The 61,572-nt window shown below is 39.2% G+C and overlaps 1 protein-coding gene and 1 long non-coding RNA gene across 2 annotated transcripts in view; both read left to right on the top strand.

The window, feature by feature from the left end:
* The first annotated feature begins 15,092 nt into the window (after positions 1 to 15,092).
* Positions 15,093 to 36,661, top strand: znf644b (zinc finger protein 644b). Its single transcript, XM_013909310.1, has 9 exons — positions 15,093 to 15,141; positions 29,944 to 30,465; positions 30,853 to 31,382; positions 31,689 to 32,607; positions 33,193 to 33,321; positions 33,421 to 33,759; positions 35,184 to 35,306; positions 35,454 to 35,550; positions 36,451 to 36,661. Exons 2-9 carry the CDS (start codon positions 29,958 to 29,960, stop codon positions 36,626 to 36,628), a joined length of 2,823 nt encoding a protein of 940 aa, XP_013764764.1. The 5' UTR covers positions 15,093 to 15,141; positions 29,944 to 29,957; the 3' UTR covers positions 36,629 to 36,661.
* A 9,803-nt stretch (positions 36,662 to 46,464) lies between these two features.
* Positions 46,465 to 61,572, top strand: part of LOC106456144 (uncharacterized) — a 45,399-nt gene continuing 30,291 nt past the window's right edge. Inside the window, exons 1-3 of the long non-coding RNA XR_001290304.1 lie at positions 46,465 to 46,641; positions 51,661 to 51,829; positions 55,484 to 55,564. This is a non-coding gene — a long non-coding RNA (uncharacterized LOC106456144). The remainder of the gene's footprint in view (positions 46,642 to 51,660; positions 51,830 to 55,483; positions 55,565 to 61,572) is intronic.

The following is a 61,572-nucleotide window of genomic DNA, read 5'->3' as shown; positions in this document are numbered from 1 at the left end:
GTTTTTTGTTTTGTGCATTTTATGTTCAATATAGGTATTTGTTGTGCCTGAAAATGAACAAATAAATGAAAATGAAAATGAATGAATGCATGCATGCGATTGTGTAAATCCTGTTGGCAGTGCTGAATGGCATTTAATATTTTGAGCAACGACTGTATATAAAAGATGGTTGTATCCACTGTAACATCATTGGTTACTGCATCATTGGCTGGCAGGCCTTTTTAGCAAGGTATATTCATTATTCACTGGGATATTGTATAGGGTGCAAACTTTGTCTAGACTTGTAATAAATGTAAATGTAAAGCTTTAGAGTGTCTTAGTACCAGCAAACACTGTGAAAAATACAATACTAGCCATGCTCCCAAATGATGCATAACTTTAAGCTACTTCACTTTAAGTGACCAAGTTACAGAAAAAAACCCTTCATGAACACAAGGATACTGAAGGGGTGATCTAATTATAGCGACGATTTTTCACTAAAATGTTTATTTCTTCTTTATTTTATCATGAGAGTCTAGGATAATCCTTTTTTTTAACCAAACTCAATTGGCCATTTGAGAAACTAAATTTTTGAGAAATTCAACATAGGGTTTAATTTCTAGAATGAAGCGGTTACTTCATTGTTACCCCATATTCCCTGTGGCAGAAATGAATGACTAAAACAGGGCAATGAAGTACTACAACCAAAGTGATACACAGAATAATATGGTAAGACTCCAGAGAGAAGCTTTGCTTATGCTTAATAAATCACTATTTATCACGTAAATGATCAAATATTTCAGAATTAAGTGAATATTTTATGTCATTAGTTATCAAAATTGCACCTACAATCATAGCCTTTTAGCCAAAGAAGCCCAAGAGACATTAGTTAATTACCTTGCAAGGGCTAGTTAAGCTTTCATGGAAGCCTTCCTAGAAATTACAAAGCCCCATTAAAGGGCAGAGCTATTTTACATCAGATTCTTTACTACAGAATGTAATATTTAAATGATAATATTCATTATTAAAAGTCATTCAGACCTGTACAAAAAATAGAGAATTGTCTAAAAAAAAAATATGATAATTTTTTGATCTTGCATGAACGCTGCTGTTTTAAAATAATCTGTTCTGCGGTCGTTGTTCCTTCTCTCTGATGATGAACCCACATGTAAACCTTTCTTGCTGCCGTGAAACAGATGGCTCACCTGGTTTTTAGTGTTTGAGACTCATGTTCTTTTTGCCCCATAACCAGGGATCCCTCCTTTCCTCCCAGTTTGGCTGGTGACCAAATAAATATCCTTCTTCATTCTGCAGTGCTAACAGAGCAACCTTGTTGTGTGAAAAACTGACTGTGCCTTATGTATCAGTGCTGATTGAATGGACTTCTTGAGTTCTTCGCCACTTATGGGTCTGTTGAACCTGTCAGCATCATCTCCAGCTGTGCTCTTCTATCTTCTATAAGTTTCCATACAAGATTTCAGCTCTTCCTTTTTATGTTTTTCCTTGTTTTCTTTGTTCTTTGGTGCTGCTTGAAGGGCGAGGATAAAACAGCCATCGGGGGTCTTAATTTAGACATTTAATGTGATCTTGGACTTGACTTCTTGAAAACTTTTATTTGTGCAAAACTCAACTGGATCTGATCATTTAGACTGTGCTTGTTTATTTAATAATTACCTCGTTTAGTACTGCCAAATAAAAACCACACTTCCTGCTACATTATATGTCTCTACATGATGTTATTAAGCAGTAAAAATGGGATATTACTATTGACATAAAAAATATCCCACTTTGGCACTCCCTATTGGTAGCCATGGAAATAACTGGGCTTAAGTATAACAATGCCAGAAGAGTAATGTAAAATGATAATAGTATTTTATATTTTAATTGGTAATTTGCATGATGGTTTCCAGACACTAACAATTACATTTATGGTACGAATCGTTTTATTGTTTTAAAAAACATTGATATCTGATAGTCAAATAACCATATCCTAACCGTATGCAATCAAAAACTAAATAAGTTCAGCTTTCACCAGTTTATGATTTAACATGTCAGTTTGTGGGCTTATTATTATTATTATTGTTGTTATGGGTCTCAATGTATGCATGATGTGTACTTGAGAATTCAAAGCAGCCCTTTGAGGCAACACACTAAACCATGGGCTCTGTGGTCCCTGCCACTGGAGAGATAGCTGGTCCGCTTTGATTTGATGTCACTGCTGAGTGTCTGGACTCCTTCAAGAGATCAACTGGTGCCCTCCAGGAGCTAAATGTATCACTGCTGCTCTTCATCTCTCTCAGTGCTGCTGATCCAGAGGCATTAGTGGTCACATACTCACAGAGGGAAAACCGCTTTCATGGAGAGCATCAAACATTCAATGAATAGTCCCTCAAATCTATGTGAACTTTAGACTTTTGCTGAACCTGTGGTCCCTTATTGTGCTTTTTTTTTTTTTTGCTGTCACTATGATTTCAGTTTGTGATTTTCTTAAATATTCTTTTTTTTTTAATTTTCCTTTTTCCTCTGTCTGTTTTCATGTTTGTGGTGTCTTATATTTAACCTGTATTCACTGTTCTCTGTATTCTTCAGTTGTTAACACATATGCTTTGACTAGGGAGCACTTTGATTGTTGTACTGTTGAGTGCTTAAAAAGAATCCAACTGGACTTCTTTGGGGGTTTTTTGAAGATGCTTCTTCAGCTCTAGAACAACTGGTGGAGATTCCCAGGTAAGAATGTCAGACATCAGCCATGGAGGAGCAGAATGACAGAAAAAACAACACTGTCATCCCTTATGCAGCAGGCTCTAAAAAACTCCAAAGACCCTTCTGGTGTATTTCAGCAGCACCCTCAGACAAAAACTGTTTAATTCCAAGGGAAAAAAACACTCAAGTAGAAGCTAAACAAGGTAATGTGGTGCAGCTCAGTGAGGTGTGCTCAGACTTCTGGACAGAAGAAACCACTTTCTGAAGGTCTTTCAAAGTTTTTCTTTGGATATTGGTTGTTTTTTCCTTGTACTTGACCCTTTTCAAATTTCCTTTTTTGTTTGTTAACCCACTTAAAGGCTAATCTACAATCAGGTCTGCAGTGGAACAGAAAAAACCAGCCCTTGCATTTTTGTAGTGGTTGGTTTATTTCTTAGTTGCTATTTAAAGAAATCACAAGAAGCTTCCTTAAGAGAGTTCAGGCTGTGCTGAAGAATAAAGGTGGTCATAAAAAATACTGACTGTTTTTGCTATTTCGATGTGTATTTGCATGTTTCAATAAATCTCTGCATGTGTCTTCTATTTTCGCAGCAAAATATAAAGAAATGAAGGATGGCTCAAGACTTTTGCCCAGTATTAAATATAAATAAATCACTTGGAGTCAACTTTTTACCTGACACTTCAATGTTAATCCTTACATTTCTTTAAGTAATCCAGTTATAGAAGGGTTTCGATGTGAATATTATGCATATTTAAAATTATTAATCTACTCAGTGGACATTAAAGAAATAGGCTGGGATGAATGGTGATTGTTTTTCTTCTGTTTGGGATAACAATCATATCCCCAGTTTTCTGTGTTATTTGCATGCCTGCAGAGCACTGAGCCAAGAAAAGAAAATAGTGGAAAGATGCTATCTGCACAATGTGGTCACATTCAGAAATAAACAGTATTTAAGAGCAACTGATAAAACGTATTCGTGACAATAACAGGATTTAGTGTAAAACCCTTACATTAAGCCAGTTCAGCTCAGGTCTGTCTCACAGATTGAACCCCGATAACAACATCTGATAAGCTGTGGTGCCAAGGAAATGTAGTGTGTTGTGTAAAAATGCAGACCACATGCTTGCGGTGGCCACAAAGCGGATAGGGACCTTCTTTGCTATAAACTGCACGGTTAATGGTGCCAGCGTATAGCTCGTGCGGTATCCGGGTTGCACCAAATCTCCGTTCCCAGGGGTAAACGTAATCACGTGGGCAATCATTAAAATTCAGGCTCTGTTGTGATCAAAACTGCAGCGTACACACAAAAAGCTCTCCCTGCACTTATAAAGCATATTTAGACCATTAGACTCGCCACAACTGACAATTAGGCTGTTGGCTGGCTCTACCACATAGATTTTCCCTGAGCCTTTGCTCGAATTTTAAACGCAATCTTTGCACGGAGCAAGGAAGGAGCTACCTTATCAAACACTGTTAAAAAAAAATGTTGATTTGTTGAGGGAAAATAGGCCTCTTCACACACTAAATGTTCTTTATTTTCTTTGTGGGCTGAGATTTGAATGTGCTTGTGAAGTACATCTTATCTGAGCCAGATGTTTCCAGGTTGAGGCCACTTTAGCGCATGTGAGTTAAGGGGTGTTAAATGTAGGAAATTACATCAGCTGTCTTGAGTTTCACAGACAGACTACTGTCACATGTATCCTCATTTTCCGCCTGTAAACAGGAAATGATAGGAGAGGAACGCTTAAAGTTGATCCACGAGCTGCCGAAAAGCACACGAAAGCGTGTTGTTTTTATGTATCAGTGTGCGTGTTTTTAATCAATCTACCAATACTACGTTTTTAAAAATGAAGATCTTAAGAATACCCCTGCAAAAATGTTTTTGAGTATTAACACACTGCATTTTTGACTCTAGTGTTTGTTTTACCTTGCTTTGAAATAGTACAAAGCCTCTTGCCAGAGCTCTCCTCTTCAGGAAGCTGTGGTCTACCTGCTGTCCGGCAGCCACCTGCTCTTTCGTGCAGAGCAGCAAAAAACATCTGCAGCTCAGAGAGAGTTGGCTGCCTCCTGTAAGCCCAGTGAGTAGACACCATATCATCGAGGGGAGAAGAAGAAAAAGTACGGGGGAATAAAGATCAGCTCACAGATGTTGAATTGCAGATGAATGCTAATAATCCTAGAGCATGAACAAATTAAAGAAAAAGATCAGGGATCCAGATGTGTAGAGGAAGTGACTCCCTAGAGTGAAAAACCTGGCAGCAGAGCAGCGTCTCCTCCAGACGGGACAGAAAGGAATAACTCATCCTGGCATAAGGGCTGCAGACTCCTGCTTGTGTTGTGTTTGGGCCAAACGGTCGCTGTGGATGTTTGCTGACTAGCCTCAGATGAACCTAGCCGTGCTCTCCATCCTTCCACTATCACCTCATTTAATAAGAGTAAGAACAAATGAAAGGAAATGATCAGCATCACAACTTCCAATTTTGTGGTTTTTTTTTCTTTTCCAAATTGAAAATCAGAATAGTAAAACTGCAGAAATAGATTAAACAGTGTATTTATACTATCTAACACAAATATTAGCATTTATAACTAAAAAGCTAATTACCCAGCATATTGAAAATATGATACTTCAAATTAATTATTAAGCGTTAAAATGTTATACCCAAAAAACTCTTTTCATATCTAGCACATTAACTGTGTCTTATTTCCTTGATGTATCCAAGAGCCTAGAGGGTATCAGGCTATTTTTATTAGCTTTGGAGAGGTTTACTCTCCTGCAGCCCTAGTCAGCATTACCTTAGATACTTCTGCATTTGCCAAACACAACAGTTAGTTCTCAATCCCCAAACCTTTTATGCTGTAATAATAAAGACAATGTTTTTTGGTTATTCTTGCAACAGTTACTACACCGATTCTATCTGCACAATGCAAAACAGCCTGTTTATTAATGTTTTACACATGGATTCGCTGGTGAGGATTAACTTTTAGCCTCTGCCTTTCAGCATATTATATTCACAATTTGCTTAATTAAGCAGTAAACTTTTCAGTAAATAGTGACTTTAATTGGCAAAAAGAAAGAAAGAAAAAGATCTAGAAAGCATGAGTGCACTTTACCTAACAAAAGCACACTTGCATCTTAAGGCGTGCTGGGAGATGTAGTCCTGGCTTAGCAGTATCATTTCCATCCATCAAGTGTGCTTGGTTCACCTACAAAAAAGAAAATAAACCTCAACAACAACAAAGGAGTGTCATCATTCAGCACCTCAAAAGGTCCAATATTTTTTAATAAAACTACAGTTGGCAGTCAGGATTCAGCAGCATACAAAGGGTTCAGGGAGGAGCATGGCTGGAGTGCCAGCAAAAACAAATGTAAGTTTCTTTTATTGATCATTTAAATCTGTTCATTAAAAGGCAGCAGTGAAGCCATTGCATGTTCTTGCTCTTGCTCAAAGAAACTTCCCCGCAGGATTACAGGGATGGCATAAATTGTAGTTTCTGCTGCTGCCCGAGATGTGTTCATTGGCACAGCAGAGGGCCGTGGTAACACTCTGGAGGCAGAAAACATTTGTGTTGGATAAGAACCAGGAGAGTGGATTGCGCAACGTTAATATGAGCTCTGTGCAGTATCTGCCATGGGGAGGGAAAGAGGCAAACCATCAGACTAAAGAAGCTGTCCCAAAGGATGACTGGCCTCTCTAATAAAAGGTGATGAGTGGAATTTTACTCAGACTTTGTCACAGAGGCTCAGCCAGGCTGCAGATGTGTGACCACGTATCTTAGTGCGCAAGAAAAAGAGCGACTGCCAGGAGCTCACTTTTAGCTTTTCAGTCAATACAAGCTGTGAGATAACACACAAAACATCATATGTCAATTTGAGGTCGAAGTGCTGAGGTCATTGAAGGCACACTGTGCAGCAGTGTCATCGCTACAAAATTCAGATGTCTGCACACCCACTGGCAGAAACTCAGTTCTTTGCAGACTGACACACATGCTTACCAGATGAATAAAGTGGACCATAAAGCATATATTTGCAGACGGTATGAAAGGGCATGCAAGCACGCACATAAAATTCAGATGAATCCCTGCATGTTCTTAAATGCCTTTAAATTTTTTATTTTTTTTTAAATCTACGTTTCAGTCTGTTTATTCATAGTTGACATATGAATCTTATGTTTTATGTCCAAGTTTATCTAATAAATTATGGGATGTCTTCCTTTTATAATCTAAAGACCACAGTCATGCTTTTAGTTTAATAAATAACTACATCCATCAACAACATGCCACAATTTGTTTCTTCAGGCTACCCGGCTGTCTCATGTAAACATGAAATGGAAAGTTAGCAAAATGAAGCCACTAACATTTGCTCATCTGCAGCGCCCTCTGGTGGAAATAAAATGCCATGAGCTGGACAACAAAATGTTTCCTAGATCCGTGACCTGGCAGGATCTTTCTTTCTTTCTTTCTTTCTTTCTTTCTTTCTTTCTTTCTTTCTTTCTTTCTTTCTTTCTTTCTTTCTTTCTTTCTTTCAAAGTAGTATATTGTTAATACATTGACATAAAATTAAATTAAGACATTGTTTGGGTGAGTATCAGTGTGAATGTGGGAGTGTGTGCATACAATGGTTAAAATAATCATTTTCACTGAATTAAAGTTTTTATAACTGGTTGAGGTCACCGCTTAGAACTTTGCTAATCTAAACTGAGTAACATAATTACATTTGTGCGTGCAGTTATCAAAGCTTCTTAGTGAGGCCCTCTGACCCTCTTCCTCTTTCTCTCTGTTGTGTTTTCAAAACCTCAAACACATCAGAAGATTGATCAACAGGCTGTAAGAACTTTTATGTATTTTTAGGCTGATTAATTTACCTAAAAGCCAAACTGCCACCGGACACACACAGAGATCCTGCACTGCTTTCATACAACCTTCTGCTGTGTTTACCAATAAATAGTTCAGTTGCATCTTTAGTTTTAAACACAATTCATAGATTTCACTTTCAAATCTGAAATTGAAATATGTGTATTAAAAAGAAATCTATCAAAACAGGATGGTAGCTATTATTATTTATTTATTTTTATTTAGGTAAAGACAAAGTGGGAAAAAAATCCGACAGAATTAAGCTTTAGTTTTGATTTCTGAGCAGATGGATTTTACTTGATATAATGCTTCAGCTCTGTAGTTAGCTGCCACTCTGAAACAGAGTGCAGTGAATGCGGCCTGGGGAAATCCCATATTTCCATGGTCTGTACTTACTTGTATAATAAAACAGAAGTTAGAAAGTAAGATATATGATCATATACTGTAGAACTATATGTTAAAAAGTATGTGACAACTCATTTATAAATGAGGGTTACTTTAAAACTCTCAACTATGCCAGTCATAATCACCATAAAGCTTTAATTTCAGGTATGTGGATGTACTAGACCCACTGTTGTTTTGTGCTATTTTGACCTAGCCATTTTTTTTTGACTACATCATACTCAAAGGAGCTTGGAAAGAAAAGCGTCTGGACTTCTTTAAGTTGCTTGAAGACGTTTCACCTCTCATCCGAGAAGCTTCTTCAGTTCTAGGGTCAAATGGTGGAGAGTCCCAGATATAAACCTAGTGGGAGTGACCCCCCACAGAGGGACAAAAGGACCCCCTGGTGATCTTCTAATCGCCTGAGCCAAGGTGTGAAACTGGGCGTGGGTCCCAATCAGCCAGAGAAACTCAATCAGCCAGAGAAACTCAGGAGAGTTTTCTCCAAGCATGACATCCCAGTGTATTTCAGACCCAGCAACACGCTCAGACAGAAACTGGTTCACCCGAAAGACAAAACGCCAAAACACAAACTTAACAATGTGGTGTATGCTGTACAGTGCAGCGAGGAATGCTCAGACCTCTACATTGGAGAGACCAAACAGCCACTTCACAAGCGCATGGCACAACACAGAAGAGCCACCTCCACAGGACACACTCTTTCGAGGATGTCAATGTTCACATTTTGGACAGAGAGGATAGATGGTTCGAAAGAGGAGTGAAAGAAGCCATCTATGTCCACTGTGAGCGACCATCTTTGAACAGAGGCGGGGGTTTACGACACCAACTCTCTGCCATCTATAATCCAGTTTTGAGATCCCTTCCCAGACGCCTTAACGCCCACTCACATCCTGGGCCATCTGATCTCAGGAATTCGCATGATAAGGTGGGGCCAGGTTTCACAATGAACACACCCGAAACTCTGGCTGATTGGGACCCACGCCCAGTTTCACACCTTGGCTCAGGCGATTAGAGGATCATCAGGGGGTCCTTTTGTCCCTCTGTGGGGGGAAACTCCCACTAGGTTTATATCTGGGACTCTCCACCATTTGACCTTAGAACTGAAGAAGCTTCTCGGATGAGAGGTGAAACGTCTTCAAGCAACTTAAAGAAGTCCAGACGCTTTTCTTTGCAAGCTCCTTTGACTACGATGACCTGGATGACTGAGAACCTTCACAGACAGACTACATCATACATTCAGAATAACATGGACCAATGTGAGAAGAAAAGATTGTTGGGTTAGAGAAAAGAACAAATCTATAAACTCATACATCCACTTTCTTACTTTTAGATGATTCACAAGAAAAAATAATAATTCTAGGTATGGCACATCTTAGGTAATTGTATTTTCTGGTGCAAATTTAAGCCGAAAATAATTAAAACGTCATCAAAAAGAGCCAGTAACATGCAGTATTTATTATTAAGGACAGACAGACTCATGACTGGAGCTAGTTCCTCCTGTATCCGTACCCAGTGGTAGTACTATCCTTCGAATTCATGCACAAAGTACACTTAGCCCTCTCTGACTGAAATGAAAAAATAGTGCAGTATACTTTGAGATGCATCTGAACCTGACTGAACCCCTCCAGCACAGACAGACACTTCTGCAGTGAGAGAGATGAGTATGTGGAGGAGTGCAGACTGCAACCCTGAGCCAAAGTCTGCATTCCACAGCAGTACAGTACAGACCAGCATACTGTAGCACATTTAATACAGCAGCCGGATGTGCAGGAAGCTGCTTGGCTCGTTGCGTGCGCTCATCGTGCCAAAGTTTGGGGGAATAACTGGCCGAGGCCTCAGAGCAGAAAAAGTACATGGTATGCTGCCACACTCCCACTAAAAACAAGCGAAACTCCTGCACCACTACTGTCTGGAAAACAAAAGAATTCATTTGTGATATTGAAACTGACACAGAGTTGCCAGCGTCACATGCTGAATACATTTCCAACTGGGATGGGACTTCACAGCATAGATGATCACTATCAACAATAAAAATCACTATAGTGTACAGTCATTGCGAGATCAGAGTGCAGAGAGACTCAGTTGACTGTGGATCTAACTTTTCTGGAGGGGGAATCATTAAAACAGTCCCATCGCTTGATACCCCCCATGGCAGCGTTGCCCTTATACCCAATTGTTTCTCAATTAAATTGAAAGAGTTTGCAGCATGCAAGTGCAACAGTAAATAATACAGCTGCATGAAAGCTCAAAGACTGTCAATCAATTATCCCATTAGTGGAAAACTTTACAGAAGAGTGCTGTTTGTCTTGTGTGATTAATAACTGAAGCATGTTCCAGAGGGCCACACTCTGCTGCAGACTCATCGAGTCCATTTGAGGCCGATAACAAGGCAGATGGGGAGGAGGGGGGGTCCTGCCGTAACCTCACTGTTATCCAAACCAGCATCTCTTATTCCTTTGTGCAAAAACATTAACTTAACAACAGAACCGAGGTCATCCACTATTCTCTTTATGGAGCAATCACAGGAGGCAAAATGGGCTTTATTGAAATAATGAGCATGCACATACAACATCTGACACAGACTCACAAGATTTCTCTGTGCTTTGAAGAGAACAAACACATCGGTGAAACTTTAAGCATTCTCTTTATTTCTCTTCCTCAGATATCTTGTGAAAAGAAAACAAATATCATCGCAGACTCCAAAGCACTTCTCGTCTCCCGTGTACAGAACTAATCAGCCTGTGTTACTCGCCCAAGGTCTTCCCATTTTTTATTAGCAACATTCAGCCCCCAGAGTGAGGCAACATGAAAGAGAAAGAAGAGCGCTCAAAAGATGGCTTCGTCTGTGCAATTTATGTCAATCTCACTTGCTTTAGCGTGTTTACAGAGAGATCAATTCCCAAACTCCGAGGGCCAACATTGTCAGAAATGAATAATTTACTAATGATAACCTTAAACTTTCTGTTTTTGCCATAATTGCCTCTGTAATACTCTTCCTGATTTTTTCTGCGCCAAACAGACATGACGAGAATCAAAGCAGCGCTGCTTGTTTTTTTCACAGCGGTGACAAAAAAAATAATCACTTTGACCTTCTGCTGTTAACAGACTTGGAAAAGTAGCTTTCAAAGCGCTAACTGTGAAGTTATGATGTCTTCTAATTTCTTCGAATGTCTACACATGTTCCAAATAACTTATCTGGATTTTTTAAAGCATTTTTGATAAATACAAAGCTCGCACTGATCAGTTTTCCTCGCCCTCTACTTAGCCCTTTAAACTAGTCTGAGGCCAACAGCTCAGTGCTCTGTTATATCCATTCCACAACTGAGAACTGTTTAAGATCTTGCATAAGCATTAGGGCGTGAATATCTGCGCTCCACGCATGGCTCATCAATGAATTATGGCCCACTGCTTTCTAAAAGATACCGCTGTGTGAGATCTGCTTAGCAGATGAAAAATTACATCTACATCAAAGGGCTACTCTTAAAAGTCCAAGTTTAGAAAAATTAATATTTGATAATGCTCAAAGTCTGCATAAGCACACAGGCAACGAGCGCCTGATAATCTCTTAAGAATACTAAAAGCCCTAATATGCCATATTTACTGATATTACGGATTAAAACAGCATATAATATGCGTTTAAAAATCGTTTTGCATATCAAACTACAATTTGTGAGCAGTGATTTAATGGTAGTTAATAAGACTAATTTCAAAAGGCACAGTACAGATACACACACTAAGTTTCTCTCTGCCACCTTGTGGTCATTTTCTCCAACTGCAGGGTTGAAGTGGAAATGAAAAGGGTGTGCAAAACATTTTTTTTATTACTATCTTACAATATACCTGACATTTTAGAACCTGATACGGACACATGTGAGGTGCGCATAATATACAGCTGTTATTAAAGCCACAAATATCATACTGTAGGTTTATAACCAGGCTATGACACAAATGATAAAGGCCAGAATTTATGGTCTGTGGGAATTTCCTATTTTAAAAATCCAAGCTGCAAAGTATCTGCTTAGTTATCTGAGTTATTTTTGGAATTGCTACAAATACATGGGTAGTTTGACTATGTAGCATTGAGCTACATAAAGAAGTAGGGACAGCGTAACTAGACTGTCACAAACTTTGTTATCAATTTATCAGCACTGAAATGTAACCACTTGAATTCAGCTTTGAGCCACTTGGACTCTTCCACATTATGATGATAAAACCTGATTTATTGCTATCATTTAAAAATGATCAAATAATATAATGTATATTCATACACAGACAAAGCTAACATGCAACACAGACTGATTCAGTACAAAGCGATGCACAGGCTGCATTACTCAAAAGCTGAACTGCACCTTCAGAGTGTGTCTGAGTGTGATAAGTGGTGCTCAGCCGACGGCTTAACAGCACTCCTTCTTTCTTTCTGCCCTACATTATGAGACTTCTGGTCTGTAATTTTCAAATGTCATTCAGAGAAACGAGGCTCAGCCATGACCTGGCCATCTTTGGGTGCTCCGAAGATACTTTTAAACTTTCATTTGATGTGCAGCTCTCAGCAGTGAGGTCTAAAAAAGTTATTCTTCCTCTTTTTTCCCCCAGTATATACGGTAAACAAGAAAATGTAAATTTCTTGTATTAATATATTGACATTTCTCCCATTGAAACAAGTAAATAAGACACTGAATAATGGTTACTGTTTATAATGTCAGGCTGCGGTGCTGTAGTTGCTGTTTGCTTTTCATTTTAAAATCTGTTTTATGATGCTCCTGCTCTTTCACCTGCAATATCTGCAGCTTGTGTGCAGAACTGGGAAAAGTTTCTATACTCTGGCTTTATCTGCGTCACCGTGTCCACTTTAAATCACTAATAAATCACAATTTTCCCGAAAATACTGCCTTTAATGACGTGTCGCAGCAATAACTGCGCAGGTGTAAATAACGTATTAATAAATGTCTGGGAAAAAGGTCATCGCTGGTTCTGAGCTGACGCAGACGTGTGACTCACGTTTCAACTCGAGTTTGATTTATAATTGAAAAAAATAGAATTTAAAATGCCGCAGAGTGGTCAGGTGCTGACCTTGAATTCAGACTGAGGTGTGAAGCAGTTGTCATTAGCGAGCCAGTTCACCTGCGCTGCTGGAGAGAGAATATATGAATTTGCTGCATCTGACGTGGTGAACTTGGTAATTCGCATACTGTCTTGTGCCCCGTGATTTAAACTGGTTGTCTGCCTCTCTTTGTTAACCAGCTTCAGCATAATGATGTAGTTTTCTGTGATGTTCCAACACCATGGCTGGAGGCAGGAGTTTAGTCAGCAGCGTGCAGGATCAAGAAAAAAAAAAAAAGTGAGCCACTGAAAATGGAGAAAAATGGCTCGCAGTACCCCAAGGTAGGAAATAAATTGCAGACGATAACTAGCGAAGCGAGGCACAAACAGCATAATAAATTGTTCGAGATTTTTGCTCTCATTTTGCAGAGCAAAATCAAACTTTGGAGTACGCAGTTGGCAGGCCATTAAAAGAATTACTTCATGCTCTGAAAACAGAGGGATTGTGTCAATCCCTATATCTCACACAAAAAGACAACACGCTCCTCGGAATTGCTTTGTGTTTTCTGCCATCTAGGTGGGTGCAATGACGAGCTCAGATCACAGCGAGGCAAGCACAAATACAGTAAGTGACTTGGAAATATCTCTGAAAGAAACATATCTCTGTTGAATAAGGCGCTAAACCAAAAGTTAATACACACTGGCATGGAGTAGATAAATATTTATGCACAAATATTTATGTCTTACAGTTTCGCAATATATCAATATTAATGATTAATGATCTGCATTCCACACTTTTAATAATTTAGCAAAGATAAATAAGTCATATTTCGCCCACTCTATAAATATGCAACAGATCTGGAGAAATTTCTGTTGTCTGCAGACTATCTCTTGTTGATAATAGCAATCACTGGAGCAATGTACACTGAAAGATTTGTTAGTTGTTTGCTTAATCCAATTAATATTTCATAAGTTTGTGAACATGAGAATTACCACTCCAGCAGTGATGCAGGCACCACACGCAGGCTGGGTTTCCCCAAATGCAATGGTCACAGACATTACTTCACACAATAAAAACAGTAAGTTTTAAAATCCACTATTAAGTCTGAGCTTTTGCTATGAAGCAAAATCTCAATATTCAGACTGAGGTGTTTTTTAGACTCTAGAGTTAAGTTAAGTGAAATTTATGCAGTAAGATTGCACCAGTCTTTTGGATATGTTTGCTAAAATCTTCTGCACGCCATCCAGAGATCTTCTTCAGCGTCTGAGGTTCGTTAATCACACGCCCTGTCCCGGATTGTCTAAAAGGAACCATGTGGAGTAAGGCAACATTAACAAAAATGTTAATAAATACCACCACACTTCTCTGAAGCACGTGATGACACGCTTTTCTTCCCCCTGACTCATGAAGTTTGATAAGCTTCGTGGTTTTTCCAGTGGAAACATGGAAATAACACTTGAGAAAACATGAGACGGTATTAATAATGCATTCTGCATCATTATGCTACAATTTAAATGAGGGTTAAAGCTCACTGCTTTACTTGTACAAGACCAATTGGACATTAAATATACAACAGAAGCATTTTTCCTCCACCATATTCACTCATTCATTGGATGCATTTTCAAATGCAGTTCAAGGTCACATACACTATGAGACATTTAACCCCTTCTGTCCTGTCCTGCTTGCACTTCAAGTTTTTATTTCAGCTTGGGGAAGCACAGTGTATCAAAGGATACGTGCATCTCGATTAAAAATGTAATGCAAAATCTAATCTAATGCGACTAAAACGTTTTGATCTTATTACTATTATTACTATTATTATTATAAAGTGCGTGTTTCTGTAAGAGCAGGTAAGCTCAAAAATATTCATAATCAGGTCAAGGTCATTTATGCCATTCACTAATTGTTACAATGTCAAATTCGAGGACGTCTGATAATCTAACAGTGCAAATGCGCCGTTTTCTTTGGACTAAGGTGGACACAAGGTGTAGGTGTGCAGTTCGGATGACGCTCGTTTCTCTACCTCCTACCGTGAACACCCCTCTCCTGCAGTCCAGAGTGCAACCTGCGTGCTTTTACAGCAAAATGGCGACAGTCTAATAGAGGGAGAGAAGACGGTGTCAGGCGCAGTGACAAACTTGAAGACATGAGCGCTCGTCCTGAGGTAGGTGTTACAGATGCGCGCAGTGATACGTCGTAGCAGGTGCGGTCATTAGTCGGTGATGTGTCACTTATGTCGTAGGTCGCTGTGAAGGCAAAACACCGCAGTGAGTGATAACAGGCAGCAGCTTTGTAGTCTTACCTTAACTTAAGTTGCTTCACTATTGCGACACTCACTCTTTGTCCAAGATATCGCTGCTGGAGTTTCTCCGTCTGTGGGAAGAGCAGCAAGCTCGCTGTCGCATAGCCAGTCAAAGTAAAGTCACGGCTCTTAGCTAGGGAGCTTTTTGCTGAAAAGAACAAGACATAGCAAACTGAGTGATGCAGGACACTAAGAAAGTTTTAAGCTGCCAGAATTGCCAGTGGCTAAAATAGAATTTAATTCAAAGAGCATGCAGGGTTTAGACCCTAAGTTGGGCTTTTAGTGGCTGAGCTGGCAATACAGTGGAAAAACACTACTGGAGAAGCATTCGTTAAGGGAATAGATGAACGCATGAGTGAGGTTGCATTTGACCTTGAGTCATAGCAGTGGCTATGAACTAAATGCATGTAGTGTACTGGGAACGATACAGCATCCTGTAGCAGAAGCCTGTACTAGCTGTCACTGGGTGAGAGGTGAGGAAGTTCTGTTAATCAGTTAACCCACAACACCCAGTCAAGATGAGCATACAGTAAGAAAACTCTTTCCTGAAAAGCAACAATGAACTTATCAAGAAGGCGCCTCATGTGGCGTTTGGAGAAACATTGCTTTATTATAATTTTGTTTAGTTATGAGCTCAGATTTATATTTATAATGAGTGTTTCCTGTGTATTTAGGGTTTTACAATTTTTTGCTGTGAGTGTGCATCGCATTCCTGTTATCACCTTTATGCTGGAGGTTTAGTCAAATCAAAGTGTAGACCTACATAAGTGAGTCCATCACTCCCTGCAGGTGTCTAAGGAGGAGCTTAAACAGCTATAGAAAGAAGGCAGCTGCAGCTTAACAGCCTAGTGTTGGTTTTACCGCATTAGTATACCGCAGAGAGTAAAGGAGTCAACTGCTCGACTAAATAAATCAGATGGTTGAGGCATGTTATCCACGAATTGATTATATGTCACTTGACAAGGTCAAATATTTTAACCAAGATGCCTGAAGTCCCTGAATGCACAGCATAGCAAACAGTTACGTGTTCTCTGTTGGCCTGGCTGGCTGCTTACACAGCTATAAATGAAGACACGTGGGACTTCTTAAATGGGAGTACACTGGCCTGAATTAGCAACTCAGCTGAGGAACAGCTGCAGAGATGAGATATTTTAGTAATCAGATGCTCCGACCAAGAATTTGCAGGAATATATCAGACGGGAGGTTTTCATAGAACCACATTGACTGGACCACTGTAGTGTTTCTCTTGGTGGTGAACATTTCAAGCCCAGTTCAGTTTCCACTGGGCCTGAAACCAGATATTGCTTCATTATTCTAAACCACATAAAATGGTGAAAATGTCCAACCCAGTTTTTCAGAGTCCAAGATGACGTCAGTGAGGGCTTGTTTTAGCCACTCAGCAGTGCAAATGCTCAACTACTGCATAAAACAGTGAAAAGCAGGAAATCATTACATTTAAAGCTTGAGACAAAAATTTTTTTTTAGCATTTTTGTCCAATATTTTATGTAATGTGGTGCAAAATATTTTGTTAAACTAGTAACTGCTTAACTGACTAAAGATATTTTAGCTCCAGTTGACATATTTCTTAAATTTTAATCCTCTTTGACAAAGCTTTTCCTGATTTTTGGTAAATGGTGAAAGGACTGATTCTTATATAGCGCTTTTCTACTCTCCCGGAGTACTCAAAGCACTCTATACAACATGCCTCATTCACCCATTCATACAAGCACTTCTAAATACAAGTGCAAAGTAATCTACATTCACACGCATTCACTCTCCGATGAACGCATCGGAGGGCAACTTGGGGTTAGTATCTTGCCCAAGGATATTTGACATGTAGACTGGGGAAGCCAAGGATCGAACCACCGACCTTCCAATCAGTAGCTGATCTGCTCTACTATTTTTGTGTTCAATTTAAAAATAATGAGGGAATGCGTGGATATCGCCTGGTCCTGATAACTGTGGTGATGCTTAAGTGTGATTTCTACCCACAAGGAAGTCTAGCGAATTATACCAAAGCTATACAGCCATGCCTTGACAATATATCGGGGGTTGTGACTAATTATTTTCATCACTGATTAGTGTAAAAATTATGTTTTTTTTCTTGCCTACAAATTTTCCGAAACCAGTAAATAATGAACTTGATTTGTGCTTGATATTGTAAATATTGCTCTATCATTTTCTGTTGGGGCCCCAGAGAGTCAAAACCCTCTCTAACAGGTTAAAACAAATACTTGATTTATTACTTACTATTGATGTATTACCTCGATACTCATGCCTTGTCACATTTTTATAATGATGATTATGAATCTGATTTTAAACTGATGCTCTGTTTTGAGAGTCACATAAAATGACACGTGATCTGTTTGTCAACAAGAAAATCAGCTCTAAAATATGCTGACAATACTTTTTAGCTTCAGAAAATAATAATTAGCTTCTTTAATATATTTCATAAAACAAGTTTCATAGACTATTTTTTATAGTCTAAAAGGGCGGACAACCCTAATATGGAACGTGGGTAGGGCTTTAGCCAAACAGAAGCTCCACCCACCTGCTTTTTAAATCTTTTTGTTTGGGAGAGAGAGCCAATCAGAAAAAGGTGGTTCAATGAGAGGAAGCTGAAACACCTTGTTTCTCACAATCTGCAGGATTATTTCAAACAAAAAGGCTCCTGTGATATTCATCAAATATGCAATGTCAGTTTGTGACAAAGTGAGGTGACCAGACCACTTCACTCAGTTAAATTGCAAAAATAAATTCTTACGCTTGCGTTCTCATTACTGTCCCAGTGATTTGATTTTAATATAAATAAATAAGTTAGCTAACCTGGTCTTATTGGTGGATCCCAGGTTAAGAAAAGTGCTGCTTGTACAGTGTGTGTTAGCAGAAAGAGATGGAGTTAGATGATATTTCATTCTGCGTGGTCATTTTTTTCCCTTACATCTGTGTGGATTGCATTTACTGATGACCGAGTGTGGTCAAGTTGGCCCAGTGACATTTGCAGCCTTAATCATTTTTGGTTGCTTGGCTATTGCATTTTTCCAGTAATACGCGATCATAGCAAGTAAAACAGGCAAAAGAGCTGAAACACCAAAGGCAAAAAAATTCTTACAGAAATAAAGTTGGTTAACTTGAAAATTATTATTGCTTAAGTTCGCACAAACAGTGAAGATTTTAACGGCTCCAAAACAATAAGAAAGCTGCTGAGAATGGAGACATACCCCCTCCGGCAGTGTGTGTCAGATGGACTCACAAAATCTTACCAAGGCTTCTCCCCTCATGTGATCCGTTTAGTGTGCAGCTTGTCAGCATAATAATTCTAAAGATTCTGAACATTTACCTGCTTTTGGCTCTGATAGAGGTGTTTTATGAGAACAGTGTGGAGTAATTATTGCTTCAACATACACTGATAAGTTAGGGCGTTCTGATTTGTTCTTTTGTTTTATTTACTGCATGATTATCCATATCAAGCTTTTTTCCATATGACAAAAGACAGGAGCATTAATAGGATATTGTCTCTCTTTAGAAGTCATAATGATCCATTCATGGTTTAGTATTCAGACAGGAATCACAACAAGGTGACATGCAGTGAAGCATACATGTCCATAATTTGTTTCAAAGAGCCGCTGAACTGAAATAAATGTATTTGAGCAGTAAAGGCGAGCTTAAAACGTGTGTTGATTGTGTTTTAATTGTAAAGCAACAAAGTGTGTGTGTGTCTAACTTTCTTCTGCTATCATTATTCTAATCATAATCTCGGAGCATAAACCTAAAATGTGACCCTCTCTGAGAAGGTGTTATCATGCAGAGGCACAGTCGCGTGTCTCCTTACCAGCTTAACACCTGAAACTGTAGCTCAGATGTGTGAAATGCTCTGAAACTATAGCTGGGTGTGATTACCAGTCAAATTAAATCTGAGATGTCAGTTACATGTGTCAGTGCTTCCACTCCTACTCTTGGCAGGTTGCGGGGAGTGACAAGCTGGCTGTTGATTATTTTCCAGTGTGAAACAGAATCACTGACACACAGTTAGTGTTTACAATCCCCGAGTCTTTGTTTAATTTCCTTAAAATATAAGTGACTTTTGTGATTTCTGATGTTGGAATTGCCATGACACTGGCATCGTACCGTCAGTAAATACTCAGCTGACTGCTGGATGGTACGTGCTTCTTCTCTGTTTGTATTAGCGAAATGTCAGTAAACGGTCTAGTAAAATCGAATGAAGCACAGATGTTGCAGAAGCTGTTTGTCTAGAAGTTTTGTCAGCATTCTGGTTTAAAAAGCAGCAATTTTGTAACATTACTATTTTTTGACCCAACAGATTAATGAAAAAATATGGCATGGTTTTGGCAGCCTATCCTAATGTAATAAGTCAAACTCCCTGCAACATTTTAGCTGTCTTTAACAACATTTAGTGATGTGAAATGGCATGCAGTTTATAACAATGTGAAATGGGTTGGATGGCATCATAGCTTTAACAATGCCATGTTAAGGTTCCACCTCTTTACATTACCTTTTTACCTTTTGTTATTGGCTCCATCTCTGAAAGTATCCCCGGTTTACGAACCTTATTTTTAATATGAGAAAAGATTGGGTTTCAACCACTTAACGGCAACCACGAGTAGGATTTGTAACAAATCGATTTTATTTTTTCTGTGGTTTTGCATTTGTTTCTGCAATTTAAACTCTTGTTTTTTGTTTGTCTTTGTCCTGCTTCATTCACTGCTGCCACTTCTGCTGCAAACAGTATGAAGATAATGTGAGAGCTTTTCATTTCCTTGATTTGTGACGGCAGCTCTACTGTGAAGGATTCTTAGAAATGTATTGTAGATGAATACCTGGGGTTAAAGGTGCATGCTCGCATTCTGATTCTTTGACACGTGATACGTTCGGATTATATAAAATGCCTCAAATAAGTCGCTTTTGAACACAGTTAATGTTGACAACTTCCAAACTACTAATTTACTTTCTTTTTTAGCTTCAAGTTTGTAATACTTTTGGTCTTCCTAAATCTAAATTTACATATAAATTGAGTGGTACCCCCCTTTTAAATAGTCATGGGAGTGACTTCTTCTTGGAGAGGAATTTCTTTTAAAGAAGAGAAGGACTTGAGCTACTTGAATCTTAATTCACTGGCAGGTGAGATTATTGCAGTCCATCAAAGGCTGATTGAAGCACTGAGCTGTCCACAATCCAGTCTGCTGTTCAGCCTTTGCAGATCAAGCCCTCTCTTATCCTGTTTCACTCGGGCTGTGGACCATTTCCTCCACTAAGGGGCAGAATATGATTACTGATACTCTCAGCCCTCACTCTAAGAAATGAGACACTGAAGAGCATCATCAGTTAACGGGGGTCTATGTAGTCAGTGATTAATATAAATAGGAAAACTATAACGAGTTGATGTTGGTACATGTTTTTCTTTTCTTTTTTTTGTATGAAACCTTAAGATAAATAACCTAAAGGAAAATCCTTATAAAATTCTAATTATATACAGTTATGACTTACATGTTAGAACATGTACAGAAATTAAATCAGCACAGATCATTAAGTGCACAATCATTCTGTCTTAGTAGGTTGGTTTTAGTATATTTGCATGACTACATCCGAACTACCACAACCTAAAATATACTTATCGCTTATATTCCAAGTTTGATCCAATGCATACAAGTCTGCAAAAATGTCAAATCAGTATGGTCTTGCATTTATCCCTCTGAACATTTCACAAGTCCAAACAACCTCTATCTTTGAGGGTTGGGATTAGCGAGCTTCCATTGTACATGAGCTGCGAGGCAGCTAACCCTTTCTGTGATACCTATCTGAGGTTGAGCTCAGCACTTCCCTCATTAATTTCCCATTTATTCTCTGAGTTGGATGTGATATTTTACAGATTTGAGCATGCGGGGCACAGGTTAGGTGCAATTATGCTGACGGAGGGCTTTTACAGACATGCTCAATGAAATCTGGAGTGTAGGATAATACATGTTGGAAGTTATATAGTGATTAACCTTCATTTCAGTCTCCTCGGCGATCTCTAGGAGGCAAATCCTCCTCCAATCAGCTGTTGCCAGGTATATTATCCAGCCTTTTAAATGACCTTCAAAATAAAAGATAGTGGCAGGCCTGCTTCTTCTAGAGCTTTTGAAGCATTTATTTGCCCTTTTATGTTGTTCAGCAGCATCTTTAAACTACAGCTCACTCCCAAAATCTTTATTGGTAAGGCTATACGACTTTACTGGACAATTTCATGTGGAATCTTTGACCAGTAGCAGTGCAGTGGAGAAATGTTCTGTTTCAGTGTTTGTAGCAGAAATACTGAAATAAGCATAGCAACTCCCCAGGTTGTCATTAGAAGCTTTAACATTGTAGCATCACAATCAATATTTGACAGAAGTAAAATGTTGTATATTAGTTTATGCTTGTTTTTTTATGTTTTCAGCAAGTTTCAGTAGCTGCAGGTGCAATGGTGATGTTGTTAGAGTGGTTTTGGTAATAACTCAAGTAGACCTAACCATGTATATAGTATTGATTTTTGAGTTTTATACCAGATTCAGTGAAAACTATAACCAACCTCTAAAAGTGACCTTACTCCAGTTGTTATCTTTAATCTATTTATTTTGAGTATGGTGTCAGCAGCTACAGTAAAACACCACCTTTCTAACAACGCACAGAAAAAATCCTGTTAATCTGCTAATGATATAGAAAATAATGAAAGCTCCAAAGTCACAGTTATTAAGCACCATTAAACTGATTAAATACATGAATGTCATAATTTTCGAGTTATTATGCAAAGATATTTAACACAATTAAGATTTAAACTTCTTATCTGATATCATGACATAATAATAACAACGTGTAATCGTTTTTCACAAAAGCAGCATGATTGATGAAGACACTTTTAGCTAGCTTGTATTTTTCTGCAATTTTTTTTAACACTGATGTCGCAGAAAGCCGCCTTTCACAACAATGGCTGTTACCTCCCTCGCCCCTCAAAGAAAGGACATTTTTGAGCCCCTTTGATTTGGTCCGATTTGTTTTGATGTGAGGAGTGAGTGGTTTTTAAAATCTCTTTAACTCCCCAGGCCTGGCCCAGCCTCCCACAGGGCTAATGACCGTAGCCTGGCCTGTGTTGAATAATACAGATGCTTGTGAGGTGCGAGTGGGGAGGAGGGCAAGGGGTTAGACACGGGCCCTCCTCCTACAGTACACTTCCATTGATAAGATTGTATTAATTGGTATGAATAGAGAGGGTTTTCTCCCTCTCCATGTATACATTTACTATTATACTCATTAGCTTCCTGTTGCCTCCCAGCGAGTTTCTCCTTCACATCCCCCGGGGTCTCCTGGGAGGCAATTTGCATCTCTCCATGGTGTCTCTCTGGGGTTATTGAGGAAATATTAGCCTCTTTTCTTCTGTGGCCGACCCTTTGATTTATTTGGAGCTGGGGCTGATAGAGTGGCACTCACATGTTAATGACCGGCGTTGATATAGGGTCTCGGTGCAAGACGACTCATTGATCCGAGTTGAAAAGGTACAATTGACAAGCAGTACTGAATAATCATCTTACACGCATCTGTGCGTGTGTGTCTGTGTATGTGTGTGTGTGTGGACCTTGAGAAATGACAAGGGATTCCCTCTGCTGTCAAGGCTACTGTGCTCTAGCTGTCCACTTTCCCTGATAGTTAGATAAACAGGCTTCTGTAGGCTTCAGAATTTCTTGCGACTTTTCGACAGGCACAGTTTTGGCTTCTTTGCAGCTCGTGTCATCTCTTTGACCTCACGTGATCACAGTGGCACTTATCTTAGCCGCTTCTAGGACTCTACAACCAATCAAAGGCTGCACGACGCACTTGATCCAGTTTCTGTTTGGAGTCTTGGTCTAATAATAGAATTCAAGGTGACTACTGAGGGATCACTTTGGCTGCCATTAATGAGTGCTGAGCCCCTGCTACCTGCCCCACCCACTCACCCCCTCAGTTTCTGCCATGGAACGCTCATATTATGTGTTAAAGAAAGATAATGAGAGATTTCGTCCTAATACCTGCGATGCTTGACATGCCTCCGAATTTAAGCTCACTGATGTCTGCTCGGCAATGTGGAGCCCGTCCTCAATTGGGAGAGCAGTTTGACACTGACTCGCTTTCATCTGGATGGTCACATGTCTACAGTGAAGCAGCAGCAACAAAGTTTGATATATATGTATATTTCATGTTTTTTTCTCGTCTCAGCCAGAGTGGAACGCATTGGCCTAATCATAGCAACATCTTCTGTCTTGCTTAGTATTTATATACTTTCAGTCATATGGTAATAATAACATTTAATAAAAGCCAACATCCTAACTGCCACTAAATAAAAATACACACCACCGCCATCGCTGCATCTTCTCTGCATACTTATAACAGATTAGAGGTTATGTATATCAATTGTGCAGCTCATGCATATTGTTATGAAGGAGAAATGCAGGAAATGGAAATGTGCCATTTCAACGCGCCAGCACAGCTTGCCAAAAGCAGGCAAGTGGGTTGTGCTTGCGGTGATGGTCGGGTTTGTTTTCCTCTCAGTGTTGGGAGATGAGAAGTCATGTATCTAAACAGAGCAGATATGATGTTTATGAGAGCCATCTGCTTGGCAGCCCTCCTGTGCCCACTGCCCTCTTCAACGTGAGAGGAGCCTCATTAAAAAAGTCACATGCCTGAGAAATTTCTAAGCGCTGTGTTTTTTTTCCCCCCCTTTTAAAAGGAGTGGAGTTTAAAACTAACAAAGCCTTGGGAAATCCCCATCAGACATCCCTCCCTTAATCCATTTAATTTTGAAAGGTATTGTTTAAAGCTTTAAAGTTTATATCGTTTAATCCCTCTCCAACACTACGGGCACCAAATGAGGCCGTGTCAGCAGCTTGAACAGATATAATCTACTCCACACAACAGAAAATCCTCCTTCAAGACAAGGTTGCATGGGTTTCCTGTGAACTCACTGTTTGATGTTTCTACCTGCTATTGAACATGACTTCTGTCTTAACCCAACTGTCACTCGCTCCCTGTCCCCTTTTATCACTCCGAATGTTCTCGCTTCACCTTTCTTCATCAGTAAATCTACCATCACAACCATTTCACTCATTCCCGTTTTTCAGGAGAGGGGGCCGAGGAGAAGTTTGTTGTGGACAGGTTCAAGAGGGTTTTCTGCCTTCTGTTGTTCATATTTTTTTCAGACAGACTCTCGGTTTCTTTTCTTTGAGTCCCATTGTCTCAAAATGAAAACTTTAAATTCTCCACTTATTATTTCTTTGTTTAGGCCTCCCACAAATTTATTTCATTCTATTTGATTACAATAATTTACACAAGAAGAGTGATGCATTTCCGTTTGCTAAGCATAGAGTTCCTGCCGGCTAGTTGAAAAGGTTAGCATAGCACAAAGTAAACATTGCTAAAAAACTGTAAGAAATTACACCTGATGTTGCTTTTACAGTGAACTTTTCTGAGCATTAAACAAATTAGATTTATGATGTGTATTAGTGAGCTGTAAACCTGCTGATCGATATTATTAAAAGGCTAGAGCTAGGCTAGCAGTCATGCTTCTAGCCCTTATGCTAAGCTACATGTTAACTTTTGTCATTATCATATATGGCCACATCACATGTCACATGATCTAGCTGTAAGTACAATCACAATTACAAACATAAAGGTTGGCACTAAATTGAATCTGCTGGGAAGACATCAAGGATGCTCTAGACTTTCAATAAAACGTGAACATATTAGTCTAAACTGGAAATACTGGGAGCCAGTTAGAGTTTTAGTTGGTGCACAGTGCACTCAGAAGGTTTTGTCTTATTACGGCTGAGAATATAAAATTGTGCATGTAGAGGGGAAGACATTGTTTTCAAGTCTTGTCTTCGGGTCTGGCTTTAAAAGTCAGATACAGTTAATAAATCCTACCAATTAATTGTTCATTTTTATAGTGTCATCATTATGTCATCATAGTGCTGTACTGACTAGAGAGGATGCAATAAAATAATCGATTTATGTTTAGTAAACCAAACTTTTATTTTAAATTAATTTGAAAATAAAAAGGAAAAACAGTGGGGACCAGTGATTACTTATTTAGGCACAACCACAGCTTACGTGCCCATCTGTCTGGCTGCTTATTGGTTGACGTAACAGGCTGCTGTCTTCTGTCAAATACTGAACACAGGCAGGCCAAAGAGCCATAGTCACTGTAGATGGCTGCCGCTTAACTAAAATGTTGTTTTTAGATCTTAAACACCATAATCCTTATTTTTTATCAACTCTTCATAGTGAAGTTGTGTTCCAAGACTGGATGTATCCCATATATGCTAACAGTTTTTTTTGTTTATACTTTGCGGGACTAAGAGACAAGCCTCATCTTTAGTTCATAGATGTTAGAGTCCCATCTAACGCCTTGAAAAGAATAAAACTCATTTCTTTGAGTGACGTCTTGCTGTAATACTTACCTGTGAGCTTTTATTCTTGTTTTCAAAGCATGCATTACCATTTAATGTGTTCATACTATAAAGAACGTGATATTCTTTGGAACATACCTTCTGTGGTACTCGTATAACATGTTTTCCTTTAGTTTATAATTTGAGTCGTATAACTCCAATATATATTTTCACTCAAGCAGTAAATTACATTGTTTAGTTATCAAAGGCTTTGTGTAATTACATTTGTGCAATTCAGGATGACAGAGCTGATAGTGTCTGCACAAGACGCTGGCATACATAATCACAGGCGAAATCCCATTAGGGAGGATGGAGACCATTATTATGGAAATGACCTTTGGGTGACAAGAATTCAGGGGGATAAAAGAATACTATGTAATCCTGACAAAGAGGCTGTGTGAAGCCACTTGCTCTTTATTTTCTCTTGTGCAAATTTAAGAAATTTATGGTGTTTTATGAATGTGCAATTGTGTTTTGTAGTGTCACATTCCTTTTTGTGTGTGTGCAAGAAGCCAGTTAGTCTGCTTGAGAAGTGAGATTTGGCAGTGCATTGCTAATTTCATCCTGCCTTTCTGGTGTGTGGTACTGTGGGTAACTGCAGGGCCAAGATAGCAGAAGAAAAACTTTACGATGTGTTTGTTTCTCCCTTTTTTTTCCCACCGTGGCATCTTCGTTGAGAACTTGCTCACCTTGGGATTACTGGATTGTCAAACTGAATCTCCGTCTGTTTGTTTTGAGCCACGCTTTGATACTCTCACACTAAAGAGGCAGCTTCATAAATTCACATTGTGTCAAATAAATCAATAGATCCTATTAACTGAGGAAGTTGTGTAGTGCAGTACTTGAGGGACTGTGCCCCCCCCTCGTTCAGGCATTTCTCCAGCAAAGGCAATGGCAGAGGAATGTAAGGTTGGCTCTTGATCCATACAGACAGCTCCAGCAACAGAAATGGTTTGGCTGACTGGTCTCAGTTGGTCTTTAGTGTTGTCTCCACTGTGCTGCCAGCCTGGGTCTTCAGCTGAACAAGAAGAATGAATTTGCTTGGACATTTCCAGCCTTACAGTGCCAACCTCCTGGTCAATCAGTTTGTAGTCCTCATGTGACTTAAAGTTTAGTGTTGCAGTATTTTTATTTTATATTTTATTTAATAAATGTCTGCTTTCACAAAAATGATACAACAAATATTCTACACCTACAGCCAGATTTTAATTCTTTACTTCACTGGCACGAGATGAATAACATGGCAATGTCAATTCTAGATGTACATATAGTTTCAGGCAAAAATATGTTAGATCACCAAAACAAATGTCCAAAAATGCACAATGGAAAATACACCAATATTTTTACTGATATTTTTACCACACAGAATCGATCTTCCTGAATACAACTTTAAAAAGAAATAACATGAAAGCTTGCCTGAGAGAGTTCAGGCTGTGCTGAAGAATAAAAGTAGTCAAATATTGACTTCCAAGCTCATTAGAATTGTACAAATGCTGTTTGTGCCTTAAACTGTATATTATATTTCTGTTTGTTTGCACATTTCAATAAATTACTGCACCTACTGTATTTCCCACTGTATTGTACCTGTCTCATCTCAAAGTACAGTCCCTTACTTAAACCATATCTGTTGTGTTATATATTATTAGGCAGCATAAACAAATACATCAACCGTATATAAAAGGCTGCATTCACATGTAGGATAAAGATAAAACTCCCCAATTACGCGTATTGATTTTAGCACGGCTTTTTCCATCACAGCCGGGATAAGTGCACTCTCCTACACCTCCAACACCTACTGTCATCAGCTAGGCACATTCTTTTTGATTTCGCTGGTGTAAAATAAACTCTGTGAAAGACATTATGTAACATACTTTTGCACATAGCCTCTCTCCTGTATTTATCATTTTTAGAAATGATATAAGCTCGGGTTTCTTCATCCGCTGTATGTCTTCCTCCATATTTTCTGTCTTATTAGCCTTTGATTTTCACACTTCACTTGACCTTTTGTTCTAATGATTGTCCAAAACAGCAGAAATGACTGGAAACCTAGACCGTCATCGCACTGTTCCAAGTTCCAGCCTTATAACATAGATGGCTCATGAGATCTAGAGAAAATAATGACAGAATTTAACTAACAACGTGTGACCTTTGCACTCTGTCATTATAATAGAGGCCGGTTTTTGACTCTAGGAATATCTGTCTGCTCTCACAGGAATATTGGAATATGTCTAAAAGAACATGTAAAATTACTCCTTACCTTGTGTACTAGAACAAGTAATTTATAGTCGAATGTTATGCTATTTTCACGAATTCGGATTGTTCGCAGTAGAGAATGACAGGAGGATGAAAGGGAATAGAGCATGACACGTGCTGTAGTTGAGAGCCAGACTCAAAGCTATACCAACGTGAGTACATGGCATGCTTCCCAGCCCACCAAATATCAGAGCGTGCTTCAGGAGATCAAATTAACCGCATAGCTTAAGTTAGCTTGAGTCATTTTTACTGTTAGTGAAGTGAAAATCAGTACTTTTATTTTCTAAATGTGTAGTTTCTGGATGAATGCAATGCAACAGTTTTGTAAATAGCAATCATTAATCAATCAGCAATAAAAATAGTTGAATATGGTGCATATAGTATATGAAGTGTTAGTACCAATAATGCTGCATTTATTGTAGTTCTTGGAGGTTTAGCTGTAGTATATAGAGAATTGCATTTGCTAGACATCATTTTGTTTACGAGATGAGATGCACGATCGAAGCTGTAGGTGCTGGAAGAACAAAAAAAATGTTAAAGACTTCACAATAAAAGAGAGGTGTTATATTGTTTTCTATTGTGTAACAGAACACAATGATGAACACAAAAGGGATCATGATATTGCTTCTAAATCTCATTTACCAAACTGAAAATACAAAGTGAGAGTCTTGGGGAAAATAGCAGACAGGGTTAGTAAAAGCTCACAGCAGATTGATCTGTGCATACAGCTTAACTGTATTAAAGCTCATAATCCCTGTAAATATCTTCAGGCAAGGCAAAGTCAGCCTTTTAACATTGACTAAATGAAGTAAATAGAAGCAAATACATTTTTAAAATTTGCTTTTCTGTTGAGCCCCTGTTCTTTATATATAGAAGCGAGTTGTGTGAGTTGGCTGCTAATGAGGCTTGCACATTTTCAACCAAGATATTTTGATGGTTTTGCCACCCTGCCGTTTGGGGGTAACAGTGAAGCTCGCTTTAAATGTAGAGCGTCTGTTCCCCTTTCGAACCTTTAACACCACAACAGATGGGGAGAATATGGAGCTCGGAAGGTTTTACCTCTGAGGTGGTAACAGTGAAGCCACTCATTAACACTGAATTTACCACTTCGTTAGCAATGCAGCTTCCTGTAGAGAGCGACCAGCCCTGGATGTCAAATCCACTGAGCATATGTTTCAGACTAAATCTGCTCTGGACAGAAAAATATAATCTGTTATAAGATCCAAAATGCACATTTGTAGTTGTAGTTATTTTTAATAGCTCAGAGCTATTTGGTTTCATACTGTCCAAATAAATATGGAGTAACTGTGCTTTCAAATCAGCCACTCTTAAACGAATTTGTATGCCTGTCCACGTGTATGCGCCAAAGTGTATGTTTTCTTTGTGTGAGTCTGTGTTTGTATTTCAGACAGATTGTGTGCCTGCCAATTTGTCAGGATTCAAGTAACAACAGTCTCATGCTGGGATCTGTGTTGGCACCATCACAGAGTGATAAGACGCAATATGATCTCATTGGAGGTGTACTTTGTTCCCATGGAAATTGGTCAATTTTAGCAGGCGACTGAGAACTTTAGGTGGAGAAGCAGGAAGGTTGTATCCCAGAGGTACGCTCACATAATTAAGCATCCTCACCAGGGTATTCAAGGCTAACAGCAGGGTTTGTTGTGAATAGAGGTGGCGAAAGAGGGTGTTGGAAAATCATAATGCGGCACAGAATAATACCACTCTCATTTTACAGAGCAGTGGGAATAGCCCAAAAGGAAAAAAAAAAGATTTTTTCAACAACACCACATTGTCAGTGAGAATGAGAGAAAAAGAATTAAATTTTACTATTTTATGTGCAAGAGTTATCTTTTTCTATTTATACTGTGTATACGTGTAGATATGTATAAGACGTTGCACGCTTTATTTGACTCGCTCAAAGTTTGCAGAATAATTTTCTTCTTCATATTTCAGAAAGTATCGCTGCTATGTCTGATCTGAAGCTGAATGCGCAAGAGGACAAAGACGTGGAATCGGTGTCTGACAGCCCAGGTCGTACTCGGGAGCCATTACAGCCTCACACATTCTCCCCGAAGAACAATGCTGCAGGTCTGTCCTCAGATGAACACGAAAACCCTTTAAATGGAACCCAGCCGAATCCATTTGTATACAGCAGTGTCCCTGCTGTTCCCCATGCAGGCAATTCATTGCCTTCAGGAGCACTTGTTAATGGACCTGGTTCACACCCAAACTCAGAAGTACACTGTGTCCTGAACAAAGGCACTGTTTTATCCAACAGTGTCCTGGATGCCGTGTGGCAAGCGGAGAAGGACACGAGCCCCGAGGTGTTACCACCACCTAGTGAGCTTCAATCAGACGCTTGGAAGAACACAGTGGGACCCGACGTAAAAACACCGGCCACACAGCCAGGTGTCAACACGCCACTGTCTCACTCGGAGGAGAATGAGTCTAAACTGGCCTATTCCACGCTGTCAGGTGACAGTGCAGAGCAAATGCACATTAGCCAACCTTTGACAAAACAGACAATAAAAACAAGATCTCCACGGGACATGGAACGGTCTGGAGTCTCCTTGGATGATTATGATAATACTGAAGTAATCAGGTGGGATTCAACAAGAAAATGCTTTTTGCACAACGACAGAAGGCTGGAGACCAAAGTGATGCCCCAAAGAGACAAGAAGCACAATACACACACGAAAAGCATGTTAGGCTGTCTTGAAAAGGTTAACAACAGCTACAGACATTTCTGCAGTGGTAATGATGTTGAAAGTGTTGACACTGGCAACAAAGATGAATTTCTGGGTACACAATCTGACATTAAATATTCAGTTATGCCATTCAAAGACCTTTCTCGGAACATAGCTTTAGACTCTGAGAGCCATATTTATAGCACAGCGCAGGGAGGCAGTAATGAGGAAAATGACCCTGAAGATGAAAACTGTGTTAGTCCAAAAGTGGAACAGTTGAAGGCAGAGCAACTTGAACGAGATTCACTTTTCTTTTCATGCACAACATGCAATGTTAATTTCAAGGAAAAAAGACATTTCCATAGACATATGATGTATCATTTAGGCAAGCATAATCAGGTGAACAGTGAGAATGATTCACAGCCCTTTATATGCGGAGAGTGTGGGCTTTTGTTCTGTGATAGCAACTCCCTCATGAGGCACATCATTATTCACCAAGATAGGCTGGAAAAACTTATGGAGGAAATTGAAGGTCTCAAAAAGACTGAATTTGAAGACGGGGCCACCACAGTGCCGTGCTCTCGGTGCACGTTTGGTTGTAACTGCCAAAAAGTCTTTGTCCAGGGTACCAAAACACATGATAATCTGAAGCACTACTACTTTTGTGAGGAGTGTAATTACATTTCCTTGACACGGCAGACACTTGTAGCACACTTACATGTTGCACACCTCAACACACACCAGCCTCAAAACAGGAAAATGAGTCATACTAATGATGCAGAGGGAGCACAACATGTTCCGTTTCAGTGTAAAATGAGTTTTTTCCCAAGGAGAGACAAAGTAGTGTTAGGAAAACATTCTGAAATGCCATATGTTGGCAAATATAAAACAATGGCCCGATGTAAACCAAATCTATTTAAATCTACTTTAAAGGAAAAACTCGACCGTTCCACTGAAAAGGGGGATATTCACATTCAAAAAACTATTGACAACACTGTAAATTGTCATCAGTTTAAACCCAATGCCAGCTGCACTAAAAGCATGCTGTCGCCATATTTGTGGAGAATCGACAAGCATGGAAAGTTACTCTTACAACCAGCAGAAAAATTGGATGTGGAAGCCGATCTCACCTGTGTACAAGAAGATGCTGAAAACAATGACCGCAGGGCTTTTGGCAGCTTAAAGCTGGCAAACCGTCCTACAGCCGCTGCTTTTACAGCCAGGAAGCTTAAATTGGACCAGATGTTCTGTCAGGGAAGCAAAAATGACCCCGTAAACGGGAGTTTACAAGTACAAGTAAGCCAAAATTCTCCATCAATGGGAAAAATAAGTACACCTTTGCATAACACTACTGAAAGAATGAATGGTAATATATTGCCTGGGCTTAGCCAGAGGCTTAAGAAACAGTGTGCAGTTAGGGAGTTAAAGAAAGGCTGTGAGGGTGATGATAACTTCAGTGATGACACCAGCGAAGCTACAGGCAGCTTCTTGGAAAGCAGCGAGAATGAAAGGAACTCATATGCTCGGAGGTATTTGAAAAAGAGGCAGAGCTTTACAGCCAAACACCAAAGCCCCCACGCACTCAAGGTTGAAGATGATGGAGATGAAGACTGCAGTGACATAGAACAGCTCATAATCAAAGAGGAGCACATTGAAACGACAGTGAGTGATGATTCCACAGAATTGCCTAATACATCTCCAAGTGATAGTTTTGATATGTCCCCCACACCATCAGTAAAACATAAGCCCTGTCCTTACTGTCCCGCCACGTTTGAGTCCGGAGTGGGTCTGTCTAATCACGTGCGAGGACATCTTCACAGAGCTGGGGTGAGCTACAATGCCCGGCACATGGTTTCACCGGAGCAAGTGGCGTTGTGGGACTATCAGCCAAGAATCCGCAGAAAGATTTCTACTGGCATGAGAAAAAAAGGTACGATTATTTTAACAAATAATAAATACAAACCGAGTCTGAATGGACTGTGTGCCAAAACTAATATCCCTAACACCGATTACCTCATTATAGCCTAGCTTGTACAATATTAGGTGCCTGCACATACTGTAGAATTTTAGTGTAAGCGTGCCACCTATCAGATGTGTTCTGTATGTCTGCTATCAAAAGATGAATAACATTATATTTTGTAATTTAGTAAGAAAATCATTTTGCATTTTTGATAGGAGAAAGAAATGGAGCCAGGGATGTGTTGGAGCAAGCATCTATAATCTTAATCAGTGGGATTGCATATTGCGCACCTCTCTATAGAAGCTTTGGTTAATTACTCCATGACAGAAGTCAAAGTTCTCCAAAGCTCCACAACCATTTCAAAGTGGCACTTCAGGATATGGTATAGGGTTTACGATTTAGTATTTCTGTGATCGGCAGTAGGGTCTATTATATGACTTACATATAAAAGCAGCTATAGAAAATCTATATCTATAAAGTTTCACATTCCAAAATGTACACTAAAAATAGCTTTTTTCTTTCCTTAAATTGTGACACACTGTTCTTATATTACAGCTGTTAAGCCAGAAACTCGAGGACAACACACGTGTCCTGTGTGTTTGGAATGTTTTGATAGCAAAACTGGCATCTCTAACCATGTGAGGGGACATCTGAAACGAATAGGTACAAAGGTTACCAGCAGCAGTAAGTCTCCGCTGTGCGCACTAAATGAATTGCTACAGAACAAAACGGAACATTGGAACAACCTTCTGACTAAGAGTCAGTTCTCCTCTCAACCTTTAGCCCCTCAGAAGTTCATCTGCAGCAATGGCCTGTTTCTGATGCAGAAAAGCATCCCAGGGAAACTCCAACATGTCAAAAGGAGTCTGCATCCCATAAAGAAAAGCCTTGTGTGTAAACACATGGTAGATAACCTCTCAGAAAGGAAGAAGCTACATGGGGAAGCAGAAAGAGGCACTACAGCCACATCAAGCACTTTAGTTGAACTCCTCAAAGCCAAACAGGAAAGTGTGGAGCTTGCAGTGAGCCAAGAAGCCTATGCAACCAGGATGATCTGTGAGATGACCAACGATTATATGGCCAAAACAGAGATGACCAGTCGGGAACCAAACTGGTCTGCTGGTATGGAATCTTTAAGTCTAGATTTGGACAGCCATCATACTGTATGTAAAATACATCATTTTTAAATGTTATGCAAAACCAGCCAAAGCAGAAAAACAAAAATTGAGGTATCATTATCATGCATTTAATAGATCATATGTAAGACAAGCTACTGTATGCAAGCTATTATATCATTAAGTGTAGTTTATTGTTGCATTTTAATAGTTTTTTATTTAATTGTCTTTTTATTTCTCAATTAATTATCAGTAGAGGAATAGCATGTTGACCCAGGCAAACGCTAGGCTTGCATAAAACATAACCGCCTCCATATCAACAACAACTTTATATCTTTTAAATTCAGAGTGTGCCCTGTTTTTGAGCTGCCTTCACTTGCGTCGAAGTCAACTAATTCTCAGATTTTAATTCATATTTTATTACAAATTTACCATGTCTCATCCCAGATAACGTGTTTATTGTCGACAGAATACAGTTAAACAGTGTGAGAATTGTTCACAGTCATTTGCTTTGTGGGAAAAACACATTCTCTGCATAGAATGCGTCCAAAGTGCTTTTGAAGTTGATATTAAAAAAACATGAAATCCTCTTGATGTTGTGTCACAAGCCCATCATCCACGAATCCACAATTTTGTTTAATGTCTGTCCAAATCAAATTTTCAGTGAGGTACTAAGGAGGACAAAGCTGCAGTGTACTTCCCAAAGACGTTTTATCCCATGTCTTCTGTCCTAAAGACTGATTTAATGGCAATTTGTAGAATAACATTTGGGTATTAACGTAAATGCACCACCGAGTTCATTTCTTCTCACCTCAAGGTCAAGATGACTCTCAAATCATGTGTTACTCACATTTTTGGGATATTTTTCTTTGACATACAAATACACTGAAAAGTAAAATCAGGTTCTTTAATTTTTGAAAGATCGTTTGGGATATCTACTGAACTATGCCAGATATCATTAATCATTAACATGCAGTCTAGTGTACAGCATCATTGTTGCCAGTTTTCCTGTAAAATGAATATATCTGTGATTTTGTGTGTGTGTCTCTGCGTGTGTAGTTTAGGAATCCTTTGTGACTCCCTCGAGGTGGTGAATTGTATGTGAAAAAAGTCCCCCTGAAGACACAAGATTGTGTTAAACTTTACCAGTAACACTTTCCAAACAGGAGAGTGCAAATAAGATGCTTAGAATGCAGCCAGGTGGAAGAAGACTTTAGCGCACACTGGGACTAACAGTTTATCTGATAATAAAATTACTGCATGAACTCAAATATATTCTATATTTCTTCGTAAATATTCAACTTCTAATGTTTGTAAACTTGGATTTGTCACATATGGTATCATGCGCAGACTAAACTGTATAAAATGAATATATAACCTAAATATTAGGGAAATGTAAAATACACTCACATCATTTATTTTATTTTTCAGGGGAATGTGACTCAAAAAAGATTTATATTCAGTGTGACAGCACCTTCCCCACTGTTTCCCAGCTTCCTGGTCATATTCAAGCAAATGCACACAGGAAGAGGATTGCAATTTTTGAAGAAGAAGGTAATTTCTGTTGAAGTAAAATGAAAAGCAGATGATATTTGCTGTATTTAGAGACAAAATGTTGCAAAATGTGCATTTAGAAGTTCATGTCAAGGATAAACGGATGTATTTCTTGAGATAAAGAATTCTGGTGCTTTTTTTTTCTAGATTATGATTTTAGGAAGAAGAAACCAAGACTAAGGCCGGAGCTTAAAAATAATAATTTACCTTCACTGAATACTGAGATGTGCACACTGACCTGCAGGTAAAAGGAATGAAAGGCTACATACACAGTATTTCAACAAAACAACGGTTAAACCGGCAGATGTATAAAGGACAAGCTGGAATATTGACATTTGCATGTTTGATGGTTGCAAGCAATTTGTCTGCACCCAGTTTTATGACTGTATATTTGCACACCATGATGTCACCCAGTGGTTTGTAAAGTCCTGGACAGCTCAACTTTTCTTAATAGTAATTACCTCATTGCTCTTTTGGGCCAGAAGGAGCCACTCAGAGAAGCTGTTTGGCATTTAGCTCAAACTTGCTGCATATACCTGGTAGTTCAGCTAGATCTAACTTAGATTCTAACTATAAACAAATCACTGAGGAGTTTTTTTGGAACCGAACTACCACCTGCTGCAAAGGGTTAAAAGTCCAGAAACTATCAACGAATACTCTAGGAACTTAAATTACGGTTTGAATATCTATGGAGAAAGGACTGAATGTAATAGTTAAGATATCTGTGGAGCTTGGGGGAAAGCAAATAAAATAATGTCCGTTTTGCTTTAGGAAATGTATTGCTGTCCAGGAATGTGAGATCATCCAGTCAAAGAGGTTCTTAAAATATAGTAACTGCCAAATGTAACAGGTAGATAAGACTGAGTGTCATCAGCATAACAGTGATAGTGAACTTATGCTCCAAAAGTCAAGTTTCAAACACAGCCATGGTTTAGTAGCTTCTATTAGTTAAAGTGCCCATGTCTCTAACAATGCCATTTTGAAGCCTCAATGAATTTTATATAGTTATGGAAAAGACTGGAAAACTTGAGAATCTTTGATTACAATGTATAGAATGAATAAAACTACATCTTAGTTAGAAGGCGTTAGAAGAAATGCATGAAGTCCAGAAACACTGACAGTTTCTTTTGGTGTATCTCTGCAGATTCTGCGACCTAGTTTTTCATGGTCCCTTTTCCATTCAGGAGGACTGGATCAGGCATTTACAGAGGCACCTTCTACACACCAGCGTACCCCACTCAGGGAGAGGGATGGTAGAGGTTTTAGCCCTTCATCAGAAAATACAACTAAGCATGTCTCACGAGGACCCAGAAACTGGGTAGTTTTACTTCCAGATCCCTCCAGATCTATGTATTTCTCTCTCTCACTCTTATTCTCCCTCTAGATATATAGATATATCTATATATATCTATACCAGCATGTTTCTGGAAAGAAGTATTTTAGTTATCCAGGCTACTATATAGTATAAATTTTCTGTATATTTGCAAAAACTTAATTATAGCATATTTTAATGCAACACTTTGCCTCAGCTAATACGACTAATAGGATTCCTGTTTTTTGACTGCAGTATAAATTATGCGCAACAATATGTATGATCCAAAAAATGTTTTTGTCATTATATAAGTGCCTTGTTAATTCAACAAAACAACTGCTCAAAAATCAGATTTTTGTAAGAAGGTTTTTATTATAATACAAAAACTTAGAAGGAGCATTAGTTAGAAGGAGAACTGCACTTTAAAAATAGACAAGAATTGGAATGTGTTTCATGTTTCATTTTCTTTTAGAGATAATATTCAGTGAAACTGTTGCTCTACTTGTACGCACAGTACAGAGTGTCATTAGTTTGTGGATGCTTTGTACAATTTCACCTCTGTGTACCTGCATCAGAGACAGAATTCTTCTTAATCCAAATGACATTCAAGACGTTGGGACAGCTTGTTCTGTCATCATTTGTTCTTTGCTTTAACCTTCAACATTCAGCTTCATTTCTGAAATCTGATTCTCATTGTTAGGCACAACAATAGCTTTTTATGAAAAACCCTCTTTAGTTGTAACAAAAGTTATATTATTTTCTATGATTAGCTCTGTGTTTCCAAAGGTGCTGTCTTTGGTTCAGTGGAAATGTGTTGTAATTAGAGACATCACGCTTAAAATTCATACTTAACAGTTTAAAGACGGAAATACTATGAACATTACCTATTATCCAAATTCACTTGCACTTAAATTTGTCACAAATTTTGCATGACAGGACTTCTGGCTATGCGCTAAGATAAATTTAGGTATTTCAGCATGTGAATAAGTACTTTTGCCAGGTCCTTCCAGTAAAATGTAGTAGTTTACCTTTTTCTTAGTACATTTTCATAATTGTATTCTCTACATTGTATATTTTAAGAACAGCTAAGGCTTTGACGTGTGTGATCTAGTCCGGCTGAACCTATTGCCAAAGCACTTACCTCAATTGTAACACTTTTGATTTATACTATATTAAAAGCCAACAAATAGTATATTTAAAATTCAGAAATTTAGATTTAGCTAAATCAAACAAATGCTTGCTCTGGTTTTACAACCAAATGCCATGAAAGGATAACTATTTTATGCATTTACTTGCCTATTTTGAATATGGAAAACTGCAGATATAGTATCTCCTAACATGTTGTACAGTTTAGCTTTGTATTAATACATGTTGTTGAATCAATTTAAGAATTCCAATTTGATTTGGATTATATCTTCCGCAATCAAATATTCATACAATTCTGATGAAACTTGCATGCAAATATTTGTATAGAAATCAGCTCCATTGATATTCAGCATGTGTGATATGAAAGAAGTGTTGTAAATTTAAGGAATTAAACACGTGTTTATTTGTTGATGCTGTGCCAAATTACATTAGTGACGTTTTTCAAGATGTTTTTAATCTGATAAAAAGATCTTATATGATGTGATACCATGCTTAGAGGAGCATCTGACTCCTCTCGGCTGCACTGGCATTATTTACAGCAGCAGTTATGAGGGACTGAGCAAAAGGTTTAACGAACATGCGGATAATTGAGCAAGGTGAGATTAGGTTAAACAAGAGACTTCATTTACAATAAAATGGTGTTTATCACACAATATGCTGTTGAAAAGACATGTTAATTACTAAACCTTAGCTGAATCACAGATCAACAGGCAGGTGCACATTTGCACACTGAAACAAACATTGCTGGCTGGAAGAAGTCCTAAGGCAATTTGAGTGTGGGTGATTGAAATCCATACTCGACTTCCAACGTAAAAATATATTCCAAAGTTTTTCTGAAAATAACACGATGTCTGTTTTGTGTTTCTTTTCCTCTGCTGTGCCTCAGCAGGGAAACATAATCCAGGGCAAAGAGAGAGAGAAAGGAAATTTCTTGGTGTAAAACTGTAAGCTTGAAGGATAACCACTTGGGTTGTTGAAAACAGACTCCAGAAAGAAGGTTCATAACATAGCAGGCCATGGTGACAGCATTCTGTCACTCAGTCATTGGTCACTGTTCCTTTAATATTTTTCACCTTTGTTCAGCTGCAATTTTTCACTATACATGGAGAAGTCTTTTTTGTACTTGTGCCAATGAGTATTGTCAGCATTGGCTCTAGTGAAGTGCAAACACACCTTTGAACGTTTACTTCTCTCTGCCATTGTCAATAAAAGCAATGTCTTCCTATGTGTCACCTCTTGCAGCAGCTGCTCCACCCTCCAACCCCTTAGAAATCTCTCTCTCCTGGACTGGGAATAGTAAAAGATGCATGTTAAATGAATATCGCCATCTTATTGTAAATCAGAAACAGAGTTGATTAGACACAAGAGACGTGTGCAGCATAAAAAGTGAGATCAAGCCAACATGTTCAGATTCATATTTTAAACAGACTTTTGCACATGGCTGAAGACGTCTTTATTTGCCTTTATTTAAATGTATTATGTTTAATCAAGCCACAACCTTGGCAAATGCCAGTTGAAATAACTCAACAAATGAGAATTCACAAACGGTTAAATTGATTGGCCAGTTTGTTTGTAACCAAAAAGCAGAACCGGTTGCCTGTAAGACCCAAACATTGGTGTCATTAGCCTATTAAATGGCAGTTTTCAGATATTATCACTCCAGTAGATTTGGCTAGTGTCTCCTAGCTCACTAGCAGGCTGTTTCAACCTCGTTAAATTACGATGTTGGCACAGATAACAAATAAAAGCAAGGTAGAAGTGACAAAGTTGGTATTCAGTGGTAGTGGAGTCAGTGGTGGCATGAGACATTTGTTGCACTGGGGTTTGTGTCGCAGCTGCAACTGGTTTTTAGACTTTATTTTACAACTAATATGTGCTGCTTAATGGGCCACAAACATCCAAAGTTAGTGAGTAAACATTAAATCTCTTCATAGAAACTCAAAAAAACACAGTTGTCCTGCTGTTTATCCCCATTTTTCCCATTAATGTTCTGCTACATCTATTTTAAAGTCAATTATATATTTGTGGAAGTAAATGAATATTTTGCTAGCTTCAACCATGCATGAATATAACAACAGTGAAGCCAGATGTGAGTTTAAATGACTTTCTCTTGCTGCTTCAAACCTGCAGTGCCTTTGAAATCTGTGAGTGGAAATATTTCACAGTACATAGTAAGTGATGTCTTTTACATTCAGACAGCAGAAAATTCATTGTTTGTGTTAGTGCAGGATGGCCATTGCCTTACAGATCTTCAGCTGCAACAAGATTCACATTCAGACAAAAGAAAATCTGAGTGCTGGTGTCCCTTTGTTTGGAAGCTGTAGAGGAAAAATAATAAAGATATGATCTAAATAAAGGCAAAATATGAATTTGTAGTGGATTTAATGGAGTAGAGTTTAAGGTTGATTGGTGTTTATCATGTATTAATCTGTTTAATCTGCCCTGAAAGTGGTGGCGTAAACAACCTCAAACACCACAGCAATTTTTTTTGACAAAAACGTCATCATTCTAATTTCAAAGAAATGTCTCTTTGATTACAGAGCACAGATGCAACTTTTAGCAGCAGCAGCTGGAGTTGCCGCTTTCAGCTGTCTAAAGGTGTCTTATGTGATAATGAATCAGCCCCTTCCCCACAACACACAACCTGATTTTATTTGTTATGTTTAACAAAATTTGTTGCAATTCAGTTGGGTGAAAGATGCACATTTCAGTGTCATTTTGCACCATTATTCCCAACAGAAAGTAATATTAGGGCTATGTGCTATTTTAAACTCCAGTGTTTTGCAGCAGAACTGGCTGGGTATTTGATGTTTCTAATGCTTGAGAGCCACTTCTGGGTTTTCTACTTACCAGTGGCAAAGGGGGCTAACCCTGCAGTTTATCTTGGGCAGTATTTAAAGCAGCGATCAAAGCTGTACAAACCAATTGTCATCATGCTTCTCTGGAGGGAATTTTGAAGTACATTAATACTCCTTCTTTGGGAAATAATTGTGCCACTCTGTGACTTCATTAAGTCTCCTGGCTGTTTCAAAAGATGTTCTCTCTGGAGGTTGAAAGCCACATCGCTGGCAGACAGCATCCCAAGGGGCTGAATGAATAAAAAAAAGGAGAGATTATAATGAGATTGAGTTAGCCATGACCAGAATTGGGCTTTTCATTATCCCACTGGCTGGAGAGAGAAAGAGAGAGAGAGCAAGAGAGGGGGACAAGGCTGACAAAAAGAAATGTGTTGTTGCAGGACCTGCTCGCCATCTGCCAACTGGGTCCAATGGTAGGCAGCCAATGCATGCTTATCATTTCCATGGGTATCAAAGGGGCCTCCTCTCTGGAGATTTCACCATTAAAACTGCAAGCGCTAACCCCGTACAAAGATCGAAACACGCATTTAATTCAGAGGTAACAGTTTCTGTCAATTTAGCAAATCAAAATCAGGGGCAGCATAAAAAAACCTTCAATTACTTCAATTTTTATGATGCGTACGGCAGTATCCCAAAAGAGTATGCATCAACCAGAAGGACTTTTTTATTAGCTATGCTTTTATAAATAAATATATATATTTTTTCAGTGTCTGTGGCAGCAGTGAATCAAAGGTCAGGAGCATTGATCGTGACCCGTTCCTTTGGCCAGTTATTTAGAAGTGCCACATATTGTCTGTGTAAAAAAAGAAAAAAGAAAAAAAAAGGAGAAGAAAAATCAATAGGTTTCCATTATCTGGTTGGGCAGTGTCACTGGCCTGTCAATGATCCTGTTACAGCGGCGGTACAAGGGTGACACGGGCCCACACTCAATCGCTGCTGACAAGAGGAAAACATGCTGACAGGCACCGGGAACAAGTTGGAACACAGATTTGCACTTCAAGCAGCCGTCCGAGGAGGTATCGTGCAAGGCCACCACGTGGCAGAGGGGGTGAGCTGGGTTTGGGTGGATGTGTAGGGGTTGATATGTGGGGGTGGGGGTGCTGGGGAGGAAGGCGGGTGATTCCCAGCCAGCCTCCTTCTACTGTCTGACTGTCTAGCTCTCAACCACAAATGCTTTTATCCTCCTATAAATTATTCACCCCTGGATACACCAAAGGAAACTCGCTTGCACTGATTGTGGCTGAGGGGAGATTCATAAAACCTATGCCCCAGTCTGCATCCACTGCAGCTGCCTGGACACTCCTGCAAACTTCTCCAAATCTCACCTACTCTATGCAATATAAATATGGGTTATGTTAAGCATGAGCATTGGAATACCCATGTTTTTTGGGCTTTGTGAATGGTCTCAAAAGGAAATTTTCCAAATCTTTGTATTTACAGGTATTAATCATTTTCCATAGTTATTGACTTTCTGACACATTAGCTCTTCACCTACAAAGAAAACAAGAGTCAGCTTTCATCAGTCAGTCCAGATGGCCAGTCAGAAATTAAGGAAGACATCAACTGTCTCTTGAAAGAACATGAATCAATATATTTTGACAAGGATCAAATGTGCTTCAGATGAACCTTTTTGCCCTCCCAAAGCAGTCTTTCTCCTCTTGTCAAACCTCTTTATTTTTGTTTGTCTACATATAATGATCACATTTCCAATGACTCTTGATTTTAGCGACTACTTTTACCAGCATAATGAAACTGAATGCAATTCACCGGATAATCATCTGCGGTCTAAAGTCGACATATAGCTAACAAAATACTATGCGATATACTTTCATTCTGTGTGCCCAAGTCGTAGCCAGCGTGCGCTACTTTTCATTCTTTTTATTTTCATAAAACAGGCCTTGGGACACTCGTGACGTCATGTCCCTGGTTAGAGAAAAATACCGCCCTTCTTTTTTTTTTCTTTTTCAATTACACATACATATGTGTACATTTTTTTCTTCATATGTAGCCAATTCTGTTCATAATGACTGGGGAATTCAGGTTAATATGTTGACAAGGTTTAACAACAGCGGGTCATGTTGCACAACACGCATGGCTGGCTCCGTTCACTCCAGCAGCTGACAGGTCCTAATCATGCGCTGCCCTAAAGGCACTGAAGCAAAAGAGGGTTTTAATCACTGAATTATAGACCAGCAGCGAGGCTTCAAATTGAGACGTAATTAAAGTCAAAGTTGCAGTAATTGTTTCAGCTAATTGGGCAGACAAGTGCATTATGGCGCGATTACAATATCTGCAGTAGTTCCCAGGGTTTGAGTTTTTTTGTTTTGTTTTTTAAATATTATTATGGAGAAATGAGGCAAAATCTTGGTTTCTGATATGAAACATGTCAATAATAGGTTACGATTTATACTTTATAATTTCACATTTTAAAACAGAGGAAAAAACTCCCAATTAAAATAAAAAGCTTACAAGCAAGAGCTCACCCCTTTTGTGGTATTTTAATTAATTAAGTTGTGTAATTTTTCTTCTATCGCTTCACCTATTAGTTCAGTTGAGCACCTCTCTCACATGAATTTAAATAAGTATCAGCATCAATGTGTCATTTACAGTAAGGAGATTAATAATGCAGTCAACACGTCGTCCTCGGAGGTGATGCGGCACCTAAGGCAACATCATTATTTCCTATTAATTACTCCGCCAACCAAATGCCTTTAGAACTGGAGCTGCAGTAGGTGTGATGGGGGGAAACTGGTCTGGGAGCAGCTGCCCTGTATCCCGCCGGGCTCAGCCTGACCTCCTTTTTTTTTCTCCCCCTCTTCTTCTTCTCCTTTTACATCACTAAACTGGAGGCTTGACAAGCCCTATAGGAGCGCAGAGATTTTGATTTGGATGAGGGGAGAAATGTAGAATATGAGCCAGAAATGACGATTCAGACAGCAGTTCGGGTGAAGCCAAAGAATCAATTGTCGAAAAAAAAAAAATCTGATCTTTAGCGTGTCTGTTTTGGGGCGGAAGTGTCTGTAGTGATCCATCATATTACACCCGGGCTGCTGGAACCGCTTTCCTCTTAAACATGCACTTTCACCCACGCTGATTCAATCTTTTTTATTTCATTATTTATTTTTAAATTATATTTTATTTCTGAGACTTTTACCACAAAAATAGTAATAATAATAAAATAATAGCAGCTAATAAACGTTTGGCAACCATTAACACAGGAAGTAAATCTATTTACGGGTGTGACTGTATCCTTGTAATCACGTAGAGGGGTGTGAAACGGCTCTATGGGATTAAAAACTGTTTACTAACCACTGGGCCTATGAGCTTTTATGTGTTGAGTCCAATGTGTACCTTCACCATTGAACAGTAGGGGGCGCTGTTCGTTTCGTCCTGAAAGCCAGGAGGAGAAACACATCAGCCGTTTTGCACAAAGTGGCTCCACTGAAACCGATAATCAACAATAATAAGCAGCCAGATAAAAATAAAATAATAGTAGGGAATTGAGAAAAATCACAAACTCGGTATAGTCTCCTTTTTAAAAATTTCTGCATCAATTCAAGCTGTCAGAAGCGCTACTGTTCAATGTATTGTGATATCTTTAGATATACATATCGCAGGATTATCTGTCAGGTCTAGGTACACGGGCCTTTTACAGTTTGACGGACTCTTTTTTTCTTTCTTCTGAAAGATAAAGAATAGTAGCAAAAGCCAACTTGACTTCCAGACCCCCTTATAAGGCCTTCTTTTTTGGTTGATTCATTTAATTATTTTTCGATACTATTTTATGTGTTATTTATGAATCTATTGTGGCTACTGAAAGATCACATCCCCAGCTTGCTCTCAGGACGCACACGTCTCCAAAAGCTGCACAGACTGTCTCATCATCACACCAGTAATCAAACGTATCTCAGAACAAAAAAAGAAAAGAAGAAAAAGAAAAAAATCCTTCTTTTTTTCTTTTGTCGCACTGAGGGAGAAATTTAATTACAACCTCGGGTGTATGCTGGCATTGAGGAGGAAAAAAAATCCAGGCGACAAATGAATATACAGAGCAAATGACAAAACATGAGGGGGAATAACTGACAGATGAAAAGACAGAGGATGTGCAGCTAACAGGCAAAACGCGCCGGTACAAAGCCGCGCACACCTTTGAGAGCAAGAGTTTGTTTTATTGCACTTCTCCCGGGTTGCATCTCCTGTCGATTTGCAGAAAAAGAAGGGGGGATAAGCGAACATGCCCTGTTTAAGAAACAAACATGCAGATTAGATGGGATTCTGACAACACACAGCTCAGACTTCGTGTCCCACAGCTCATCTCTCAACAATGAGAAAAAAAGAGAGAGAGGTTTGAAAAATCCACTCAGCGCGCGCTTGACAACACTTACCGTCATTCTGCAAACAGTAAATGTAAATAATGAGGTGGCATCTGGAAATAAATAGGGGAAGTCAAGACAGACTGATAACAAGTCTCGTCCGCTTAAGACCCAATGGGTGTCACTGAAAAGCTTTATATAGATGCCTCTGAATAATAATATTAATAAAAAAAAAACAATAATATGATAAACGTGAATTTGATGGATTTGGCAACCAAATATATATATATATTATTTCTAAAAAAAATCTAAATTTAAATCACATTCAGTATAAGTGGATCAGGGCGTAGCCAGCAGGAAGCCTTTCTTACAAAGAAAGAGAGAGAGGGAGAAAAAGAAAGACCTCACAAGTCGTGTGTAACATTTTCTTCAAGTGCGGGGAGTTGTCACCTGTGATGTGGTACCAGGCTACATGTCAGCAGAAGCAGCACTCACTCACCTTCAGGGATGCTCCACTGTGGACTGCCACGACCAACAGCTGCACCACTGACTGAACACAGCTACACAAACGCGCACGCACCTTCTGCACACCTTTTTATTCCAGCTGGACGGGTGTGACTCACACGTGACCACGAACATCTCCTAGAAGTAAGCGGTGTCTCAGCAGCAATGAAGGAAGTTCCAAGAATATTTACTTGAGCACTTCGTCTGCGTGCTATAGGCTGTGTTTCTGCTCTTGTGTATTTCAGAGAGAAAAGTTGCGCTTCGGCTGCTTCAGTTTGAATAACTTACAGAAGCGAAAAAAACAAACAAGCAAAATACACTTAAGTGCACCACTAACAATCCCCAATGCTGGCTGAAGATGCGTTTACATTTCTAAATAAATAAATTATGTATACTTTGTTGTTTTTGTGGTTTACTTTTTATATTTTTGGATTTTGTATTGCTGTTTTAAATGTTGTTTATGGTTATGGTTTATGGTGTTTTAAACCACCAAACAGCAATCTATGAAATAATACTAATCAATAATAAGAATTAAACAAACTTCACTTTCATACTTTTGACTTCGCGATGGGTTATTTTCTAATTTTATTTTTTTTTCCTTTCAAAAAGCGATAAATACAGCCTAGTGCCGTTTTAAAATCTGAGTGATGTTTCTGTAATCTTGTTTAATGTATTTAGTTTTCAGCTGACACACAACAGGTTATTTAATGTGGCACTATCAACTTGCATTCATTCAACTAAAATCTAACGTACATCAATTTTTTATATGCAGACAATTTCTGCGTGGATATGTGATCTTGAGATTCAAATTTCAAATTTGCAGTAAAGCTCACCGCAAAGTTTATTTTATTGTGAGAAATGAGAGTCAAAAAACAAACGTAAAATATAAATGGTTCATTAAATAAACACATGAGCAAAAATAAAATTATTGTTATTCATTTTTCTTCAACATCCTTCCTCAACCGCCAGGCAGGTTTGAATAACGGTCACGTGACGCATTATTTGGTCACGAGGTTATTCCGGAAATTTGGGTTAATTACGCGGTGTTCTAATTTTACTCTAATTCTTCGCCATGAAAGCTCTGTTTTAAATGAATATTTAAAATAGAGAAATATAGATTTTTTTTTTTTTTTCTTTGCGGATTTATTCCTGCATGCAGTATACGAGCTTCAGTCTGAAGGATGCCATCAGATCATCACGAGGTACAGAAAGTTTATGCTGTTGGTGCCAGATACAAGCTGTTTTCTGAATGCCATTAGCTCATTCCCAGGTTTGGTAGAAGTATCACAGTAACTCAGCAGTGGGCTGTACCTGACATTGCATGGCCCTCTGGCCAAGTCGAGGGGTTTTCAACCTGCAGGTGGACGTCACCGACATGGTCTCTAACAAAGTCAGATGCGTCACAAACAGGAAAGAAAGAAATGAACAAGATCTGCTTCTTGAATTTCCATTTGAATGTCCATAAATTAGCTTATTGGTGCGAAGAGTGATTTCTGAACTTTAATGTAGCAAGGACAAGAAAATGATAGTCACTACAATAATAATGCGTTTTTGTTTGTTTATTTGTTTGTTTTAGACATATAGCAATTATTTCTGGGGATTGTGAAAACCTACAAATATTTAGAAAGTGCATTTGCAGCTGTATGGACATGAAAGCATGACTGATAAATACAGAGTGGTGTCAGATTAAAATAAAAACTAAGATAAATCGGCTCACAACCTGCTGGAAAGGTTTCAGTGCATCTTAGTGATAAATCTTCAAGTGTCTGGAATTTTACTGGACGAATGAACACCAAAAGATCTCTCAGTTGGTGTTTTGATCATCATGTCAGTCCACAAACTGAAAAAGGTGATCAGCTTGGTTGAGAGCTGTTGACTGCAAAGGCCGTAGTACACGATTAGCATCATTTTCACACTCTATTCAATGACCCTCACCCATGGGGACCTTGTTTACCATGAATGGACCAAAAGTGGACTCTAGCCATGCCAATCAAGCACTAAGAATGGCCTAAAAAAGATCCACAATACCACAGATTCAAATATTTTAGTGGGACAGGACAAAGATCACTGGCATAACTCAATAAAAAAGTATACAGTAAAATCACTGAAGGCTACACTGATGTTCTCTATAAGGAGTTTGGGATGTTGCCTTCAAGAGTGCTCTTTAAAGCCCAAGCTTGCAGAGTATCCAAAGAAAACTAGACTTTATTTCAAAGGCAATCTGATGATTTTATAATGTCCATAGGCGTGACTGGACATCGCTTATCCAAGAAGGGTGTTTTCTGCAGGATCTGCTGAAAAGGGAAAGGTTTCTGTGAGCTTACCTTTTAATCTCATTTGAACACTTTATACATGCAGGGCTTTGTCCAGTTTAATATACAGTAATTGTTGTAATTAATTACTTAACTCATTTTTGTGGACTAAACATAGCAGACAAAATAATCCTAATTCCTCAGTTCATGTGGGTGTATGTAAGGTCGCAAGCCAAAAAAACAAAACAAGGTAATGAACCACTGATTTTTACTGTGTGACACTGAGTTAAAAACACACGTGACCTTCTCTAAATTTAGAATTTTTCTGCACCCCGCTAATTTGAGTATTCATTATTTCCTCATAACTCGTAGGCTAGTGTGAACAAATCATTATTCTGCTATTTAAATGTCTTTCATTTTTCTTGGCCAATTTCCCGCTCTGTGAAGTGTAACAGTATGTAGTGACAGCAGCCCCACAGGTCTGAACATTACAGGCAGCTGTGCATCGAATCTCCCCAGCAGCCTCATTATTCTATTCTCCTCCAATATCCAAGGTTGATCTAATCACCAGATCAACAACGGGAAGTGCAAGAGAACAAATAATGGAGACAAAATGAACAAATGATTAGTATGCTGTGAAAAGTACTATACATTACTTATTTAGCATTTAGATAACTATCTATCCTGAGGAGCAAGCTTCAAAGTTGAACTCAGTTTAGGCGAGGGGGATTAATTCTCTCTGCTGCATGCTTCATTGAATCTCTCATTACCAAACTTTGTCTGTATTGATGTTAGATTTGATTGAAGATTAGAGCATTTAGCAAATCTTGCTTTTCCGCATGTATCAGGCTTTTTCAAGCGCGGCGCACCGCTCGCTGGTCAATACCCTCACTTTTATCCAGTGTCTGCTTCATTTAAACTTAATCAACTCCATCAATGAACTGGAACAGCGAAATGTCCCCTGGAACAATAGCTTTTGTTGGATAATGCTTTGGTCTTATTCCCAACCGGGTGGCGATAAACCTAAAATTACACTATGATGAACTATTTCAATCAATATGATAATGGAAATTGGCTTGGGTGACTCTTTGCAGGGCTTAAGGAGGCAGGCTAAAGCCTATGTGACATTAATACATCTCCATGCTCTCTCCCTGCTGTTGCAACCCCCCTATCTCACTTTATTGTCCCATCTTTTCAGTGACATTGACTACACCATATTGCAAAGCGCCTGGTTGTTTAATGATCTATCTGCACAAGGGAATGCTTGTGCTGAAATGGATGCGCAAGCCGACGGTCTCACGCATTGTTTTCCAACTAAATTATAGGCTCTATACTTTGTTTCCTGTAGTGGCTCAGCGGGGTGTAGATCAATCATTGATGGCACCGTTGTAAAGCAGCTACAACGTGACTTTTGCTGCTCATTTGGACGTTTTGTCCTTGTGCGGCATCCAGTGCCTGTTATAGGCTACAGTTCATCATATTTATACTGCCACCAAAAGACCAATTTCACGAGCCTAAGCAAGGAAAACGCATGCCCCACATCTGTTGCATACTAATAAATATGCCACCTTCTGGGACAATCCAGGAGTGATCATAATGATCGACTGCCAAGTGATATGACTTACCATAAACCTGTTTATTTGAAAAGTTTCCTCTAAGCCAATAATAGTCAAATTTATTTTGGCATCTATTATTATTTTTGAAAAAAATGATTTACCCAATGTGCACAGCTGTTTTTCCTCTCATCGTTTCAGATACCAGCTTTGGCACATGGAAAGAGATGGATGCCTTTGTTGTTTTGCTAGAAGAGCGCAGTTATTACTGGAGCTTAAAGTCACAGCTGTCCTTTTGCAGGGAGTCACTGATCTGCTCCATCTCCCATTAATTGCACGTACTGATTAAGTTATGGTTCGGTTTTTGAATTAGAGGCATGTATTTGTCATTTAATTTGGATTTTGAGAGAAGTTATATAGTTCTGCCGCAGAGCCAAACACCGTATTTATACAGACAGGTGACAAATCAAAAGTGGTGGGTTTGGAGTCTCTGTTGTGCTGCACAAGCTTTTTGCTCCCATTATTTGGGAAAATTTATTCCCTGAAAAACTGTCTCTTATTAATCCAAATATCAACCAAACTGAAGAGCTATAGTAGGTGATGGACTAACGTGTCCGATAAAACACTCTTGACCACCATCATCAAAACAACAAACAGTATATATAGGGATATTTTTTGAGAAAAATGGTTTTCCCATCCATCCATAGACTCGTAGAAGGTGAATCTGTTATGGTGGCATGTGACGGATCAACACTTTAATAAACACTTATTTTACCTACATAACTGCTTGTAGATAGACAGCATGACAGCGCTCCAGAAGCGAATCTCCCTCTGTTTACTCATACCAGTATAAACCTCCCTATTAACCTCAGTTAATGTTAATAGTATTGCAAATAAGCTAAACGCATCAGTTTGACCCACAGAAAACACAGCGAACTAAGACAGACCAATGATATTGTCCGTATTGATATTCATCAGTATTGTGAGTCTTGATGTCTGTGCAAAATATATTCTTTCAAAAAAAAACAAAACTCCTTTTTATTTATAATTTTAACGAGATTTACTCGTTGTAATATGCAAGGAGTTGCACATAACCACTGTGGTGTTATTGTAACAGTATTATCCAATAGGAGGCAAGGTGCGGGAGTGAGGAGCATCTTGGGATACGTGAGTTGTGCTGTGTTTAGATTTTCACTGGAAGGTCATAAAAGAAAGTTCTACACAAGAGTGCAGTTAGTCTCACGCTTGTTTTCTGATAGAAAACGCAACAACCACAACTCTACGATTGTTGCTCACAGTCGCAGTCGTCTACCTGTGCAATTCTCCTCGTTAAGGGGTGTTTATGCACCTTTCATTGTATTGTTTTGTCTCATACAGTCTGCAAATCTTTGTCTCTCTGCTCTCATAACCGTACTTACATGTATCCAGTGCAGCTGACAAGACAAATAAAAATACAGTATACCACGCGCTCACTGCTGAGCATCATAAAAATGTCCGTAACAGAGAAAACAGGAGAACTCTGTAGCTCCTACTGATCAACAGATAAATTAATAACGTCCAAAAAATAATGCAGGTGTAACAATATTTTAATCTGATTTCTAATCTTGATGGAAGAGTACTGATTGGCTGAAAACAAACTGCCGGTCAGAGAGGTTGTAGTCAGGCTGCGTAAGGCTGGTTATCAGTGTTAAAATTGATGCCAAGTTTGCTGAAACTTGTTAAGATATGAATTGGTTATCACATATATACAAGAAAAAAGCCAAACAGAGTTTATCAGATTTGCAGTAGTTTCTCTGCAGACTACCTTTAAAAGGTTTAAAACTTGAATCTGACGATAAAGATGTCACATACCAGAATGTGTTTTATTCTCCATTTTAGTGCATTTAAAGCCTAAATGCTTATCTGCATTGTAATGGATAAACATGGATCAAGTTGAAGCACGGTTCGTGAAAGAGTTGGCCATTCCCCTGCCTCGCTAACCTTCTGCCTTCTTCAGCAGCCAGTGTCAATTAGCCTGTCCTGTATCTTAACCGTGTGAAGTTGCTGCCATGTCACCATCATCCAGCAAACATGAAACACCAGATGTGTCGTTTGACACTTTTGAATATGTTGTTTGCCTTTGTTTCCGTGTTTTACTCCCGGTGCTGAAAATGATTTGAGAGGACAGACATGCACAACAGATACAGCACCTTGAACATCAAAGACCGGCGCTGCAGTATTAGTAACGGTGTGTCTGTGTTTCTGCTGTAACTCTGCACGCGCTCACATACACACACACACACACACGGATAAAGGCTTGTGTGAGTCTGCGTGCACGTCTGCTTGCCTTCCAAAGGAAAGCATCCGAGACAGCCCAGAATATAAAAATTTACAGGCCTCTTTCCTGCTTTGTCTGTCTCCTTTCCCATTCTCTTAGGTGAATGGGGGCCTGAGTGATAGACCGAGAACCTTTCATCTCACCCAGTGAGTGTAAATAGCTGTCATGTTTGATTGGCGGTTTGACGTGCACGTGATGCCCTGGAAGAGGGGAAGAAATTCAGTGAGGACGCGGTGCATGACGGTTTCTCTGTCTGCAAACTAAAGAGGTAATGAATGAGTAATTGCACAAAAATCTGTGTTCTACATTTTGTCAAATGTGATTTCTCAGAGTTCATGTGGAAGAATCTGCAGCTTGTACTGTACAAGATTGAGTCTGGGCTGACTCACAATGGCTTTTAATCTCGTCATATTTCAGAGTTACTAAACAGAATTTTAAAAAGTGAAATACTTTTATTTGAATCTGCTCAGCATATTACAGCCTGTAGAGCCCCTGGAGCACAATTATACTTAAAGTTACTTATCATAATTGCCAACTTTGTTATGTACCCAGGAATATTAAGCATGTTTACATCGCTAAATTGTGTTTTACTTGTTTAAAGTGAAAGCGGTGATCTTTCAGTATATAATTCAATCTACTGGTTCTAGCAATAGAGAGGAAAGGTTTACAATAATGCTGAATTATGTGCTGTGTTTCATGCTACAATCAGTGATGTTACTGATTGACTGCTTCACATTGGGGAGGTATGAGAGGTGGGGGGGTTTAGCTGAGTAGATCTGACGTAGAACTGGATCCAAAGTAATCTGCCAGTGCCTTTTGTTTTAAATGTTTTGTTATTATGTTCAATGGGAATTAATTTTTTTAAAATGCAAGTTATGTTAAAGTGAATCCTTAGTGTTAATTCAAATGTGTTTAAGTATGCAAACAGATTATTTTGAAAGGGCTTGGGTTAGTTGGTTTTCCATTTGGTTCACACAGAAAATATCTTCTCGCTGGCTGACATTTTAATGCAGACGTTCATGGTCCTCAGAGGATGCACGTCACCCGACTTTAGGAGACAAATATCATAGCAACACCAGCACAGTGGTGCAGGTGGCAGCACTGTCACGTCACAATAACAAGCTTTTTGTTGTGGAGTGGGAATGGTTGTTTGTCTGCATGTGTTGACCCTTGACAGACTGGCAGCCTATGCAGGCAGTACTCTTTCACCCACTGAGGGTGGGATAGGCTCTAGCCCACCCATAACTATGGCTGGATAAAAAGTTATGAAAGGGGATGTGTTTAATCTTAATATTTGTGCATTTGGTATATTTATGGTCCATATCTTTTAAACTAGAATACATATATTTTGTCTCCATAAACTATTCCACGAACTGCCTTTAAAATCTCTTGCTGTTGGTGTTTTTATGTCGATGTACATGAAAAAAAATTGAAAATTCAATTCCAGGAATAAAAAGCAATGCATTAAATTCCATGACTGTGCTGTGTGAACAGTCCTCTGTATATTGCAGTTACCCTAGTTTTGATCAAAAAGAGTTAATGTATCACTTTAGCATACACTGCCCACCGAGAAAGAAGCATGATGGCTCTGTGGTTTGACATATATTTCATTGTTTGGCCTCAGAATGCTAACACTGATGTATTTTACAATGGACTTTTGCTTTGATTTAAAACACCAAAAAAGCATACCACTCTCATCTGCACTCCAATGGCCTGGAATTGGCAAGAAAAAAGCTATTTAACTAAAGAGAATATATGCATCAAATGAAAAGCAGATGAAAAAATATGCAATTATGTTCCTGATTGGGTTAAGTATTTCTCTGCCAGCACATGCCAGCTACCACTAGAACCTTTCCCAAATGGTCTGCTTCCAGGCTTGGGCGAAGCCCCAGAAAACATCACATCAGAATGGTGCCATCTCGCTGTTTCCTCTGATCCATGGCCAGTGTGTCTCCCCATTCCTCTCTCCTCTTTGCTACGCTCAGCCCCTCTCTGCGTCCCAGATAATGGAGCTCAGCTTCTGTCTGCCAAAGGGTCCGTAGCTGCCCGGGAGTAATGACCTGAGGGGGTACTTTGTGACAACCAGGGTATAATAATGCCTGCAGCTACGGACAAAGCAGACCCCGGGGGTCAATTTTTAAATACTTTTATGTTTTTCATCGAGGATAAGAGTCATCTATTTTTATTGCAGGCTATATACAATATGTACACAGCAGAAACAACACATTTATTCCAACCAAGGGAAGCACAGTGTGTTTAATGTTGTTCATTTCAACAAAATGTAGTTAAGTTTTGATAGAACGACATAGTTGTGAGCTAGCTTTATTGACAAAACATCATCCACTATTCAAGAGTTTATCTGGCACATGTCTGTAGGCCACAGTGCTTCAGATCAAAATAGTGTTATTGAGGTGCGCAAGGGAATATGGAATCACCTGCGAATGAAAGGCTTCTCCTAATGGGTTAATTGTAACAAAAGCTCGGGGTCTTGCCCCATTGAACAGAAGAGGATTGTGGAGCACAGACCTGTGGAAATGATGTCAAGCAATGTGTTGCCTGCTTTGCCCTGAAGGGCCAGAGTTTGTCTGTCAGCAGTTAAATGCTTACCTCCTACCCCTCCCCTAACACTCAACAATCAATTTACCTCCTCGGGGTCTATGAACCCAAAGATTTGACCTTGCAGACTCAAGCTTTGTTTCCTCCCTCATCTCTCACACCTCAAAGAGTTCTTATTATAAAATAAAGAAAGGGTAGTTTGAAGTTAGGCCTCATTCAGTAGGCTAGTAGGTGAATTTTCTGTTGGCAAAACCACAGGAGGAAACTTGATAAAGGTAATTTTCAATTGATCTCTAGTTTCATGCCAGCCTTTATTCCTAGAATTGAACTCTGAGTTGTTTTATTTCAGTTATTAAAATTAAGTGCTTAAAGGAAAGCCAGATAGGGTGGGAAATACTGTTTTTGTATTCTATAAATATTTAACTTGTTTGCTTACAAAGGAGAGCCACACTACATGTTTCCAGCTAGAAGCAGGTAGAAACCTATAATGTGGCTCTCTTAATGTTAATTATCTAGTGTTAATGTAGTGTAGCAGCTCTAAAAGTAACTAGTTTTTAAAATGTATAAATCTACAACTTGCAATAAAAAACGGGTAAATCATTATTACTTGAACTTTGAGATGCTTTTACACTGTCTCTGTTTCCAGTCTTTATGCTAAGCCAAGCTAACTGGATGATAGCTGTGTGTTCATTGACTGTGTGAAAAAGATGGACAAAAGTTTTTGGTCAAGCGCCTTAAACACACATTCTCTCTAATGGCCAGCAGGAGGCGACACCTCAGATGGCAAAGATGTCCAGCTGTATAGAAATCTATTGGAAGGTGTCCATGGGCTCCTTTCATCTGTGGCCATAGCAGACACTTTCCTGATCAGTTTATAATCTAAAACACTAGTTTCTCATTTTGCTGAATACAAAATGATCTGCATTTTGTTAATTATGATCCCAATTTGAGTCCAAAACAACGTTAAAGGAACGTTTACTTTTAGGGCTGACCTGAAGCTATGCTAAGCCAAGCTGCATACCTCACGTAAAAGATTGGAAACCATATCAATTCTTAAACCTCAGCAATAAAATTCAAACGTGTATTCTCCAAATGTCAAAGTATTTATGACTGTTACATAAAAAAGTTAAGAGTCAGCAGTGGCATTGTTGGTTTTGTTAATGTGTTTAGTTTTAATCATCAGCAGAACATGCGCGCCAGTGCCTCTGCATGCTTCCGCAGTAACAGATTATACGTCTTCATTTTGGATAGTTTTCCATGTGTCTTATGGCCAGTATTCATTTCAGTAAAGTAAACCGTAGTTTTAGTTTTAAGTTTAGTTTATAGTTAATTATAACAACTTTGATTCACACTTTTGTTTTGGCAGGTTGTGCGTGCCAGCAGAAACCATTCATGAAAGATGCACCCCTGAGGCTTACAGAGGTACACTCCATCATCTGCTAAGCAGGTAACTACTGTATATTTTATAGAAGAACAAAGCCAGCTCCTGATGAATGACTGTGCTATAGGTAATGAGCTTTTTACCTAGAAACAAATGTTCCGCGCTCAAAAATGTATCAAAACTGAAAATCAGGTCTTAGTGTTTATATGTTGTACAGTTGATTTACTTTTATGTTTATGGGTGCACAGCCTGGAGATGCCTCTGTGTCAATCAAAGACTTCAAGTCCCAAGATTTATTCAGTCCCCCTCCCATTTGTACAGTAACCAATGGAGGGAGTACACACCCAGCAAGGTGCTAGCTAATTGGGCATACTGAGAATAGAAAAAAAAAGAGGAAAATAAGCACCTTCTACTGTTATGTGACATTTATTGAAAGTGCTGATGGATCAGCACAAAGCTTTCTTCAGGGTGTTCGAGAAGAGCTTTGTAGTGAAGCATCATCTGTTTTATGAGATAATTTTTATGTCTTTTTTTTTAGTTTTTTTGCTTTTCAGTTTAATGCGTTTTAGTTCTGCAGCATAGAGGTACAAAATAGCGAGCAAGGAGATATGATTCACTATGCCAAACTCATGGGATCATTAGTACAAAACCTGACTCCAAATTAAGCTCCCACTTAGACCGACAAAAATGCTGCTTTCTAAGAACCCAGTTATGCATAAAATTACATCCAGGAAAACATTTAGTAGGAGACAGTTAAACTTTCTGGAGTGCCGGCATTAAAATGCTCAAAGTTTGCCATGTAATACCCCTTAGCTGAACACTAGAGAATAGCTAGTCTGGTTCTGATTTGTTCTTTACTTTCCTATTTTTGTTCCCTTTAGGGCCATTATAACTAAAATAATAAATGTCTTATAATGGCATTAAAATTCAATGAGATGAAGACTTATTCTGTTCAAACAACAATCTATATAAGCCTATGTAATTTTAGACACTTAATAGAATAAAAGCTATGAGTACAGGCAGTGAATTTAAAGCTAACAAATATCATACATGACTGATAATTATGGAAAAATGCATCAGAACTTCCACCCTGTTTGAATGCAGCATTTGGTGCATGCACTAGTGAATTTGTGATCTGCGGATAATCTCTATGCTAAGCTAGAGAAGCATCAGTCTGTCTTGATAAGATTATTTTTTAAAACATTAAACTGTTTCATTAACATGACTTACTTTATGACTGTATGCTGATTTCGGTTATTGGCTGCAATACCGCAGAATGAAATCAATAGCTAATAGTCAAAACATATAAACTCTTCTCTCTGACTCACTGAAGGATATTATACAGTACAACGATTTCACATTTTATTTTGGTCTTTTAAGGATGGTTCTCTGGCACTTGTGTCAAAGCTCGTCTTGTTTTTCACGGCTGCGCTAACCATCAAGAATAAAACTGTATAGTTTGTGCTGGTGGAGTTTTCTTTTGCTGAGGGGGAGACAGAGCGGTTGAGGATGTATACACGTGGGGGAAGAGCTGCAGTAATAGAACTCAGCTGGAGTAGGTTACTTGAGGGAATGCTTTAGGAGCGGGAACAGAGCCAAAAGAGCGAGGAAACATACTTCACTTTATTGATTTTGTCGATCGTCTTAAATGAGGGGCACTCCAGGCCAAGGGCTCACCTCTGCATTTTCTGTGTGTGTGCCTGCTGTGTGGTGGACAACGTGCAGAGGTTATGGGAGATGGGAATTATGTATGTTTTTATGTTAATGTATGGGGAAAGGCTTTTTGTGCACGAGGGAGACGGAGAGAGCTCCAGCATCACGTATACAATGTGAACCTTTTGTTGTTACCTCATAAATTTCCATGTTGTTGTATCAGCCATTGAGGCTATTGTTTCAGTCACGTGCATCTGGAAGTCCTCAATGAGCTAGCTTGTCTGTGAAAAACCCTGCACCGCCCCTCCACAGATCATGACCTTTTGCTTTACACTAGAGATACACGCTACTATTGTGACTTATTCATCAACTGTGACTTGGTTATAAATGGCTTTTTAAGGCAAATATTGATTAAGTCAAGTGTAACATCACTTGGCTTAAAGCAAATGTCCATAAGCAATTATAGCTGATAGTCTCTTTTCCATTTTTGCCTTGGCTGACATGCTCATCTGTTTTATATTCCCATATGTCCTGTCAGGTGGGACAGGATTCCTTTCCTGTACAGTCGGTGTCAATTGTTATTCAATAACCAGAACCCTGAAGTTTTACCACAGACCTCAAAGGCACATTCCCTGTAATAGAGTCACTCAAGTTTCAACAGTGCGTACTTTCTACAGAGTTTTCTTGCAATAATCATGAACATCTAGTATTAGTTGTGTTATTCTGTATTTTATGTAAGTTTTCTGTTGACTATGAATTTAGATTTTGGTTTAGGATATTTTTTTTCTCTAAGTGCACCTTAAAAATGAGAGAAAATAACGAAATGAGAAAAGATGTGCTCCTCCTCCCAAAAAATGTGTTTATTTTTTAATAGAATCAATTGCAGACCTTGATGTCAGGAGACTGTTTTTAGCTGATATTGGTTTATGACGTCTCAGTTACTACTGCCAGTATTCAAGAGGAAACCTGAAATTTCCAGCACATAAAAAACTTTTCAGTAAAGTTTTGTGTGTAACATTAACACCTTTGTAATGCAAACCAAATGCACATTTATATTTATATCGGGCACAAAGTATCATTTAAAGGTAAGCATTTGTTATTATTTTGTATTCTTTGAGTAAGAAACCTAAAACAATAAATAGATTCCTTAGTTCAGTACTGGCCTAAAACAGTTCTGAAACAATCATAACAGTCATCTTCCATTACACTTGAAAAACTGCTGCTCTGACAGTGATTTAATCATCGTTTATCAAAGTTTTACGGCATTAGATGTTAAAAAACTGTCGGATTTTTTTAATGGCTAATCACGTGAATCTTTAGCTTCTGCCTTTAAACACACTGCAGTCGTTTCCATTAGCTAGTGTAGTTTATTTTAGCACATCACAGTTTTTTTTTGTTTTTTTTAAATCTCAACACAATTAAACAACTCTGCTGACAACCCTTTCTTTTTGTGGGTTGCCTACAATTACTCTTTCTGTTGAGTCGTGCTTTGTAGTTACACTTTGGTGCTACGCAGACACCTTTACACTGTTGTTTGTTGCCACTGTTGTAGATCATGACATATTTTATAGGGTGGATGTTTGGTGTGTTTTTTCCTAACAGCTCAGTTTGCCTGAAGTGTCTTTGTGTGATCTGAATGTTATTTCTGAATGTCTAACAGTTTAGCTACACTCGGGGAATTTATATGATTTTACAAGGTGCATCCTCTTGTTCTTATCCCCCAAATCATCTTCATCTGCGCATCTGTTATAAACTACCTAAGCATGCTTATCTTTTCTCCCTCTCATTTCATTACACAAAATCCCAAAGAAACCACTGGGCGGGATCAGTTAGTCCCAGCCAGCTCTGTGGTTTTCTTGTTCTTTATTAAAGTGTAATCAAACATCGGTTTAAGTGGAAAATAAATATCCAGATCTAATAAGCTGCTCAGCCGGATCATGTAAATGCAAATTTTCAAGCTGGTTCCTATCCGTCCCACTGAGGGGAGAACAAGCCACAGCAATCGCCTCCTCCACCCTCGATTGTAAATCAAGGAAAATAATGGTTGGATAATGACCGGTTTGCGGTCCCAAGCAGATTGAATGATAACAAACCTCGCATGTTGCACGCAGCTTTTCATTTAACATCCTATCATGGGGAAAGCCGGCGAACAGCTTGGTGTGGCTCATTAAAGGGGTTGTTGATGCCTTGTAAATTTTGTGGAGCAAAGGGTTGAAAATTCACAGGACAAACTTCCTGATAGGGTAAGACAGGGTTTATTCCCCACCCATAGGGGCCTCCTGCGCCGTCGCAGGGAGCCGGATGATCTGAGAGGACCGGTGAGCCGCCGACTGCATTGCAGTTGTCTGTTTTCTAATGTGAAGGAGTAAGAGTGTGAATGAAAAGAGACGAATACCCACTTAGACAAGCACTAAATAATAGACATATAAATTGCTTCGCTTTCCTGTTTGGGGAGATGCTGATTTAGCTGCTAATTGGTGACAGAAACTGTCAAATGGGTGGCAGATAGTGATTGTGGTGGCTTCTGTCAGGATTAGGTGAGAGGGAAGAAAAAGCGTGCTTTCTTCTGGTGAAGGCAAAGACAATATGACGGCAGTCCCCTCCCTTCTCTTGTCTGATATTTACCCAAAACACATTAAACAGATAAAGAAGAGAAAAGAAACAATAAGCTCGGGATTATGGACCCTGTCTCTTGCCTTCGTCTTGTGCTCTCATGTCTTCCCTTTTTTCTCTCCTCTAAGCTGTCTCTGTGATTGATTAACGTGTTTGTTTGAAGAAATTTTGAATGTTTGCTTGCACAGTGAAACACACAGACATACAAATACACGCCGAATCTGCTCAGACGCTCGCACGCACAGAGACAATGAACTGGCTGTAAGCAGAGAGACGGCGAAAGAGACGGATAAAGACTGACTGACTGATCTCTCGAGGGCATCTTCTTCTAACTCTGCCTTGACTCTCCTCCCTTTTCTCTGGAGCATTAAAATGAACAGTAATTAGGCTTTGATACTCTGGCAAATGAACAGTAATTAGAGTGTGCTACTGTGGATCCTCTGCCTGAGCTGCTCATTGAATATTCACACCATTATTGAACGTTAAGATTAGCTTGCCGCTGTCATGCACAAACAGTGTGGCATGGCAACGGCCCTTTGCAGATGGTGTTAGGGGGATGGTGGAGGCAGTGTGTGTGCGTAGACAGGTCGCCCAAGCCTGGCGGACCCTCAGAGGGGATTTTCTGGTTATTAGATCCTTGCCAGATCATGGGCCAATTATAAAGAAAACTGTCAGTCAAGGCAAAGTGGCTATGTGATTAGCGGAAAAGGACAAAATCAGGTGAGGAGTGTGAATCTTTCTGGAGGCAGCTTTGATTTGCTAATAAGAGGGAGAGGGAAAGGACCGGGGCAGGGTCCCCAGCTGTAGTCCTGCTTTGCTCTCTTCATTTTCACTGTGACCTTCTTAGCACTGCTGGTCTAATCTGCGCTGCAGAGAAGACATAAAGAATGGCTCTCGAGGGGGTTTTCTGGGTCCAGGCTCTGAATGAGGCACAAGGGGGTTAGCCACCAAAAATGAGAGCAGTACCCCCTACTCCCAACCACAGGGACATGAGTAATCAAATAGTTCCTTTAGGATGACAAGGGACAAATACTTCCTAATTACCCTAATAGTTTTAAAGACTTTTTACTCTTGATAAAAAAAAAAAAACGAAAAAAAAAACACTTAAAGCTATGTCACTGAGAGAAGGAGGAGTGAAGGGATAAGAGGAGGGAGGGAGAATCGCTTGCCTCTGAGAGCATCCTCAGCAGGCAGGAGCTCTGTCCGTTCCTCTTCCTAATTTCTAAAAGCACGACAGTGTATCCTAATTTAGCGGCTGGTGACCAGGGCTGACATTGAGGGGCGTGGTAGCACCCCCCTACCCCCCCCCCCCTCCCGGCCATGGTTTCTGGCTGGGGAGAAGCAAACGCAGAGGGGAGACAGGCAGCACAGTGCCAGGGCTATAATGAAGCGCAGGAGACAGCAGGCCTGACAGCTCTGGCAGGTGATGCATGGGGCCCATGCTAATTCTTCAGCAAGCCAGTGATGGATCCTGAAATCTTGACCACACATCCCATTAGCCCCTGTCTGTGACAGGAGAATAAAGATATTAAAAAATCCGGGAGAAGTTGAGAGAAAGGGGTGCAGGGGGATTTGGAGTGGGATGTGGACAGCCAGTCAAAGGACCTTACGCAAACCTCCAAGTCCTCTGCAATATTTTCAGCAGCAAAGTTATTGATGACTTAACCTCTGGGGTGCAGGTTATGGGTGATGGATACTGTGCATCCTCAGCATGGAACAGCAGAGGATAACAAGGTAGACAGTGAATCACCTGCCCACAGCTGATAAAAATAGAATATGACATGTTCTACAGCGTATACACTGCATTA

This window comes from Pundamilia nyererei, unplaced genomic scaffold (genome assembly GCF_000239375.1).
Source record: "Pundamilia nyererei isolate P.nyererei 1_Seehausen unplaced genomic scaffold, PunNye1.0 scaffold00023, whole genome shotgun sequence".
NCBI classification, from domain to species: domain Eukaryota; kingdom Metazoa; phylum Chordata; class Actinopteri; order Cichliformes; family Cichlidae; genus Pundamilia; species Pundamilia nyererei.
This window is presented reverse-complemented; position numbering and strand designations above follow the sequence as displayed.

What these genes read in the sequence shown, in the direction of transcription:
- znf644b (XM_013909310.1), top strand. Translation starts at nt 29,958, where the DNA reads ATGTCTGATCTGAAGCTGAATGCGCAAGAGGACAAAGACGTGGAATCG. An exon ending in GGAACCAAACTGGTCTGCTG is followed by an intron (nt 33,760 to 35,183) that starts GTATGGAATCTT and finishes TTTATTTTTCAG; the next exon opens with GGGAATGTGACTCAAAAAAG. An exon ending in ATGTGCACACTGACCTGCAG is followed by an intron (nt 35,551 to 36,450) that starts GTAAAAGGAATG and finishes GTATCTCTGCAG; the next exon opens with ATTCTGCGACCTAGTTTTTC.